Here is a 72,089-nt window from a genome sequence, read left to right on the forward strand (position 1 = left end):
GCCATCATACTATGAGTTAATCTCACAACTCCAAAGTCATGATCAATGTTGCAATTGGTTCTCCAATCATTCCAATACGCACAATTCTTCCACTCCTCAAGTGGCTTTCTATGGCGAACAACAACAATCTCGTTAGTATTCCTCTCAACATCAAAGGAATTCTCAAACCTTCACGTCAACTGGGAGAGGATTTCCGTCTCAACAACCCAGGAACCAAAATAAAAGCCAAATCCTTATGAGCACACAACAAAGACGTCCTCCACCACTGGGATAACGTCGTATGACTCTTGTAGAATGAGAACAGTATCGGAATGAAAAATGTCAATACTGTGATAAAATGGGCCATATAGCAAAGATATGTTGGTCGGTGTCCAAGAAACCAACTCAATTTGATGATATACCTCAAGCACTTGCAACCCTTACCTTAGACAATACAATTATTGAAATAGAATGGACCTCTGACACTAGAGCCTCTAATCACATGACAGGTAAAGTAAGTATGTTGAGTAATATCCAACAATATTCAAGTATAGACTCTGTGTTTATTGGTGATGGTTCTTTTCTCCCAATTCATGGTATTGGAGACACATTCATTAAGCAAAAAAATATTACTCTACCTCTTCATGATGTCTTACTTGTCCTTGATTTAACAAAAAATTTGTTTTCTATAAGCCAACTAACAAAACAATTTCTTGTTAATTAGGAGTTTTATAATGCTGATTTTTGTGTTAAGGAACGAGAAACAGGGAAACCGATTATCATCGGGAGGCATGAGGGTGACTTATATGTTCTTTCCTCTATGTCAGAATTATACTTTTCTAATCGTTTCAAATCAGGATCAACAGACATTTGGCATCAACGTCTAAGACATCCTCAAATAAAGGCTTTACAGTTACTAAAGAACAAAGGATTAATTGATGTAGTTGGAACCTTGAAATCAGAACATCTTTGTGATAGTTGTCAATTGGGAAAACTTACTAAATTGCCTTTCTCTTCCTTTGAACACTCTAGTTCTTCTATCTTTGAAAAAATACATTGTGATTTATGGGAACCTTCTCCTGTCTTATTTATTAGCAAATTCAAATATTATGCATGCTTGGTTGATGATTTTTCTAAATACACATGGATCATTCCCTTACAACATAAATCTGACTTTGTTAATGCTTATCTATCTTTTGAACAATATGTTAAAAAGCAATTTAACAAAGAAATCAAAGTTTTTCATTATGATGGAGGGGGTGAATTCATCAACTCCAAACTTTCAACTCATTTTCGTTTAACAGGTGTTATACATCAAGTTTCTTGCCCATATACACCGAAACAAATAGGTATGGTTGAAAGGAGACATAGAGTAATACGCGAATTAGGTATGACTATGTTATTTCATAGTGGTGCACCTTTATGCCTATGGGTTGAAGCTTTCACTACAGCTGTCTATCTTATTAATAGACTTTCGTCGTCTTCTCTTAATTTTGAAACTCCTTACTTTGTCTTACATGGCACACACCCTAACTATTCATCGCTATGTATCTTTGGTTCTAAATGTTTTCCTTACACTTGGGATGCACGACATAACAAATTCGACCCTAAAACCCTTCCTTGTGTGTTTGTTGGATATAGTGATATACATAAAGGATATAAATACTTTCATCCTTCTAGTAAGAAATTTTTTATCTCATGACATGTTGTTTTTGACGAGTCATTCTTTCAATATAAAACTAATTGTCATCATACAATTTCCTCTCCTACACAGCATGTAGTTAGCATATTTGATTCTTGGCTACCTCATACTAACTCCAGTTCTTGTGCAGACCTAACAACAATAACAACAGCTTTTGCTTCCGTTCCACCATGCTCAAATCCTTTAATGAAATCTCTTGCCTTAAAACTTCCTATTGCATCTTTTGGTCAACCAGAACAACCCTCATTGCCTGAACATGAGAACCTTGAGTCACAACACTCACCAATTGATCCAGACCTTGAGCTTAGGCCTCATACCTCAATACAACCACTTGAATCTGCCTCTTCTACCCAGACTCAACTTCCACATGTTGTACCTACTCATCCCATGGTTACTTGCTCACAACACATAATTACAAAGCCTAATCCTAAGTATGCCTTAATCACTATGTTATCTCTAGACATTCCATGCAACCCATATAATATTTGCTCTGCATTAGCTCATCCTGGATGGAAGGCTGCCAGGTGCGAAGAACTTGAGGCTTTACATAAAAATAAAACTTGGGAACTTGTTCTTCGCACCCGTGACTTGCATGTTAATGGCTCTAAATGGGTTTTCAAATAAAAACTCAAACCTAATGGGTCCTTAGATCAGCTCAAAGCTCGTCTTGTTGCAAAGGGATATCATCAAGTTAATGGAGTAGATTATACTGAAACATTCTCTCATGTAATCAAGCCAGGCACCATCCGATTAATCATCACTATAGCCCTTGTTAAGAATTGGCCCATTTGACAACTTGACGTAAAAAAAATGCATTTTTGCATGGTTTACTTTCTAAAAATATATACATGGAGCAACCTCCTAGCATGGCTAACCCTCAATTTCCCAACCATGTTTGCAAACTTCAAAAGGCTCTTTATGGCCTTAAACAAGCACCTCACGCTTGGTTTGATCGTTTCAGTTCTTTTCCTCTTAAATATGGTTTCTTTTGTAGTAAGGCTGATCCATCCTTATTTATTTGGCACTCAAATATTGGATCACTAATTCTTCTTCTTTATGTATATGATATACTCCTCACAGGATCCACTACCACTCTAGTTTCAGACTTCATTAAACTTCTACAATCCGAATTTTCCATGAAAGACTTAGGCCCTCTCCATCACTTCCTTGGCATTGAAATACTCCAGACAACTGATGGCCTTCATCTATCCTAGTCACACTATGCCCTTACCATCCTTGAACGAGTTGTTGATTGTAAACCAAAGGGCACACCACTTGAAGCTAAGATGAAGATGACGTCCAATGACACTCCCTATGATGATCCAAGTTACTTTCGTGGGCTTGTTGGATCTTTACAATACCTCACCCTTACTCGCCCTGATATTTCATACAGTGTTAATTTTGTGTCCTAATTTATGCATTATGCTACCATTATGCATTTACAAATGGCCCATCATATATTACGATATGTCAAGGGAACTATTGATGTGGGTCTCCACTTTACTTCAAATACCACACTTGATCTGTTTGCTTTTTTTGATGCAGATTGGGCAGGTTGTCCTACCAATCGACACTCCACCATCGGTTATTGTATCTATCTTGGAAGAAATCTTATCTCATGGTGTGCTAAGAAACAACCAACAATTTCTCAGTCCAGCACGGAAGCTGGATATAGGGCCATGGCAAAAACTACCATTGAACTCACATGGCTTACCTTTCTCTTGCAAGACCTTCGCATTTCACTTGCATCCCTTCCACTGTTATACTGTGATAATCTCAATGCTCTTCACATGACCATCAATCCAGTATTTCATGCCCACTACAAGCACATTGAATTGGATTATCACTATGCCCGTGAACGAGTTGCTCTTGGCCATCTTGTCACTCACCACATTCCTACCAACGATCAAGTTGCTGATTTGTTCACTAAGCCCATGTCTAAAGCTACTCTCATGCATTTTCGGACCAAACTCTGCCTTCAACCTCATCCTTGTTTAAGGGAGGATATTAACAATAATCAATTGTTGAATGGCAATCATGCAAAAAAGGAAACAAAGAGCCGTTGGAAGCAAATCCCTATGATTGTGCTATTGATAATGGAAAGTTGTTGGAAGACTAATCTACTTTAAGTGGCACAAATCAATCTAGCAAAAAAAGGAAACAAAGAGTTGTCGGAAACAGATCCCTATGATTGTGCTACTGATAATGGAAAGTTTTTGGAAGACTAATCTGCTTTAAGTGGCACAAATAAATCTAGCAAATAAACCATATTGCAGCTAACCATATTTAGGAAACTTATTCTATATTTAGAATTTTCTAATTTGCAATCAATTCACATTTAATTACTTTATGCAAAATCATTGTACACTATGCTATATAATTATCCCTTGTCTCTCTAGTATCAATACTGAGTGTTCACGTTTCAAAAAAGTTATACAATTAATCAGTTTTCTTCTAAATGATAATGAGCAAGAAATATTTATATTAAAAGAGTTTAATTTCTCAAAACAAATAATATCAAATTATAAACCTAAATTTTGCCCAATTACATGGTTGAAACAATTTTTCATGTATTTTAACACTCAATTAAAAAATATAAACTTGTTTCCATTTATGTAATTGACTACTAGTGCACAACAGCAAGTCGAAAACCTATTTCTGTTCTAGAGTAGGGGGCACGAAAAAGTATTACACATTAAAAATACATTTTTGTTGTCTATTAACACTGAATTACATAATAAAAACATGTTTTAGTTAGGAGGAGGCATTTTTGCCAAGTAAAAATAGACTAAATAGGTAATTTAGTCCTTGACTTTGTACCCCTTTTACATATTAGTCCCTAACCTAATTTTAAATTCAAAATAGTCTTTGCATAAGTTTTACAAAATAGTTCTTCCGTTAAATTTTAAAGTAATGCTGTTAGTGAGGTCAAGTTTAGTGTCACGTGGACTATCCAATGTGGCACTAAAGGATGTCGTGGCATGGCACGCGGACGTGCCTCTTAAAAGATGTAACGTCATTTGATGATAACAAAACGAGTAAATAGGCAATTTAGTCCCTGACATTGTACTCATTTTGCATATTAGTCCCTAACTTTGCATAAGTGTTGCAAAATAGTCCCTATCTTTGCATAAGTGTTGCAAAATAGTCTTTAAGTTAAATTTTAAAGTAACGTTGTTAGTGAGGTCAATTTTAGTGCCACATCATTTGATGATGATAGAATGGGTGGCTTCTTCAAATCTGATGGTTCTGAACCAATTGAGGCACATATAAGAAAAAGAACCCACACACACTTGTACAAATAAAAAGAACCAAAAATCCACAGCAACAACCTTATCTCTGAAGCCGTCAACACCAACGGGTGAGGTCTGCATAACCATTCTCTTTTCCTCTTTTTTTTTCTTCAATTACCATCAATGTATCATTTCGGGTTCTGATTTTTTTTTTTTTTTTGTGTTCTGAATAGGAAGAGAAAAAACCAGAGGAAAACAAAGTGGAGGAGAAAAAATCAGAGGAAGAAGAAAAGAAAGAAGAGAAAAAACCGGAGGAATCAAAAGATGACAAGGAATCCAAGGAGGAATCTGCACCGCCAGAAATTGTGCAAGGCATAACCTTCACCCATTGGCGTTGACGACTTCAAAGATAAGGTTGTTGTTGTGGATTTTTGGTTCTTTTTATTTGTGCAAGTGTATGTGAGTTCTTTTTCTTATATGTGCCTCAATTGGTTCAAAACCATCAGATTTGAAGAAGCCACTCATTCTATCATCATCAAATGACGTGGCACTAAAATTGACCTCACTAACAGTGTTACTTTAAAATTTAACTTAAGGACTATTTTGCAACACTTATGCAAAGATAGAGACTATTTTGCAACACTTATGCAAAGATAGGGACTAATATGCAAAATGAGTACAATGCCAGGGACTAAATTGCCTATTTACTCGTTTTGTTATCATCAAATGACGTTGCATCTTTTAAGAGGCACGTCCGCGTGTCATGCCACGTCATCCTTTAGTGCCACATTGGATAGTCCACGTGACACTAAACTTGACCTCACTAACAGCGTTACTTTAAAATTTAACAGAAGGACTATTTTGCAAAACTTATGCAAAGATTGTGACTATTTTGAATTTAACATTAAGTTAGGGACTAATATACAAAAGGGGTACAAAGTCAGGAACTAAATTGCGTATTTAGTCAGTAAAAAAAATACTAATTCTTGTCTAGCTTCCAGATACGTGTCAAATTGTCATCCAATTATCCGTCACTTTTCTTTTTTCCTTCACTCTCTCTGCTGCCAAGTTTTGTCGCCCGTGCCTATGGATGACTAAGCGTGCAATGCACGCAAGGCGCTCCCCAGCGAGTTTGCTTTTTTAGGTGTAGTGGAAAAATTGAGAGATAAGTCATCCTTATTCTCCCTTTATAAGAATTGTACATAAAATTTTCATTTCATGTGACTCCTCGTTTAATTTTTTTGAAGTCATTGTTTCTTGGTTTGAGAATCTCTCCTCTTCTTTTATTCCGTTCCAAATAATAGCTATGTCTAATTCTATCATATTGAACACTTTTCTTTTTTTTATTATTCTCAAAGAAGAATATTTTTCTTTCTTTTAACCAAAGATATATGGATTCAATCAGATCTTCTAATAAGAATAAGAAATTTTTTTCGCAATCAATCATTTTGTCCCATTTTTTAATAATAATAAAAAAATTCAATCAAGTTTGAATTTTTTGGTTTGGACCCAAGATGTAATAAAATAATGGAACCTCAATGAACCATGCAAATTATGCTCGAAGAGTTAGTTGGTCCTACAGATTGTATACATTATTAATTTATAGTTTACTTGCTCTTTTATTTTATTTTTTTAATTTTTAATAAATTTTATCTTTAATAAATTAATTTGATTCATTTATTTTTAATTTTTAAGAAATTTTTGAATTTTATTCTCTATCAATTTATTATAAAATAGTTACATTTTTATCTTCAAGTTTTTATTTTTTTTTAAATTTTATCTCAATTTCTATACTTGTTAATAAATAAATAAATAACATGATAAAATTCATAAATTTCTTAAAAGTTAAAAATAAAATACATTAAATTAATTTGTTAAGATAAAATTCTTTAAAAATTAAAAAAAATAAAAGTAAAAAAATGCAATTTGAGGTCGTTTCATAACATTGTCAAGACTTGAGTACAAAAATTGATTTGTGTCGTTTCATAACATTGTCAAGACTCGAGTGAAGAGGGTGTATCTTGGTGCATCCAGCATTTTTGCTGGGGCACCAGCAACGATGGTGAAAAGTCCAAAATGCCCTTAACCCCAATACTATAAATACTCCTAATTATTCGTCTGTGCAACTTTCCTTCTCCTCTGCCTAAGACCGGTTCTTTGTCTTCCTCTTCCTCTGATATGCTTGCTCCTCTTCTGGTGTTCCTGTCACCATTGTCCTTCTTCTTTTTCATGGTTGTGACTTCTTCCTCCACTTCCCGTGCGGACACGGTTTTTCTTCTTTCCTTCTTCTTCCTCCACTTCACGCGTCATTGCTGTTGTTCTTCCTCTCCAACAAAAAAAATGACATTTTTCTAGAAAAAAACTCCATACGAATCATCAATCTGTATGGTTCATACGAATTGACAATTCGGATGAACCATACGGATTGATGATAGGTATGATTTTTTTTTGTTTCTGGAAAAACCCCACACGGATCATTAATCCGTATGATTTTCTTTTGTTTCTGGAAAAACCTCATATGGATCATCAATCTGTATGGTTCATACGGATTGACAATCCGGATGAACCATACGGATTGATAATCTGTATGGTTTTTTTTGTTTCTGGAAAACCCCATACAGATTGATGATCCGTATGGTTCATACGGATTGACAATCTGTATGAACCATATGGATTGATGATCCATATGGCTTTTTTTGTTGAATAATTTTTTTTTCAATTTTTCTTCTTCTAAATTTGTTTTTTTTTTTAATTTTGATTTGTCAATTATTATTTAAATTATTTCGTAGTGTAATGTTGTTTTGTAATGTTAGTGAAATTTTATAATTTTTTCTATTTTATATGTTAAGTATTGAATTTATTTATGAAAAATATATTAGTCATTAGTAAGATTAGATTAGATTGCTAAAATTAAGATTACATTGGTGAAACAATTAAGTCTCAATATTGTTATATTATATTTGTCTAACTTTTAAAAAAAATCGAAACAAATATTTAAAAGATATTACTTATGAAAAATATTTGATTTAGTAGTTATAAAAATATTAAAACCAAAATTTTAAATTTAAAATATGTTAAGATTCTTAGTTGAAGATAATGATTGAAATCAAATTTAAAAATATATTAGTTATTACTAAGATTATATTAGATTGCTAAAATTAAGATTAGATTGGTGAAAAAATTAATTTTCAATATTGTTATAAAAATATGGAAACCAAAATTTAAGATAATAATTAGATTGTAAGGTTAAGATAATGATTTAGTAGTTATTAAAATATTGAAACCAAAATTGTTATATATTTGATTTAGTAGTTATAAAAAATATTGAAACCAAAATTTTAAATTTAAGATATGATAAGATTGTTAGTTTAAGATAATGATTGAAATCAAATTTAAAAATATATTAGTTACTACTAAGATTATATTAGATTGCTAAAATTAAGATTAGATTGGTGAAAAAATTAATTTTAAATCTTGTTATAAAAATATGGAAACTAAAATTCAAGATACAAAGTTTAAGATAATGATATAGTAGTTATAAAAAATATATTAAAAATTATTGAAACCATAATTTAAGATTTAAAATATATTTATGAATCCATATGTTTTAATTTTTTTAAAATTATTTTTTAGAATTTTTTTATTCATTTAATTTATTTACAAAATTTGATAATTTAACAAATTTGATATTGAATTGAATGATGTATTTAAATATTTATTATAATGATTAAAAATTAAATAAATATGATATTTAATTGAATGATGTATTGAAATGTTTTTAATAGCAATTTATAATTAAATAAATTTGATATTTTTTACATATGTAAATACTTATTAAACCTATCATTTTTATTTATAATTTATATATGTAAAAAAATTAATTATTATATCAAAAAATAATCATCACAAAATTTATTATGTAAATTTACATATACATTAAATATAAATTAGAAATTTTAGTGTTATATATAACGACACTATTTGTTTATAATATAATGTGTTCTATTAATAATGAATGTAGGTGACCCAAGTTTGATTCCTTCTTGGATTATTAATTTTAAATTAAATCGTAAATTATATTTTTAAAAAAAAATTAAAATTTTTTTTATGGGTCATGTATGGATTAGCAATCCATAAAAAAAACTCATATTGATAAGCAAGTAAAAAAAAAAAACTCATACATATGAGTAAAAAAAAATCCTCATCAATCTGTATGGTATAGTCATACGGATTGTCAATCCATATGATCATATGAATTGTCAATTCATATGTATGTTGATTTTTTTTTTTTTGCACTCCTCTCCTTTTCCAATAATGGAAATTAATCAAAATTCACCGTATACTCTTCACAAACACATATATATTATGGGAGACCAAATACATTTTCAAATTACACTTAACAGAAACAACAACTTACACTAAGTTATGAAAAATTTATGAAAAAAAATAATAATTTAAAAATAAAAAAAATGAAACTGCTATTTATAACCGAAAATATCATAAGGATATTTTTCCATATTTTGAAAAGTTGCTGGGTGCCCAGCATAAACGCTGCCCCAAGCAACTCCCGAGTGAAGAGGAAGTGGTTGCAGGCTGCAGCGTTGAAACGCATACCCTGCTATCTTCACGTGCTTTGCTGTGAAACACCAAACACTACTTGTTCCTAGCACAAAAATCTTAAGGTGCCTTCGAGTGGAGCATTCAAATCTAAAGTGAGTAAATGGTGCGTAATTTTCTCCTCATTGCAAGATTAACTGCGTCATCATCATTCACACGCTACAAGAGCACCCATATCCCATTGGGTTCTCTGTTGCAACTCAAACACACTGCTTCAATTTTTTTCTTCAATTCATTCACTTCAGCCAGCTCTTCTGATTCTGAATCAGATGGAAACCGCCACAAAGGTGACACCTTTACTGTGTCATACCTCATCAACTCATGTGGGGTGCCCCCATGAAAAGCCAAGGAACTCTCCAACAGGGTCAATTTTAAAAACCCAGATGGCCCAGATGCTGTTATTGATATGCTCAGCAACTATGGGTTTGACAAAATCCAGGTTGCAAAACTTGCGAAGAAACAACCTTTGGTGCTTCTTGAGGATGCAGAGAATACCCTTTTGCCTAAACTCGAGTTCTTCCGTTCTATTGGGGTTTCCAACACTGACATGCCTAAGATCCTAATTGCTAACCGTGATATCTTGTTTAGAAGCTTGGAGAAATGTCTCATCCCTCGTTATCAGATCCTAAAGAGTGTAGTTTGTGATGATGGGGAAGCTGTTACTGCTTTGATAAATGCCCCATTTGATTTTACAAATGGTGACATGATGAATCATTTGGTTCCAAACATTAAGGTTCAGAGGCAATCTAATGTGCCTCCAGCTTCCATCTCTCTCTTGATGGTCCATTTTACAGGTGTAGCATATATGAAGCATTCCAAATTTGTGGAAGCTGTCAACAAAGCCAGGGAAATAGGTTGTGATCCTTCGAAAATGGTTTTTATGCATGCTGTCCGTTTGCTTTTAACTACTAGTAAAACCTTGTGGGATTCAAAATTTGAGGTTTATGAGAGGTGGGGCTGGAACCACGAAATGGCTCTTCGAGCATTTGTCAAGTCTCCCAATTTTATGATGTTGTCAGAGGAGACATATACAAAAAAGATGACTTTCCTAGTGAAGGATATGGGTTTGCCATCAGAAGATATTGCTCATTATCCTCAGGTTCTAACCTACAGCTTTGAGAAGAGGATTATACCTAGATTCTCAGTAATTAAAATCTTGTGTTCAAAAGGTCTGCTTAAGAAAGATTTGCACTTCAGTTCCTTTATGTGCTTAACTGAGGGAAACTTTTTGAAGAAATTTGTCATCAAATTTCAGGATGATTTGCCTCTTTTATCAGATGTTTACAAAGGTTTGTTCAATCATCAGAATGTAGTATAGTCTCTAAAGGTTTTTGCAGGCTATAGTTCTAATTTGCAACTTCTTTATTTGACTGCTAAATTGGACTTTGAGTTTCATTTACTTTTACTTTTTATATCAACATTTTACAATTTATTTTTCTTTGGTAGAGGGACTTTCTGTCAGATTTATAAAATATTGATTTTATAATCAAGTGTATAAATTTACTTACTAATGATTTTCACTTTCAGTATCTTAGTCTATTTATTTCTGTTGATACCAGACAAGACAGTAAAAGATGTGTGCCATGTTTTGTTGGTCAGTGTTAATTCCAATGAACTGTATCTTTATCCCTACCTGTTTTGTTTTAAATGTGTTTATCTCTTATGGGAAACATGTTTCATCACTGAGGTTTGTTCTGTTATCACATAACTTTTACTATTTTTCATTTTAAACAAATGTGACATGTGATAGGCATGTCTACACTTCAAACTACCATAAACTATATACTATACTATATACTAAATAGCATGTATTTGAAGAAGCCCCTTGTTTATAGGAGTGTGGAGAGGGGATCATTAACCCAAGTTTATTTCTATGGAATCAAAATTGTATTTAGCTGTTCTACAATTAACCGTTTTCATTATTTAATAAATGAGTTCTGTTAAGATATGTTACTATCATGTATCCACTTCAACATAAAACTGTCCCTATAACCTGTTAGGGACCTCAAGCAAGAACAGAAAATTAACAGAAACAATAGAAGATAATAGTGATGGAATGTGATGTATTATGCAATATGGAAAGGAAAATGCAGAGGAATAACAGTTCCTTCTGCCCAGAGCACAGCTCTAACAGAGACACAAATGCTCTCTGCCCATAGTAACCAGTCACAATGTTCCATAATAATTTCCCCCCTAACAGAATTCCCCTATAGCCAATATTATTGTCGCTCACACTGCCAGCTCAACAACTAATTTCCATTCCCCTTCTTATTCCTTCTAGAATATACTCTCCAGATAGTGGGCCTAGCTATTGGGATGGATTCCATTCTTGGGGTCCTAACATTGTCCCCTTCTTCAAGAACAGACTTGTCCTCAAGTCTGGAAAGTGGAAACTGTATACGAAAATTGAATTTGTTCTCCCGCGTAGCTTTGTCTATGGACTTTCCTTTCCAATGCACCAAAAGCTGTTTGACTACATCACCAGCCTGAGTGATGTGTCTAGTAGCCAAGACATCAACTGGCTCAAAGATCAGGGTGGTGTCACTAACCAAGTCAATGGGAAGCTCCTCTTCAATTGGGTACTTTCCCACAACTTTCTTCAATCACGATACATGAAAAACCGGATGAATTTGAGTCGATTCAGGTAATTGAACCTTATATGCCACCATCCTTATGCGTTCAACAATTTGGAAAGGTCCATAGTAATGAGGGGCAAGTTTGGGACAAATGCGAGTCATGACAATACATGAAAAATCGGATGAATTTGAGTCGATTCAGGTAATTGAACCTTATATGCCACCATCCCTATGCGTTCAACAATTTGGAAAGGTCCATAGTAATGAGGGGCAAGTTTGGGACAAATGCGAGTCATGACAGTTTGTTGCGCATGAGATCGCAATTTCAGAAAAACCCAGTCTCTTACCTCAAAAGAGTGGTTTGTTCTTTTGCGGTCAGCCTGAGATTTCATTCTACTATGGGCTCGGAGGAGATGATGCTGCAGTTGTTGTAAGGCTTCATCGCGATCAATCAACTCCAATTGCACTACCTCCACTTTGGTCTTGCCAATGAGGAAACAAGTGAGCATTGGAGGTTGGCGATCATACACTGCCTCAAAGGGGGTGGTCCCCGTAGAGACATGGAACGTGGTGTCGTACTAGTACTCGGCCTATGGCACCCACAACACCCACAATTTGGGTTGATAAGCGATAAAACAACAAAGGAAAGTCTCAAGATAATGATTAATTATCTCCGTTTGCCCATCCTTTTGAGAATGATAAGCAGTGCTCATCTTCAATTGACTATCTTGCAGCTTGAATAGTTCTTTCCAGAAACCGCTAACAAAGCTAGAACTCCATGTAAACATATCACCTCACCTCCTTAGTGTAAATCTCAGCCAGCATCTTCATTGTGTAAGGATGCTTTAATGGGATGAAGTGGCTGTATTTTGACAGAAGATCCACAACCACAAGAATTGTAGTGTATCTTTTGGATTTGGGGAGCCCGATAATGAAATCCATAGAAATTTCTTGATAGAAATTCAAGAGCCACCACTAAATACTTTTGATGTTGACAAATATCACATTCCTTGATAGAAATTCAGAAGCTGTTTGTTCTGAGTCTCCCCATTTAAACTCATCTTTCTTAGTCAAGTCAGTTAGAGGGTGAGCTATTTTCCCATAGTCCTTGATGAATTTGCGGTAGTAGCCGGTTAGTCCTAAGAAGTTGCGCACCCCCTTCACATTTTTTGGAACCGGCCTCTCAATCCCACTTTTAACTTTGTTGGGATCCATGGCCACACCATCTTTGGAATTGATATGACCCAAGTATTCTACGGTTGTTTGACCGAAGTAACATTTTTTCCAGTTTTCCACCAGCTGCTCTCTCTTCAAAACATCCAAAACAGCAGTTAAGTGCAGAATGTGAGACCTCCAATCGGGGCTATATATCAATATGTCGTCAAAGAAAACTAATATCGACTTTCTCAACATGTCTCTAAAAACTTCATTCATCAGTGATTGAAAGGTAGAGGGTGTGTTCATCAACCCGAAAGACATTACTAAATATTCGTAATGTCTTTCATGGGTCCTAAATGCAGTTTTATGTATATCCTCTTTCCTAACTCAGACTTGATGGTACCCAGATTTCAAGTCCAGTTTAGAGAAATAATGTGCCCCATGCAATTCATCTAATAACTCAACAATTATAGGAATGGAAAACTTATCCGGTACGGTCAACTTGTTCAAAGCATGATAATCCACGCATGACCGCCATGTCTCGTCTTTCTTTTTCACCAAAATTGCTGGGCTTGAAAATGCACTTTGATTGGGACGAATCATGCCATTGTCCATAAATTGCTTGACTTGCTTCTCAATTTCATTCTTGTGATAGCGTGGGTACCGGTATGGCCTCCCATTCACTGCCCCCTGGCCCTCCATCAAGGTAATGACATGCTTTTTACCACGTTGAGGCGGTAATCCCTTTGGTTCCCTAAAAATTTTAAAATACCCATCCAAAAGGCTGGTGATTTCTGAAAAGGGTTGATCAGACAGCACGTCACGATCAAACCCTAAGGGCCTAGAATGACTAATCTGTAACTCTGTGCAAAGCAGCAACCCCTCGACCATGTGGTAAGGTTTACCAAACAGACTTTGAAAAGCAACCTGTGCTGCCATTCCTTTGGCCCCACCTTGTAATTCCACCCACTTGTTCTCTAATTGAAATTGCATGCTCTGTTTGCCCTAATCAACCCACATGCGACCAAGAAACGCTAGCCACGATATCCCTAATACAATGTTGATCCCTTCTAAATCGAACAAGAGTGTATCAATGGGAATGGTGATTTCTCCCAACTTTAGCTCAACTCCTTTGCAAGTTCCTTATGTTGTGGCTCTGTACCCATCGCCCATTTTAATTCTCATTGTGTGAGTCTCCTCTACCTACAAGCCCAAAGATGTCACTAATTTCCTAGAAATGAAATTGTGGGTGGCTCTACTATCTACCAGAATCAGAATTGGAACCCCTTTTATGGTGCCTCGAATCTTCAGCATTTGAGGTTGCCCACCTTTTTTGCACACGCAAGCTTCCCAAATGCATCACACTACACTCATTGTTTGACTCTGTGTCGACTTCCCCTTCTGCGGAAAACACTTGTAATTCCCCCTCTTCCTCATCATCATCGTCAATGAGCATCACCCTTAATTGATGATCAAGACACTGGTACCGTGAATGAAAATTCCCCCCATACTAGTAACATGGTCCTTTTTGTTGGTGTTCAAGGAACTCATGGTAAGGTAGAAAGCATATACCTTTATCTCTGGGTTGGTTACAATCTTTGTCACAAAACGGTCCTTTTGGAGGACCAAGCCCAGACCCAATAGCATCACCATTACGAGTGTCCTTGTTGACATAGGACGTTCCCCAATAATACCCATGTTGACGGCCCAAATTTGTGCAAGGGGAGAAAGGATTCTGGTTTGCTTGATTGGACCAACCCGACCCGGTTCTGCTTCGAAATCCAACGCTCCTTCGTCCTGGTCATATACTCTCCCCCTCTGACAACTCACACTCTACTACTCATGACAAATTGAGTAACCGAGAATGCAATAGAGTTCCCAACGTTCACATACTACAAACCCGACCCCTGATTCCTTCCTTTAATCCATGCATGAAATACCCAAAGTATTGATCATCAGGGCGACAAGGTACCTGAGCAATCAAATGTTTGAATTCCTAGATATACTCATCTACTTTCCCTGTTTGTTGGAGTGCGGCGAGTTGTACATACACATCCCCTTCGTCGATACTCCCGTACCGCTCTAGCAATTCTACTTTGAGTTTCTTCCACGTGAATTTTGTCTTGTCGTCCAGTAACGACTTGAAAAAATGAATCGTCGAGCCTTCGATACATAGTTGGGCCAAATTCACGAATCTCTAGATGTGTCTCCTGGATCTGGAAGTAGATCTCGACTCGTGCAATCCATCTTGTTGGGTCTTCACCAATGAACAGGGGTAATTCTACTTTCTTCACTGCTTGGTGAAATTCATCAACAATCACATTCAAAGATGTCTTCATGACTGATTTTTCCCCTTCGTTCAATGACAATCGCTCCTCAAGCAAGGTGAGGAGTTTCGCCTGATTCTCTTTAGCCTTCGATTGCATTGTGACCAGGACACTACAAAGGCTCGCAACTTCACTCTCGAGCGCTGCTACCTTTGCTTCCATCTTCTTCGGTGGCATCCGCAACATTGTCGGCAATGATGGTGTACTAAGAAATAGGTCTCACGGTTTCAAATAGATGTGGCAGGTTGGACCAATTTGTTAGGGACCTCAAGCAAGAATGGAAAATTAACAGAAACAATAGAAGATAATACTGATGGAATGTGATGTATTATGAAATATGGACAAGAAAATGCAGAGGAATAATAGTTCCTAGAGCACAACTCTAACAGAGGCCCATAGTCACTAACCACAATGTTCCATAATAATTTCCCCCCTAACAGAATTCCCCTATAGCCAATACTACTGTCGCTCACACTGCCGACTCAGCAACTAATTTTCATTCCCCTTCTTATTCCATCTAGAATATACTCTCTAGATAGTTGGCCTAGCTATTGGGTTGGATTCCATCCCTGGGGTCCTAACATAACCTGTTAGTGCATACATGTATGTGGAGTCATGGATACATTTAGATTTGAACTTTAGTTAACTGCTAGTAATCTTTATGGTAGAATAGTTCAGCAGTTTAAGTGTTAGAAGGATGGAATTAGCTTAAACAGGGGGAGAGTTTAGAAGAGTGGTGGGCATTTTATTAAAATCCTTTTTAGAACTAAGTTGTATGAAAGGGGAATCGCTTAGAAGGGAATTCTCTCCTTCTATTTTTCATTCCAAACAGACATTTCAATTATTTGTGGGAGTAACTAAGAAGTAGGGGAAGGTTATGTTCACATATAAAGTTGGTAAATGGTAATCAAAGCCTGGATAAATAAGACATCTAAGAACAATGTACCAAGGGATTAGTATTTAGTAGCATCAACTTTTATGATAAAAAATTTGGAGTTTTGCTATCTTTTGTCTAGTTGGATCAAGCCCTTTCCATTAAGCCAAAAGCTATGGCCGATGGCATGGGTGTAGTTTCATTTTCTTAAAATTTGAGTGTTGCTAGGTGTATCTAGCATTTTTTATGGTGCACCCAGCACTTGTAGTGAAAAGGCCGTAATACCCCTAACTTATTTTTAAGAAAATAATGCGAGATTGTCTCTCTTTCGCCCTGCTTGCGTTTTCTTCTCTTCTTCCTCACAACGTTTTGTTCTTCTTCTTTCTCACCTCAGCCATTTTTGTATTGTTGTTGCTCACGTCACCGACGTTTCCATTTGTTGTTGTCGTTAAAAGGAGGTTGTGGGAACAGGTTCTTCTTCTTCTTCTTCGTTGAGGAGCTTGCCACCATTGTTGCCATGAATAGGAGGTTTCCGTGAAGAGGTTGCGAGGTGCATTGATGAGGCTTCCGCGAAGAGCAACGACGTCGTCCACCGTCGAGGGAGCTTTATCACCATCCACCGTCTAGGTAAGCTCCCAAACCATGGCTTTTCGTTCGTCATTGTCATAGTTAGGATGATCCGCAAGCGTAAATAGATTATCCGTAAATGTAGACATTAGGTTATGGATCAAGTTGATCCGTAAGTTTCTTAAAAAAAAAACTTACGGATCAAGTTGATTCGTAAGTGTCTTCAGTAGCTTACGGATCAAGTTGATCCGTAGTATTCAATTTTAATTTTTAAAATTGTTTTATATTTGATAAACAACGAGTTTTTTTGAAATTAGGATTTAGGGTTAATTGATTAAGTTTGTATTAGTTTGAAATTGGAAACTGTGTTCTTGTATATTACATTCTCACCCAAGACACTATGTCATGGCTGATGTGTCATTATTTTCTCTTATTTTTTAACCCTTTTTGCACCATTTTAATTACTGATTGACCTTAATTGTCAAATTAATTATGCAGCTTCATGATGATGAATCAAGATTGATTCAAGTAGTTTTGATGATAACAAAGATGATGACAAAAAGCCCAAGAGAATACAAGAGAATGATTTCAAGAACAAGATTCAAGAATCAAGAGAAGTTTGATTTCAAGATTCAAGAGAAGATGAATTCAAGGTTCAAGAAAAGAAATCAAGAAGACTTCACAAGGGAAGTATTGAAAAGATTTTTCAAAAAAACAAACATAGCACATTTTTGTTTTTCAAAAGAGTTTTTCTCAAAATTTTCTTAGTTACCAGAGTTTTTACTCTCTGGTAATCAATTACCAATTTCCTGTAATCGATTACCAATAGCAAAGTTTGATTTCAAAAGCTTTTAACTGAATTTGCAACATTCTAATTGATTTTTAAATAGTATAATCGATTACAATATATTGGTAGTCGATTACCAGTGTATCCAAACGTTGAAATTCAAAATCAATTGTGAAGAGTCACATCCTTTCATAAAAAGCTTTGTATAATCGATTACAAAGTTTTGGTAATCGATTACCAGTGACAAGTTTTGAACAAAAATCAAAAGATGTAACTCTTCCAATGTTTTTCATATTTTTCTCAAGGTCATAACTCTTTCAATGATTTTCTTGACTAGACATGAAGACTCTATAAAAGCAAGACCTTGACTTGCATTTAAAGAACCATGATTACAACTTTTACACACAACTTTTTGATAACCTTTTGATATCTTTCTTCTTCTTCCTTTGCCAAATGCTTTCTAAAGTTTTCTGGTTTCCAAACCTTGAAAACAAGAGTGTGTTATATCTTTTCATTATCTTCTTCCTTTGCCAAACAGAATTCGCCAAGTTTTAACCGCCTGAATTCTTTTTGTGTCTCTCTTCTCCCTTTTCTAAAAGAACAAAGGACTAACCGCATGAATTCTTTTGTGTCTCCCTTTTGCCTTTTCAAAGAATTCAATAAGACACAGTCTGAGAATTCTTTTGATTCTTCCCTTTCCCTTAAACAAAAGATTTCAAAGGACTAACCGCCTGAGAATTCTTTTGTTTCCCCTTCACAAAGTTTTAAAGGACTAACCGCCTGAGAACTTTGTCTTAACACATTGGAGGGTACATCCTTTGTGCTACAAGTAGATGGTACATCTACTTGGGTTGTTGTAACTGAGAACAAGAGAGTGTACATCTCTTGTGGATTAGTTCAAGTGGAGGGTACATCCACTTGGTTGTTACAAAGAGAACAAGGGAGGGTACATCCCTTGTGGATCTTTGCTCGTAAAAGATTTTACAAGGTTGAAAAGAAATCTCAAGGACTGCAGGTCGCTTGGGGACTGGATGTAGGAACGGGTTGTTGCCGAACCAGTATAAAACTCTTGTGTTTGTCTTCTTTCCTACACTTTTAATTTCCGCTGTGCACTTTTAGTTATCACTTTTACTTTTGGTTAAGTTTCTATTTCTGTTCTTTACTTTCTTAACATTATAGTAAAAGCCTAAGAAGGATAGATTTTTAATTAGTAAATGTTCATTAATAATTAATTCAACCCCCATTTCTTAATTATTCCGAGGCCACTTGATCCAACAAATTTTAGGAGAATTATAAGCAATTGGGCTTGAATCTAGAATTGGACTTGGACTTGAAGAGAGCATACAATTTTATTTTATCAAATCTTATCTTATCCAGATTTTATTTCATCTAGATTTTATTTCGTTCAGATTTTATTTCATCCAATCTTATCTTATTTTGTCCAGATTTTATTTTATTTCATTTATAGGCTTGTACTTAAAATAGATTTGTAAGCTTTGGGGCTGAGGACCTATATAACAGCACCAGGGTTTTTGTTTAGAGAGAGTTTTTGAGAGGAGAATAATTTTAGGGTTTTGCAATTTCAATTTTTACTGTTCATGCGCACTGTTCACGTAGCAATAAAATTCGTTTTCTGCAATTTTGTTTTCTGCTTCAGTCTGCAATTCCGTTTTCTGCTTCCAATTGCAATTTCATTTTCTGCTGATTAATGGAAGGCTAAGTCTCTAACATTGTTTTCTCTTGAGGATCAAGCACAGCTCTCTTTGAGGTTTTGTTATTACTATTGAATTCTGATCAATTTTTCCTCTTCACCAATTGCTCTGTATTTGTTGTTATTAATTCATGCATGTTTAGTGCTTGATTAATTGTCTCTACGCTTAATTTACGTTCATGCTTAATGATCAGTTTTGTTCATGATTAATTGGTGTATGTGTTGCTTAATCACATAATGATGGCCTTATGTTAATTTTCGCTTAGTAAATTAATTTAAGGTTGGATTAAGTGGTTGAACTGATTAGGGATAAATCCTCGTAACCTAGGATAAGAGACTTGCTTGTGAATCAAGGGGAAACAACATGTTTTAATTCTGTTATTTTCCAATTAAAATTTGTTTGTTGTTTAAATTACAAAAACAAACAACCCCCCCCCCCCAATTCGTTACTGTTTTATCATTGTCTGTTATGAACGTTTGGTTGACCATTGCTCGTTGGGAGACGATCTAGGATCATTTTCTAGATACTGCATTTTTAATATTTATTTGATTTGTGTACGGCCTCGATCAATGGCTACACATTAAAGATGTTTTCCCATTAGCCTTAACTTGGTCTATTTGGAAGCTTAGAAACAGTGTAGTGTTCTGTTATGCTCAATGCTAATTCGGTGTTTGAAGATGCAACATTAGCCTTAACTTTGGTCTTGCCTTAGGAGTTTTGAGAAAGATGTCATAGTCCATTTTAATCAATGGGCAAGTAGCCTTAACTTTCTCCATTGACTTTTTCTTTGACTTTGTAAATATAAGAGTATTCAAAACTGAAAATTTCTACTAAAAGGTACCATGATTGATAGCTAGTCTTATTCATTCTAAAACCTTATCAATTTTTTAAGAAACCTGGAAACAAATAGTAAATAATTAAGTACATGTAGTTTGAGTTCCAAAAACATATATGGGTCATATCGATCTCCAAAATAAAAAGATATAGATGAAGATAATGTTGAAAGTTTTTCATGTGAATATTTGCTTATGTAGTCATCTTTACAAGTAAGTGCTTGATGGATGAGAATAGCTAGCCGCTAGATCATGGAGTAGAGTGGGTAGAAAATATTATGCATATTGTTTTTTTGGTTAATATTAAGCATACTGAAACACACACCTAATGTAAATGAAATACGGGAAGACAAATATAGAACAATGCTTTCATGCAAATAATCATTTATGTATATCCCTTGAAAACTTGGATAAATTCTCATAGAAGAATCATTTATCTATCCACTGAGACAGACCTCTTCATTTAGAGTTCAATTTCATCATCAAATTCTTGTGCAGTAACATCATTAGAAGTAGAACCAATTAGAATTGAAGAATGGCCACTCACCTTGCCACATTCATTCAAAACTTGAATTCCATCATCCCTCCACCCTTCACTACAATCTTCTTTTTCTCCAAGCCTCACTCCACCACTATAATTACTTTCTTCTATGCATTCATGTGTAATTCTTAGAGCCCTCCATTTAACATTTCTACCTAGGCATGCATCTTCATGGATAATTCTTAGAGCCCTTCTTCTTCATACACTCCTTGGTTATCCCTTAAGTCCATGTGTATCACCGTTCTGTGAAGTTGTACTTACTACCTTTGATCATCGCACCCATTTCACTTGCTGACTTTATCTTGTTAGACCTTTGTTTTTTCGTAAATGAAGTCGTACTTACTTATTACCTTTGATCATTGCACCCATTTCACTTGTAGATAAATGAAATCCTGATAGATTTGTAATTTTCTAAAATTTCTAAAAAATACACATTTAAACTAAACTTTTGAAATACATAAATGTAATCCTGACAACTTTGCAAATAAATAATTAACTGAATGACAGGCCTACAGTCAATGAAATCCTGACAACTTGCATGACTTTGAGTCGATGAAATTTGTGTTAGACCAATGAAATTAGAGTGAATGAAATTAGTGATGGAATTTGCAGTTATTGATTTGCAGATCATGGTTAGGACCAAAAGATTAGGTCGTGCCTTAGGTCACGTTACTGGCGGAGGAGATCGTGATGATTCTAATGATGCTCCGCAATGTCAACGGCCTACCGCATCCGCACACAGGCAGAGAGTAGCTGTCACTGCTGAGCACGATGAGCCAGTGGTCCCTGCGACACAGGTTGAAGGAGTTGCTGTTCAGGATGACTTATATGCGGATGAGCCGATGGCAGGAGGTGATGTACAGGACACTCGGCCAGGCATTACTACAGACACAGGCACACAGACTGCTGAGGATGAGCCTGAGGGATTTTTGGGTGGTCCGAGCGACCCATCCGTGCTGACCGAGTATGCGGATCACGTTACAGGCAGCGTATGCACAGGAGAGGTATTTATAATATTGAATTTGAGTTAGTTGTTAATTATACTTTATCATTGATTTTGTTTCCTTTAAATGATGATGTCAACAAATTGTGTGCTCCTTTATACTTCAATTCAGGAGCGTCCTGAGTTGAAGTTATCCTCTCACGGGAGGAAGGTCCATAGTTTAGGCAGGCATGTCCCTTCCATTGAGGGCCTAGTTGCTGGGACAGGACTAAGTCCTCTGATTGCATGTTCGATAGACACTGGCGATCGGGGACTTTTGTCGTCGTTTGTCAAGCGGTGGCACCAGGAGACGTCTAGTTTCCATCTCCCTTTGGGAGAGGTGATGATCACACTGGATGACGTCTCGTCTCTTCTGCATCTGCCCGTGGTTGGTGACTTGCATGCCTTTCAGCCTTTGCACGTGGATGATACAGTACAGATGTTGGTGGACTTATTGATGGTCTCTGCAGAGGCTGCCAGGGCTGAGACAGGGCAGTGTCGTGGACCGTACGTACACCTGCAATGGGTACGTGATATCTATGAGCGTCGATGCCAGGCAGGTCATTGGACAGCTGTGGCTCGCGCATATCTTCATCTTTTGGGTTGCACTCTTTTTGCTAACAAGAGTGCAACCAATGTTCATGTTGTGTTTTTGGAGGCCCTTTGTGGCGTCAGTCAGATTGGGAGGTATGCCTGGGGAGTAGCTGCGCTGGTCAATATGTATGACCGCCTCAACGATGCTTCTATCAGCACCAGCCGACAGCTTGGCGGTTACATCACGCTGCTGCAGGTAACAAACATGTTTTTGATTCGTTGAGGTTCAACAATGTTTAACTTTAAATTTTTTTAGACTTTCATTATTAATGTTTATGATTTTCATGTTACCTCTATAGTGTTGGATATACGAGTACTTTCCCTCAGTCGCGAAGTCCATTGCTGATCCGGACTACGACGAGGATTCACCGCGTGCTTGTAGGTAGATTACTACAAAGAAGACCGTGAAAAGTATACGTACACCGGCGTATAGGGAGTGCCTGGACCGACTCTAGATTCCAGATGTCTATTGGATCCCAAATGGGGAGCACCGACCGATCCGAGACTTCCATATGATTTCATGCTATTTCGGTCTCCTACGCTGGGGGTCGTTGCTGTGTATTACCGACTAGAGAGGGTCATGCGAAAATTTGGATACACCCAAACCATTCCTGCTCCGCCTGTCGATTCATGGGTGTCGTATGATGATTTACATGATAGGTGGATGCACTATTCGGACCATATGGTTGCAGCAGGTGAGGTGTGCGCCGTGCCAGGTCAGTGTGCCAGCGACTACATCGACTAGTTCTTCTGCATTTCGCATCCATTCATGACACCGGGCCAGCCATCAGATCCTCGGGCAGATGGTCATGCTACGTAGCCCAGAGTTGCCACTCCGGATCCAGACATAGATATCCGTCCGATCACGGAGCCAACAGCACCGTCGACATCTGCAAGGTCCGATGTGGCCGAGCCGAGACATGCAATGGTAAGTGTTACTAATAATTTACGTCATTTACGTCAATTTTTTCATAATAATTTGTCTAATTTGTATTTAACAAGAAGCTTGCCATGCGATTGCGGAGAGGTTGGAGAGCCATCTCAACCTAGGGGTGGTCACGCCAGACACATCGACACATGAGCTGATTGCCAAGAGTGTCACACAAGACCAGCTAGTTTATGTTAGGTCTCGATGCAAGCGGCACACAGATCAGTCGTAGTTTATTTACACATTTTATATTGAAATTTGATGTATATGTTAGGATTGTCTAATCTAGCTTAATGGATGATATTAGGATTGCCTATTAAATATTTTTTTGAAAAGTGTTTTTTAAATATGTTTTAAAATTTAATTATCGGTGTACTAGGTATAATTATAAGCACCTGGTTGATGTCGTTTAGATGATTGATCCAATCATGAATCATAAACTAAATCCAAGGGCTCGACAAAATAAATTAATAACAAATCAAACTAATGGTAGGCTCATCAACTGTAACCGTCAAAATTAAGCTCAACTAGCAGTAATAATTTTCATGTTTATAATTAGTTTTTCATCTTAATTAATATTTGTGTCAATTTTTTCATTAAAGATTAATCTTTACTGGAGAGCTTTACTAATCATCTTACGTCGAATTTCTTCATTCAATCATATTTTTTTCATTCAAAATATTTAGATCCAAGGTTTTGCTTAAGGAAATCAAACATAATTAGTAATAATTAACGATCTTAACTCATTGGGAGCAACAAAAGTAGTTAGTAGCTATTATTATCTGTTTTAACATAAAAATCAATCAAATCAAAATAATTTTTTTTGTTAATTTATTATGCAAATAAAAGATATTTCTATTTTTTTAAAAAAATTAAATTCTTTTCTATTGATATCAACTTTTTTTTACTCAATTTACATATCAACTTATTTAATTATTAATATATATAGTTACCCCAAATTAAATTATCTTCGAAGATACATTCTTTTGTCATTTTTTTGTTTCCTTGATCGCCTTTTATTATCCAACTCTCTTTGAATTATAAACTAGAAAGGGTAAAATACAAACACTTCTTTACAATTAATTGTTATTTTTCGTTTGTTGTAGTTTTTTTTTATATTTAAAATAAATTTGTAACACCGACAAAAAAAGTAAAAGTAGTATAAATAAAATTTAACAGAGAACAACAAGTTGTCTTCCATTTCCAGAAAAACAAAAAAAGAACGATTATGCGATACATTAATTCAAACCGTACATTAACTTCAACATAATCGAACGAAATTAAATTTGCATCAAATACTATGACTAACTCATGCTAATTTTGCGACAAGGACAACTCATCTTCCATTTTTATTACAGGTTTACTGAAAACAACTAAAATTTCTATAGGCCTAGTCTTTTTCCAGTAGTTTGACTCAAGTAACACCTTAATCACGTCATCGTTGGTTTTGAGTTCAATTATTTTGAATTTTATAACTTTTTTTGAATACTTATGGTGACTTGGTTTCCAAAAAAACAATCACCTTATCATTTGTGTTTCATGAATAACATAAAGGGGAATCCCAACAGGCGCAACTTGCTTGATCAAATTCTTCAGTTCATCCATGGTACATCCGGAAGGAATGTCAAAATTTTTAGGATTTTTTCCTGTGAACGAGTAACCAACAAACTCATTTTGGCGTGACATGTTCCACCTCTTATTGTAATATAGCAAGGCATCATGAGTAGGGGTCATAGTGGCTTGAAGTAAGTTTAAAATATCATATGGTGTTCTAGGAATGCTACATAATAACTCAATTGGACCAACAAACAAAAATTGATGATTACACATTAACATTGTATTAACATCAGCATCATTTTTCAGTTGCATACATTGAAATCGAAATTGATTGCCTGCATATGTGAAAGGCTGCCGGTAGTAAATTTCATCCAAAAATTGCTTATCGGTTAGCTTAAGGGTATTGTGTATTCTGGTTTTTAACGTTTGAAAATCACAACCGTTAGGTACTTGAATGGGAACTGGAGTGGAAGCTTGAAAGGAAACATCATTATCGTTGTGAATAATGGATCCATTTGAAAAAATAAAACCTAATGTGGAGTTCACAATTGTCTGACTGCTTGTTTCTCCCAAGAATGCCATACTTTTTTGTAAGAGTTGGGTTACGACTGAAACTTGTGGTTTTTTATAGTCTTAGGCAGTGTCATATATATATATATATATATATATATATATATATATATATATATATGAGTTTTAATATCAGTGTTGCATTTTTTAAAGATTAAAAATGCGCATGCACATGCTTTCTGTATGTGTTGTCAACTACACCAATGACGTGATACGCTTTATCTTGCATCAGATCTGCATGTGTAGTCTTGCTATGCAAGGTCATGTCACGCACTTTCTGTTAATGCATACAACAATTTATCATACACGTTTTTCACAATGTATTGTCAACTCAGACAACGATATATCATACATGTTTTTTTAGAATTAAGTAATAATTTTGTTGTGGACGTAACAAATATACAAAGACACATAAATGTGAAAATCCAATTCAAAACGATCAGTCATTATAAATTACATGTTCAATCATCATTTATGTCAACATAGTCTCTCTTGAACATCACAAAGCTCTTGTAATGCTGCATTCTACTAATATATGGATTTGGCCACGGCTTCGCTTGCGAATGACAATTGCTAGACCATAACAATGCTACAGGCAGTAAGGGACAACGTTCTTTTAAATAAACTTGTTGTACGTGTGAGAAAAAAGTGTTAACTCAATCCTACAAAACTCATTGCATAAATATAAAAAAAAAACACTTCATATCTACAATGTACCTCAATGAAATGACTGTCGTACACATGACCGATACAAATTATACGATACAATGAAGAATTTGCTAGCAGTTGACTTCTAAGAGGAAAGAATGTCATGCTTTGTTGTTTAGACAAGGATACAACGATTACATTATACCTTGATGCAATGACATATTCCATGTCGGTTATATCTATCCACTTATCCGTAGTCACCTGAATGAAACAAATATACACGTCAAACTTAATATCAAAATTAAGTCCTAAAAATCAAATACATAAATTACATACCTTGGTTAACCCATCAACAAGTAGTGACATCCTTGATTCCTCAAATCTCTCCGTGCCACCAAAGAGCTTGATATAGTCTTATGAGAATTTGCTAAGTTCTTTAAGCAGATGGTTGCGGACCACCAACCAAGAGTCTTCACCCATACCTAATAAACCAGCAATCGACCGATATCAACAGTTACCATCAACTTTGACATCAACAATCTTATCAATGAAGTCGTGCATAAATGGCTAAAACTGGTCCAACATGGGCATCATCGTTCTTCGATTCGGTTGCTCAGAGGATAATGCACTATGCTTCACCGACGAATTGCTATTTTGCATAGATTCAAAGGAATCTACATACTCCCAGTAAGATGGATCGCGCTTTGTTGACCTTGGGTTCCTGCTCATAGGTTTCTTCGGTGCCCCCTTTGTGTTAACCTTTGCTGGAGGAGGACACATCGAATTCTGATCAGGGTATGCAATTCCCAAAGTTTAGTCTTCAAAGTAAACTTGCCACAAACATCAAGTTCTTTGAATCTTTTGGATATTGTTTCTATTTCTGCCTTGATGCTCACTTTGGGCTCAGATAACCCTTGGTCTGAAAAACTTAGTCTCCTCCAAGACATATGGATTGAATCCATTGGGATGCAATCACCAACATATTTGGATAGCTCACAAGCACAAGGAAGACCAAGCGTGGTTCTCACCACGCAACCACAACTTAAGGGATTCTTGCCAGCATAGTCAACACGCTCTAATTCAGCAGCAATCTGATTTAAAACATACCTTGAAACCATTCCAAGAAGCCTCCTGTATAAGGTTTTTTTGAACACATGTCTAACGACATGTGTACTTATTTTAAATGATGCTTTAATCTCCATGTGCTGCAACGTAATCATGTTGCTCATGGCATCCCACACACTGCATAAGTCTCCAAGGCTATTTTGTAACAATCTTTTTAAAGACGAGTGATCAGATTCAACCCTACATTTCAAATACACAAATAAAAATAAACATATACAATAATACAATTCCATCAATTCATCAACGTTAATAGAAATAGTTGAACAATTTCATACATGTTTGTTGTTGTGTTTCCTAAGTGCATCACCTTATTAGTCCAAGCGGAAACAAATTTTTCCTTGTGTGGTATTATCCATGTTTCCTTGACATAGTCAACAAACATTGGCTAAGGTGTGAAAGCCATTTCGAACTTCTTCAGGCATTCATCAAACTGTTGTTCTGAAGGACAATCAGTTAGACATCCCCAGCAATCCATGACATAATCCCAAACATTTTTTTTTGCCCAATTAGTGATTTACATTTGGCCTTCACATTCTTGTTTATGTGAAAGCTGCACAACAAATTTGTACAATCAGGGAATACAGCCTTCACTGCATTCATCAATGTTTGGTCTCTGTTAGTGACAATAACTCCAGGGAGGGCATCACGCTTTAAAAAAGGGCCTTCAAAGCGTTGTAAAGCCCAAACCAAATTATTAACGTGTTCACACTCCACATATGCAAAACTGGAAGAGAATGTCATCCCAGTCGGTGTCACCCCGACAAAATCGAGTAGTGGAAGTCTGTATCGGTTTGTTTTGTAGGTGTTGTTTATCAAAAACACCAAATTACATGCATTGACTAACTTCACTGCGTCAGGATGACACCAAAAGATATCACGAACCATGTCTTCATCCTTTATTCTGTGCCAATGAATATACTGATCACATTCAAAAAGCTTCATCAGATGTTGCATTTCAAGATTGCTTCCTCTTATGGAAGAACGAAATGCACTCCTTGTATTGTATATATGTTTAATGGTCGAACAACTATTGGCATTGTGTTGCTTCAGAGTTAGCATAATGTTTCTTGGCTTCACCATGGACTTCGTCATATCAGCAATAAGTGTTTTTTTGGCTTTAGTCAATCGCCCCACATATGGATGTCCAACTAATGGCTTAGCCAATTCATAATTATGCACTCCACAAATCAACTTCACCATCCAGCCTTCTCCTCCAACCACTGGCTTGCAATGAAGCTTGAAGGGACACCCACATTTCCTAGTCCCAGTGTCTCTTTTGATAAATTCATTTTTCCTACACCTATACTCGCCACTCCTTTCACAGTCAATTAACATAAACGTAGTCCTTCCTCTACTACCTGTGTTTGTGTCCGACCTTAAAATCACCGCCACAAATCCGTTTTCATGAGCAACGGATTGAGCCCACCGCAAAACATCCTCTCGACACTCAAACACCTACAAAGCAATCCACATAATTTAAGTTTTCTACCAGTATTCATTTTATTAAATCTGTGACAAACATTAACATTATAACCTGAGAAATATTGAATACATCGGAACAATCAACATGCGGTTCATTCGCACCACATGCTTCTTCATTTTCATAATCCATATCCTCTTGTTCAAACATTATTTCATACATCCACTCATCTTCATCCATCTAACCAACTCAAACAAAAAATGGTCATACAAACAAATTAATAATTTTAAAAAAAGGGAAACTTAATTCAAAAAATATCAAATATTAAAAATAATTACTCTTACGGATGAAGTTGATCCGTAATAGTAACACACCAACTTACGGATCAAGTTGATCCGTACGTGATCTGTACATTTTCGACAGAGCCACCACCTTCTGCGTATCTCGTTTGCTGCCGCTGACCACCGCAGGGCTCAACACCGGTACCTTCACCTTCACCGCACCTAACCGTTCACAACAAACCCACAAACCGGAGACAATGCCGCACAAAAACAGAGAAAAAAAGCGAACAAAAATGGAGCTGTGTGCATTTTCAGGAAAAAAAAAGCTTTTATAATGAAAAAAGAAGCCAAGGACATTTTTGCCATTTATAAATTTTGCTGGGTGCACCTAGCAACACTCTTAAAATTTTCAGGACTTTATTTAGCTTAAGGGGGCTGTGTCTATCACAGGTGTCATGGGCTAGGAATCAGTTAACCCATGGAATTCCAAGGGTTGAAGCTGACCAAATAAGGTCAACAGCTTTCTGTGTGAATACAAGGCAAAACCTTGGTCCTATGACTTTACTCAGATGGAGATGCATTTTGGAGGCTTTAATTCATTCATAGAAACTTTTCTTTTTCTTTTCGTGTAGTCAAATGAAAATGGCAAGTTTATTTTGACACTCGCTCAAGTTGAAATCATGTAGCTTTGGATGGTACTGGTTCCTTTTTCTCACTACTGAATTGTATAGATATGATACGTTGTCCACATTGATATAATTTTGTCATCTAACACGTGGGGAAAGATTGGTTGCTTCTACGTTCTCTGTTTTCTTTACATTGAGTGATTTGTGTACACTATGGAGTATGGATCTTGTAGTGCTAGTTTTGGGTGATGTTACTGGTAGTTTGCTTGATCTGAGCTGATTTGAGAGGATGATTGTCTATCATAAGTTTGAAAGGTTTACAAGGAGTTTCTGTTATTTGTTATGATTTACTCAGGTTGAGTATCTGCTCTTAGATGTTTGTTCATTATTAATCTATAGTCTTTCTTTATGAATTTTGTACTTTCAGACTGAATGAACTACAAACTTGAACCAAACAACATCGTATTTTAGTTTTTGGATCATAAATTCGATCAATTTGACTTGAAACTAGTTTAATGACCGGATCATATATTCCAAAAAACCTATCTCTTTTTTGTAGGGATAAAAAACCTATCTCTTCTTAGAAACAATACGAAAATCAGTCTCTAACCGGTATAAAATCAATAAGAACCAGTGAAAATCGGTTCAAAACTGATTTGAGTAGGTGTTTTAATTAAATAAAAATATTTCAAGATAAATATAAATACATATTTAAGTACTACTTGTAGAAATTAATTATTTTGTCAATAATTATTACTATTATTATTATTATTAATTTTTAATCTTATAAGATATATTTTAGACATTAATAGTAATTTAGAATTTTATATCTTGATTTTTATAATTTTATGTTATTTTATTATTTGAAATATTATATAATATTAAATTGATCTGCATAGGTCTCTACCTTTTAAAAGAATGTTTAATTGATCTGGAAAGGTTGAAATTCTAATAATTAACTCAACGAAGATAGATGAGATAAATCAATTGAAAAAATAATAAAGTTTCAGGGATTCAAATAAATTTTTTAAAAAAACTTAGTTAAAAATTTGGTAAAAACACATAGACTTGCCAATCAATTTAACGTAATAATATATGAAAAAACTATTTTATCCTCTATGATATATCATAAATACGAATAATTTTTTATACAACAAAAAAAAATGTTAATATTAAAAATATAAAAAAAGCTCTTAAAAAATAAATTACTAGAATTAAGTATTTATTCTATTTACTTTTCTTATCTAAGAATGACTATTGGGATCTGGATTTTCTGTAGTTGGTGAAAACACACGTTCCCACAGTTAAATGATTAAAACTATATGATGAAGATTCAATGATTAATAAATTATTTTAATAAATTTAACTTAAAAAACACTTTTAAAATACTAACCATTTGATTATCAGATGGTCCGCGACTGCGTGAATGCAGGCATAGTTAAAAAATTCGGTCTAACCTGGCAGGTTGGATCGGTCCGACTGGGACCCAATGTCATAATCGAGCCGGTTTGGTTATTGGACCGATCATGCATCTAGCCCGATATGACTCGGTTAGACCCGATCGAGTTTGTGCAAACCCGGTGCCCCGGCTGGTTTTTAAAACCCATATTGGATTTTCGTGTAAAAAAAATACAAAATCATCAAAATGACGTCCCAACCAGAAGCTCATCTAACGCGTCTATTACTTTTTTGTCAAACAAGGTTAGCTACACAACTAGTTTTGCTTTTGCTTTTCCACAGTTCCATGGTTTCGACATTTCTTGATATATATAATTTTCTCTTCGACAATTCCACGATTTTCCTATTTTGGGTCTTCGACTATTTTCTCTTTGCATTTAAAGAGGTTTTTGGACTTACCCCATCACACTTTTTGTGGTTTAGGTATTAAATTTCAATGTAAAGCTGCTTTCATGAAGTGTAGCACTAGGCGAATCTTATTATGTTCTTAAGTTGAATATTACTTTTCCTTAGTGGATATAACACCTTCTTAATTTTGTATCCAATAGGCATAAGTAGTGAAGTTGGTTTGATATACATTGCCTTACTATTCACTAAAGTAAAACAATTTGAATAGTAAATATCTACATTTTGTTTCAATGCTTCAAGTTCTGCTTTATACATTTAAATTGATACTTGGACACATAATATACAAAATAAATTTTTCCTTACAAGCTTCCTGTTTCATATGTATCTTAGTGTTGTTTGAAACGATGTGAAGATCTTAACAGCTGGAGGTTTTTTTTAGCATTCAGTTTTGGGTTAAGGCTAGATGCTTGCAAATATTAGATATTTAGAATTATCTAATATTAGTAGCATGAGTTTTCTTTTTTAGCATTCAGTTTTGGTTTTTTTTTTAGCATTCATTTTTGGGTTAAGCCTCAGTTTTGCCAAGAAAAGGTACATAATTTGCATTTGACTTATGTATTAATTAGCTACTTAGATTTTTAAGTATACTTTGGTATCATCACTATCATGTTAATAATTAGTACCAAAATATACTGAAAGGAATGTCTTCCTATCACAATTTAAACTTTAAACAATACAAAGATTAATATGGGAAGAAAATAATGTATCCTATCATCTTCTTTTTGTATTATGGATATTCGGTACTTTTCTATATAGAAGCTTGAGTTTAGGTTAATTTTATGCAGCTTGTTAATTTTATGATAATAAGCTTCCACAAAACAGGTTGGCCCAACAATTTTTTGTATATGTGAATATAATGCATCTGTCAAGATAATATTAAAAAATATGCATTCTAAGATTTTTAAAACATGATATATTGGTGCTTTTACCTAGAGTTGAATATTTGTATTCTCTATTAAAAATCTAGTTTTTTTTTTCTTTGAATATCATATATGATGATATGATCACTAACTAATGAAGTTAATGTTTGCAATTAGACTTGAACATGTCATCTACTAAAGTTCCATGATCTCAAGAAGCATCCACTCCAAATATTTCTCAGAATGTTAGAGGAAAAAATGATCCAGCTTGGGGACATTGTAAACAAATTGATCAGGGTGCTACAAAAGTGACAATGATGTGTATTTATTGTGATAAATGAATTAAGAGAGGTGGTATTAACAAGTTTAAGGCTCACTTGGCAGGACAAAAAGGCCAAGTAGAGGCTTGCAAGAAGGTTTCTGTTGATGTCCAACATGAAATGAAGCAATTACTTGAATAGATTGAAAAGAACAAGAAAAGAAAAGTGCAGCAAGAACAATCTAAAAAAAGTGATACATTTGAAATGGATGAAGACCTTGTGAGAGTAGTTGAGGAATTAAGAGAAACTCCAAAACCAATTTCTTTCAAGTCTCAAAAGGGGAAGAACACTCCTTATGTAGATGAGTATTTCATGCCTAGAACAACTCCTGGAGCTCAACCTTGCTTGAAGAGTGTCTTGCAAAATAAGCAAATTGTAGAAAAGTGTGACAAAGCCATTGCAAAATGGATGATAGATGCTTCAATTCCATTTAATGCAGTTAACTCAACATATTATCAACCCATGATTAATGCTATTAGTAGCATGAGTCCAGGGTATAAAGCCCCAAATTTTTATAGAATTTGTGGTCCTTTGTTAAATATGTGGGTTGATGAAGTGAGAAAGCTTGTTGAAAGTTACAAAGAAGTTTGGAAGGAAACTGGATGTACTCTGATGGCTGATGGGTGGACTGACCACTCTAGAAGAACTCTCATTAATGTTCTTGTTTATTATCCTAAAGGGACTATTTTCTTAAGGTCTGTTGATGCTTCTTCCTATGCTTCTAAAGCTGCTGAAATGTTGTTTAAGCTTTTCAAGGAGATGGTGTTATATGTTGGAGCAGAAAATGTTGTTCACATTGTAACCAATAATGCTGCAAATTATGTTGTTACTGGTAGGTTATTGGAAAAAGAGTTTCTTAAAGTATATTGGTCTCCTTGTGCTGCTCACTGCATTAATTTAATGTTGCAAGACTTTGGGAAATTTGAGGAAGTAAGTGAGATTGTTTCACATGCCTTAAAAATAACTAAGTACATATATAATCATTGTTATGCATTATTCTTGATGAAACAACATACAAGTGGAAGAACTTTGTCCAGCTCCAACTCTATTTGCAACTAATTTCATTGCCTTGCAAAGCATATTGGCCCATGGTGACATCTAGGGACTGGATAAGCCCAACTTTGCCAAAGACTCCAAGGCTAAAAAATTTGTGGAGCAAATCTTGGACTCTGGTTTTTGGAAATGGTGTGTTGATATTGTGAAGCTTACAGAGCCGTTAGTTTGTCTGTTACGTATTGTTGATAGTGAAGATAAACCCGCCATGGGTTTTCTTTACTAGGCTATGTATAAGGCCAGGGAGGAGATGGTTATGAGGTTTTAGAGAAATAAGAGGAAAGTGGAGCCTTATTTAGAAGTCCTTGATAGGCTTTGGGATTCACAGCTTCGCAAAGATCTACATGAAACTGGTTATTAGTTAAATCTGGCTTGAAGATTCAATGCTGAAGAATTTGAAAAGCATAAGAACACAGAATCTGGGATTTTGGAACTCATTGATAGGTACACACATGGAGATCTTGAGTTGCAAGATAAATTAAATGAAGGCATGAGGATATATAAAATTTTTGAAGGAGATTTTGCTATACAAGCTGCAATATGTAAACAGAACAAAGTCGTGCTAGGTAAATTTAGTGTTTGATACTCTGATAACATTATTAATTTGTGATTTATTTTAGCGAGTTATAATATATTCATTGCATTTGATTTATTTCTTTATATGTTTTACTTTAGATCAATGGTGGGATTGTTATGGATGTAATGCTCCACAATTGCAAAAATTGGCTATTCGTGTTTTAAGCCAAACTTGTAGTGCTTCGGGTTGTGATAGAAATTGGAGTATATTTGAACAGATCCATTCAAAAAGGAGGAATAGGTTAGAACATCAAAAGCTTAATGACCTTGTTTATGTTTGTTATAACTTGAGGTTACAACAAAGGTATTATTATATTGATTATACTTTGATTGTTTACCTATTTTGCCAGGATTTTTTTTAATTGTTGATATATGAACATTTTGATCAATTTAGGAATCAACTAAGACAATGAAATTATGACCCAATCAATTTGGAAACCCTTGATGACCATTGTAATTAGGTGTTGGAGGAGTCACCATCATTCTTAACTCGTGAAGAGGTGGAGACTTTACGTAATGATCTTACAAACATGTTCATTCAATCAACTTCATATGATATTGGTATGTTTCTTAATAACATTAGTATTTATTAGGTATCACTTATGTACTTATGTTAATTGCTAATTTGAATCTATAATGATGTTTCCATAGATAAATTAAATCTGGATGAATATGAGGATGATGATGTGTCACAACCACCAAACAACACCATGAAAGATGTTAATCCAAATGAAAGTAATATCGGTGAAAAATTTCAATCTTTTGATGAAGAAGGATTACTTGAAATTGACCCAACATTGGCTCCTTGGATGTAACTCATGGATGTTATCATGTTGATGTTATTTGTGTTTTCATTTCAAAATTTATTATGAACTTGCGTAATTGTCTTATTGAATTAGAATTTGTGTTATCAACTTTAATACTTCAATAGTTATTTTGAATTTAGGAGTATGAATGAATTTTTCTTAATCAAATAATATTAATTATATACTTATATATAATAAATATATATAATTTTAAATTTTTTAATATATATCATATCAAATCAGGTCAAATATCGATTGGACCAGTATTCCATGATCCCGGCCTGGGTTTCACAACTTTTAAAGCAGGTAACATTGGCGTTTTCCAGTTCTCACATTCCCAAAATCCCTTCGGCAAACGCTGTCATTTGCAAGTATAACATTGTCAAGATTCTTTGCGAGGAAGAGGAAGTGGTTGCAGCGTTGAACCGCATACCCTGCTTTCACGTGCTATGCCAATAGTCTGAAACTCAGAGTGGAGCCTACATATCTGTGAGTAAATGATGCCTAATTTTTTTCAAATGGCAAGATTAACTGCATCATCATCATTCGCACGCCAAAGCACTACCCATATTCAATTGGGTTCTCTTCTGCAACACAAACACAATGCTTTCCCTTTTTCCTTCACTTCACTCACTTCAGGCACCTCTTCTGATTCTGAATCAGATGGAAACCACCACAAAGGTGACACCTTTACTGTGTCTTACCTCATTAACTCATGTGGGGTGTCCCCAAAACTGGCCAAGGAGCTCTCCAACAGGGTCAATTTGAAAAACGCACATGGCCCAAATGCTGTTCTTGATCTTCTCAACAACTATGGTTTGTCCAAAATCCAGGTTGCAAAACTCGTTGAGAAATATCCCAAAGTTCTTATTATAAAGGCAGAGAAAACCCTTTTGCCTAAACTGAAGTTCTTCCGTTCTATTGGGGTTTCCAACACTGACATGCCAAAGATCCTACTTCGTAACTATGTTATCTTGAAGAGTAGCTTGGAAAATTACCTCATCCCCCGCTATGAGATCCTGCGTGATATAGTCGGCGATGATCAGAAAGTTGTTAGATCTTTGAAAATTACCGCTTTTTGTCTTACATATGGTGACATGATGAATAACTTTGTTCCAAACATTAAGGTTTTGAGGCAATCTAGTGTGCCTCAAACTTCCATCTCTCTCTTGATGGGCCATTTTCCTGGTGCAGCATATAGGAAGCATTCCAAATTTGTGGAAGCTGTCAAGACTGCTAAGGAAATTGGGTGTGATCCTTTGAAAGTATCTTTTGTGCAGGCTGTCCATTTGCTTTTATCTACTAGTAAAGCAATGCTGGATTCAAAATTTGAGGTTTATGAGAGGTGGGGCTGGAGCTACAAAATAGCTCTTCGAGCATTTGGCAAGTTTCCCTTTTTTATGGTGTTGTCAAAGGAGACATATACAAAAAAAATGAGTTTCCTAGTGAAGGATATGGGTTTGCCATCAGAAGATATTGCTGATTATCCTCTTGTTCTATCTTACAGCTTAGAGAAGAGGATTATCCCTAGATTCTCAGTAATTAAAATCTTGCAATCAAATAATCTGCCTAGGAATGATTTTCACTTCGGTTCCTTTATTTGCATAAATGAGAAAAACTTTCTGAAGAAATTTGTCATCAAATTTCAGGATGATTTGCCTCATTTATCTGATGTCTACAAAGGGTTGATCAATAATCAGAATGAAATATAGTCTTTGAAGGTTTTTAGTCCTAACTTTCAACTTCTTTTTGTTTTTTAGTGCTAAATTAAACTTTGAGTTTCATTTACTTTATCTTATTAATTTTATAACGAAGTGCATGAATCTACTTACTGATGATTTTCATCTGAGGTTCGTTCTATTATGGGGTAATTCTGATTAAATTTATCTTTATCTCTACCTTTTTTGTTTTAAACGTGTTTATCTATTATGGGAAACATTTGTTTCATCTGAGGTTCGTTCTGTTATCACATAACCATACTATACTTTTCATTTTAAACAAAACTGACATTTGATAGGCATGCTACATAGTTCAAACTACCATAAACTATATAAAATGTCTTGTTAGGAGCCCCTTTTTTATTAAAGCATGCAGAGGGAATCAATTATCAAAGTTTATTTCTTTTTGAACCAAATTGCATTTAGTCGTGCTACCATTTTCATTATTTAATAAATGAATTTATTAAGATTTCTTACTATCATGTAGCTCCTTTAACATAAAACTGTCCCTATAACCTGTTAGTGCATACTGTTACATGGACTCATTGATACGTTTAGATTTGAAATTTTGTCAACCGCTGGTAATCTTTATGATTTTGATAGTTCCTGAGAGTAGTTAGTTAGAATAGTTTAGCAGTTAAAGTTGTAAAAAATTGGAATTAGCGCTTAAATTGGGGGAGAGTTTAGACGAGTGGGTATTGTATTTTGTGGTCATTTGAGAACTGACAACTAAGGGGAAAGGCTTAGAAGGAGAATTCTGTCCTTTGGATCTGAGTTCTGAGCAGATTTTTAGATTATTTGTGGGATCAACTAGAAAATAGGGGAAGGTCACTTTGGCAAATAATATTGGTAATCAAAGTCCGTAACTCTGTATAAATAATGAAGAATTGTAGATATTTAAGAACAATGCACTAAGGGATTTAATAGCATCAACTTTTATGATCAAAGTTTGGATCCAGCCCTTTCCATTAAGCCAAAAGCTATAGCTAATGGCATGGTGCACTTTCATTTTCAAATTTGCAGAACTTTATTTAGCTTTAGGGGCTGCTTTAATTATAGATGTCACGGGCCAAGATGTTAACCCTTTGAATCCCAAAGGGTGATGCGGACCAAATAAGACCTACAGCTCTCTGTGTGTATGAAATACAAGGGGAAACTTGATGCTAATATTGGTCCTATGCTAATGACTTTGGTCCTTTCTGATGTTAATGTTTTCCTACTGTCCTTTACTAGGAACAGCTACTTTTTTCATGGTGAAGGCAAAACCACAAATAGTTGCTTATACTTTTCCATGGTATCACCATTATTTTATAGGGTAGAATTGATTCTTGCGTGTAATCTAAACATGCTAATAATTTTATCTAGTAACACATTGGGAAAGATTGATAGCGGTTATATTCTATAATTTTTTTGTATACACTATGTGATTGTGGTGAGTGGTAGTTTTGGTGATGGTATTGGCAGCTTGCATGATTTGAACTGATTTCAGAGGATGATAATTTATTTTAAGCTTTGAAATGTTTACAATGAGTTTCTGATACACTGATTTTGAAGCTCTATTTTCTGTTAGATGTTATGATTTACATAGTTTGAGTACGTGCTCTTAGATGTCGACCATTATTTAACCTATTGTCTTTCTTTGTGAACTTTGTACTTAGTTTCAAATTGATTGAACATTTGAACTTTTCAATAATTTGGTAAAATAATCTTGCATTCTTCTTTATGCCAGTTTCCATTATACTATTCACTGATTACGGACATTAAGATAATAAATTGATGACATTTCTAATAATGAATTAAATTGATTTTGGAAAGCTAAAGCTTACAAATGTTAGCTACAGCTTCCTTACTTTAGTTGTTCCTCGTTATTTTTTAATTTTTGTTTCCTTATGTCTTGCTAGTGACAACATTCCAATAATTTATTTTTATCTATTCTTTGAACCTCTTATACTCACACTATCATTTCTTAGGCCTAATGGTTATGCCTATTAATATTTCCTGTGTTTTCTGCTAAAGTGTTTTGCTGATTACAGATATAGAACTCATTTCTGATTCCTTCTGGTATGTAGTCGATGGACTTGATATGTATGATCAAAATATATTCTAGCCTTCTCAAGTATTTCCTAACAAAAAATAAAAAATAAAAAATTGTGGAGGGTCACTTACCTTATAAGTCAGTCCTTATAAAATTGTGATGGTCATCCTGTTATGTTGAGTATGGTGTTGTAATAATTGTTGACTCCACAATGAATGCAAAATCTTGTGCTTTAGCACTGGTTGTAATCTGGTATATACAATGTAAATAAATTTGAGATTTAATAGGACTGATTATTTTCTTATTCAGAATCAATTGCTGTTTTCTTCTCTTTGATTACTCAATTTTGTAGATATTTTTTTTTTGTTATATAACGAATTTTGTTTCTATTATTTCTAGTTTTCAAGAACTTGCTAGTTTGAACTATGCATTGAGAATTCTATTTGATGCCTCTCTTTCCAAACTGTATATATACACAACAGTTCTAGCCTCTAGAAATTTTGAGAATTATGTAACTCAAATTTGAACCTTTAAAATGTGCTTAAAGTAATGTTGGAACCCCTACTTGGAATAACAGTCTAAACCATGAGTGACTTTTATAGGCTGTCTCTGAAAAAGATGCAGGCTTGAACCAAACTTTGAAAAACTCTCAATTAGGGCCATGCAAAAAACTTTTTTCTCAAAGAAAAAAATCAAACTAACCATTTTATATTAACAGTTCGGCTTGAACCGCACTATTAGTGATCCTGAAATAATTGGAAAACTATACATGAATGTGAAAAACCTTCCCAACAACATAAACCTTCCCTCCTCCTCCTCTCTACTCATCAACACAAACTCTTCGTGAGTTTGTATTTATTTTAATTCATACAATTTCAATGAACATTCAATCATTTGAAACTTAAATGTAAAAACAAACACCCTCTAAATTTGTGTCTGAATTTACATTTGAAGACACTAAATGTCTATTCCATTGAATCCTTCCAAAAACACGCTTTTGGGTTCATTGGAATGTATGACAATTTATATACAAATGTTCTTTGTGTATGTTTGGAACCACCTCCTACAATCCCTCAACTTGTGTCTATCAGCACACGCAATAGTAGTTTTCATGTTAATATGGGTTTTGAATGAAGTTTAGACATGTGCTATTATTTCATGGTTGTAGCCATCAAATGCGAATCTTAACTTGGTCAGACGTGATTATCATTGGATCTAATTTGTAACTACTCTTGTAGCTTTTGCATCAAAACGAATTTAATTTTAACAAGAATGTTAGTAACACACTCTTATTAACATACACTATTGGTTAAAAATTATTAAAAAAAATAGAAAACTACGAGAGTTATTAAATAAGGAGTGTGACTCATTAAAATTTTTTATTTCTTTTAAATTTCAATCAAAATGTTTTCAAAGGAATGTGATGTTAAAAATGATTGAAAAATATAAAATTATGAGAGTTATACAAATACTTTAATCATTATTTTCACTATTAAAAAAATTATTACAAATCTAGTTATTTATTTTTAAATTATTAATGTACATATCCAAAAAGAACTGCTAAGAAAAAATTAATATTAAGGAGGGGGTTCCAATGACTCCTCTATAACCCGATTTCTTGACAGGTGATCGAACAACTCACCGTTGTGTTGTGCAACCCACAAATGGGACTCTCCTCGTAATGTGTCATGCAATTGCAATCACAGCATCTGAAAGCTGAAACCTACTCAACCAAAAAATGATGCTTACCTTGCTTAAGCAAAGATCTCTGATTTCAACACTAGCCCCTTCTTTTCCATTCATCACCACCCAAACCCATTTCTCTTCTTTACTGCAACAACAACAACAACACAAACCATCCATTTTCCTCAACCCCTTTTCTTCCAAATCCAAATCCAAATCCCAAACCAAAAATCCTAACTTCACCCTCTCCTACCTCATCAACACCTGCAACCTGTCCCCCGCGTGGGCCCTCAAGCTCTCTAAAAGGGTCCACCTCAAATCCCCCGATCAGCCTAACGCCGTCCTTAACCTCCTCAAAACCTTCGGATTCTCCGAACTCCAGTTGTCCCTCCTTGTCAAACGCTTCCCCATAGTCCTCAAGATCAAACCCGAAAAGACCATTCTGCCCAAGCTCCAGTTCTTCCTCTCCATCGGCCTCTCCACCTCCGACCTCCCCAAACTCCTCATCGGAAACTCCGTCCTCTTGGAAGGCAGCCTCAAGTACTGCCTTGTTCCGCGCTACAACATCCTCAGCACTGTCCTCAGAGACAGAGACAAGGTTGTTTTGGCCTTAAAACGTGTTCCCTGGTGCCTCACCGGCCGTGGCTTGATCAACCATTTGATCCCCAACGTGGAGCACCTAAGAGGTGTAGGGGTGCCGCAGGGCCCCATTGCCCACCTGGTGTGCAACCACCTCGGTGTGGTGTGTGTGGAGCACACGAAATTCGTGGAGGCTGTGGAGAAGGTGGTGAAATTCGGGTTTGATCCGATGAAAACCATGTTTGTGGAGGCGGTGAAGGTGGTGGTTGGGACTAGCAAGGAGGCTTGGGAGAAGAGGGTGGAGGTTTATGAGAGGTGGGGTTGGTCTAATGAGATGTGTCTTTGTGCCTTCAGGAGGTACCCTCAGTGTATGTTGATGTCGGAGGATAAGGTCATGAGGACCATGAGGTTTTTGGTTAAGGATATGGGGTGGCCTGCAGAGGATATTTTTCGGACTCCGGGGGTTCTCAGCCCCAACTTGGAGAAGACAATTATGCCGCGGTCTCGCGTTATGAAGGTGTTGAAGGAGAGGGGGCTGGTGAAGAGTGACTCACGGCTTAGCTCGGCTATTTTGATCACCGAGAAGTTGTTTTTGGAGAAGTTTGTGGGGCGGTTCCAGGATCGTGTACCGGGGCTTATGGAGGTGTATAAAGGGCACGTTGATCACCTGGATTCGGTGCTGTAGATTGTAAAGGTTTCTGCTGACTCTTAACTGTTCAATTGTTCAGTTGTTGTTCATCACGTTGCTATGATTGAATTTGACCTCAATTTTCCATTTTGTGCTTGAAGATTTGAGCTGTAGGTTTTGGGGTAGAGGAAGTTTGTAGTTTGAGTCTGATTGATAGCATACTGATTCAGTAGTCGTTTAGCTGAGTCCACTTACTAGTGATTTTGAATTGTGGTATCATGGTTGATTTATTTCTTTTCCTTGATTTTGAGTCGTACGTTTTGGGGTAGAGCCATAGAGGGAGTTTGTAGTTTGAGTCATATTTATAGCATACTGATTCAATGCTCCTTTAGTTAAATCTGCTTACTGATAATTTTTTATTTGTGGGATCGTGGTTGATTTATTATTCTTCTTGACACCAAAAAGAGTGCCTAGTGTTTTATCGTTTATGAAGGTTTTCTTCAGGAACTGTTTATTTCATTCTTAAGATTGACTTCCAGGTTTCTATGTTTTCAATGGTAAGCTTGTCATTTGGTGACCTTTTTTAGTGACAACAGGTTATGGTCTAAACGATTTCTACACATGTGGATAAGGTTGTAACTTGTAAGTGTACATTTGACTATCACTACCCGATAATAGTGAAAGTCTTGTGGATCATCAGGGGCTTTGGAATGATTATTCTTGTACTGCATCTTAGCCTATGAATCTTGGTTTACCCACTAACTTAACCTGTTCAAATTTCATAAACATTTATGGGGTTTGGAGGCTGATAGAAACTGGATTGGAATGCACTCAGGTAGAGTTAGTTTTTATTTTTCTGCTGGATACTGATGCAAGCAACTCTGGTGGATTAACCATGGAAGATGAGAATATTAACCGGGGGGGGGTATTAATTAGACCTGCAGTTCACTTTCCTCCGTCGTCACTTTGTTTGCTTACCTGTCAAATTTCTTTTAGTGCATACTTTTATGTGAAATCATGGATACATCCAAATGATTTTTAATTTTTTATCCTTATGGGTAATGAGTGTTATGATATTGATATTGTTTGTAGTGAAATATTGGATTAGCTACTGGAAAGCAAGTGTAACATTTTCTCTTCCCCATTGTTCTTTTCATAAACAAAGGTTGTTCTTTTATAATAATTCATTTTTTATGTTGCGAGGACATCTAAGATCATTATGCTTCAAGTTCAAAATAGGTGAGATCTGTGATTATCAGAACTGAATTTTTAGAAGTACTTTTGTATGGAAATATGTTATTAGGGATCTTAGCTCTGTACTGATGACTTGATATGTTAATATTTTTGCTCTGATCTCCCTTACCTGGATTTGACACCTGCTTTATCTTAATTGCATATTTGGTACCTGAGTGTGAGACAGCAATTTGATTTTGAAGTCAAATGATATATCTTCCTTATGTCAGAAGAATCGAAATAGCATGTCTGTATTTGTCTGCTATCCACAATTTGGTTATATATATCTTCCCAAAAGCAATATCTCTTTCAATCATTCTGAACTAAAGTGTTCTAGACTACAGCAATGTTAGTTTAAGTTGATTCTAAACACGAAATGTTATTTAGAATCTATCTTGGAGTGCCTCAAGCATACATCTCACTTCTGGAAACCAACTTTCAAGCATTCCAAATTTTCTGAAGCAATCAAAAGATAGATGAATAAGGTGAAATGTGATTAGGTCCTTTGAAGACAATTCTGTTCCTTGCAACACAAATGCTTGCAAAGTTGAGTCAAGCAATGTCAAATGGAGATTTGAGGTTTACTAGAGCTGGGTTTGGTCTAGAGAAATATTCTTAAAAACCTCTAGTTGATATACATATATGGATATCAGAGTGATCAGCTCCACGTATTAGTTTTCTTTGCTACTATTCAATTTGATTCCAATCTAGATGATTCTTGACCTTGATTTTTGACCATGCCTGTTCTTGAGCAAATTTTTGTACTTTTTTGTATGCTGATATCATCAATTGCCTTCAAGTGGAGGCTCCTTAGGTTGTTGGGGCTTGGAAGGGGAACCAAGTACAAAATGTATCTTTATCTAGCTTACATGCCTTAAGTTTCCATGGGAAATAAGATACGAAGACTTCATTGTTTTGTCCTTTTTGGAATTCTGATTTATCTCTTCAAAGAACTATATATGCTCTTAAGCTCTGATATCTACCGTTATCAAGAGTCAAATTAAGTGCCTTTAGCAAAATTTGAGATGATCCTTTTGCCAAAATCCCAGTTTTATGTTGACAAACTGGTCTGCCAGTCTCATTCAAAACACTACACTTCGACAAACTGGCTGTGAAGATGAAGTGATTAAAAATTCAAAATGAGCTAAATTAGTTGCCGAGACACAATAAATTCAACCAGTTGTGATGAATGTGGTGGATTTTGAAATGATTTGTAATGTGAGAAATGTAATACTCAATAAAGTAAAGGAATAAAATGTTAATGTATTTTTTTTGGATCACTTTATGGTGAATATTTAGATGGAACCAAATTTCTTACTAATTACAGATTTATTTTACAAAAAAATCTCTTTCCTGCCTCCCCTTTGCAACGCCGCTTCCCCTTCTATTCGTTGTTTCAGGTCTGATTGAGTTCAGAGCCTAAAAAGTGCAGTATTTTGTGAAGCTCAATGAGCTCAATCTTATAGTCAAGAATATATCCGATGATAGAAAGGTGTGAGCTTTTCAGCAGGGCACTGAATGAAATTATCATGTACAAAATGAAAATAAAACACTAGATGATATGTAACAATTTAGGCCATAAGAGGCCTCCAGCCAAGGATACAAATACAACATATGTGTTTTGTGAATGAATCGTTACCCATCTCAATTTCTCTTTTTTATTGGTTTACGAGATTTTCTCAAGACTACTTGGTTTGACATATAAGGAGATTAAGAATTGTATTTGACATTCTTTATCCCGTATAGTAAGATCTTATTATATTCTTATTAGGTGGGAAAAACATCATTTATTAGTTGTGTATAATTTTAGTTTATTTAATCATGTATACTTGTATTACCAAAACTATAATTAAATAGCGATGGATGTTGGATGTCATAAAGAATAGAAACCACAATAAATTTTACAAAACTAAAAAAAAAACGTTTGAAACATAATATAATTTTAAACCAACTTTTTAATAATGGATTTTCTAATTTTTATTTAGAAAGTAAAGATTGCAATTTTAATTTGTAACAAAATTTTCAAATTGTTAATTTAGATTTTATTATTTATCTTATCAACAATTAACAATCTTTCAAGTTATCATCATTAAATCCTATTCGATTTGTAAAAAATTTGATTGCGGGAGGAATTTGGATCTTGATATTATTTTTACTTCGAGTTAAATTGAAGGTATTACAGTTATCATTTTGTAATTCAGTAATTTTTTTGAATAAAAAATGTTATCTCTTTTTTTAATTCAGTTATTGTTTAAAAAACGTTACTTTCTGTTAAAAAAAAACAAGCAGTTTTTTTTTCTTTTTTTTTTCAGCAAAGCAGATTATGTAATTATTTGATTTAAATTAAACTTAAAAAACAAAGAAAACTAGACCGTTCAAAGAAAAAGCCGCAAAGAGTGCAGCGCAAATAGTGTAGTGGAGACCAAGAATTTTAGAAGGTTAACAACATACAAAACGACTATTGAGTTGAAATTTTAAAGTTAAAAGGTTGTCATTTTTTAACTAATATTATTTTGGAATTTTAAAAATAAGATAAAACAATAACAATAATTTATTTTTAAAAAAAATTGACAATGTGTAAATAATAGAATTTTAGAATCTTAAAAATAAAATCAAACAACCAATGTCAAATTTATTACAAAAAATCAAAAAACAAGAATAGAGCAATGAGCTAATTTAGAATTTAATATAAAAGACATGACAGATTGTAAACAACAGTTGGTTACATTCTTCATATCTTGAAAAAAAAAAAAACAAAACTACTCTATGTATCCCATCGAAAAACAACATTGTTGTGAATAAATTTTCAAGAAAGAAATCAATCAATTCATTTATTAGGTTTAATTTTGTTCTTTTATTGTTATGAGTTTTAATTAGGTCCTTGTTTTTAAAATATATTTAAGTTAATCTTTTTATTTTTAAAAACAATCATTCAATTTATTTATATTTTAAATCAAATTTAACTGTATTTTTTAAAATGTTTGGAGCTAACATAGCGAATTAAGACCAAATTAAATTCATGTTACAGAGGAAACCAAGTTGAAACTTGTAAAAATAAAGAAACTAAATTTAATTTATCTTAGAATAAAGAGGACTAACTAAACCTATTAAAGATAAGGGAGCAAATTGAACATAGTAAATAAATTAAGGATCAAGAAGACTAATTTACTTAATATTTATTACTTTTTTATATCTATGTATATAATAATCAGATTTTTATAGCATACCATAACTCAATAATAAGAAAAATATTTCAATTTTAGTGAAAATTGCGAAATAGAAATATGGACATACCACAACGCATGTGTGTTTCTGTTATATTTATGACTCTTTTTTATATCTATGTATACAATAATCACATTTCTTTATACTATAACCCAATAATAAGGTAAATTGTATAAACTTTAGCACAATAAAAATATGGATACACAAATATGGTAGTACCTCTATTTCCGCTAGGAATAATAATACATCCTTCGTATGAGTGTCATCTTAATTTATTTTATACCAATTTGAAAAGGTTAATAAATAGATTAAAAAACAATAATTTTACAAAACTAACCTTATTAATTAGATGAAATATAATAATGTTAATACTATTAGACTTAAAAACTAAAGTAACATTTATTAGGATATTAGTGAAAAAGAATAATTAATGTTACATTTAAAAATCAAATGACACTTATTGTGGGGTAGAGGTAGTAATTATTATTATTGTTATTTTCTATAAAAATATATTGTATATTTTAGAATTTATATCTTTTTATTTAATTATTATTAGAATTATCTTTTTATAAGAAATATCAGTGAATCCAAAAAGACAACATCATTAACAATAATTATACTATTTTTGAATATTTTATAACTATTTATATTTATATTATTTAATTTTTGAATTAAGATTAAAAAATCATAAAATCTTGTGATTGACTATAGTTACAGATTATTATTATTATTTGTTCCTTGTTTTTAATTTCAGTACTTACTACTTATTGAAGTTATCTCAGCACTTGATTTTAGTAATTGTTACCTTTTTTTTAATTAATTACCGAGATAATCACTTTACCTCTCTTTGAATAATAACAATATAATAATAAATAAATATTTTTGAAATTTAAAGTAGCTATATTGATAAATTTTCAATGTTAAAAGTTTCATAATTAAAATTAATAATTGAAAATAAAAAGTATAAAAAAGGAAACTAAGACAAAGTAAAATATATGTATTGAAATTCACTATGCATAACACAAATTAAAACATGCATTAACATTTCTTAGTTTATATGCTTAATTATCAATTAAAATTCAATTATGCATTATTGTTAAATTATATTGGATCAAATCAATAGTTGTTGTTCAACTAGCTAAAATCTTGATCTACCGGCTGAACATTATAAAAAATTAACATAAAAATATATATATATATTATTATAGTGCAACTAAAGATTAGAATAAGATTTGAAACCTCCTCATCAATTAACAGCATATCGGTGCTAATAAAATCTTTCTTCTCATAGATGCTAAGATCGAGTCTCACAAATTCTTCAAGCTCGAACCTTGATGATTTTTTCATCCAATATTGGAGAAAGGTTATTGAGCAAAATGTATATGTTAAAATGATTAAAGAAATGTTAATGTTATAAAATATTTTCTTGTGAACAATGGAGAATTTTTACTTACTCTTCCATAAGATTTTTGGAAGTAGCTATTCCTTTGCTTGAAGTAGTCATTGTTTCTTGATTTTGATCATTGTTGAGAGTATTCATTGTTTTCTTATCATTATTGGAAGCAGACATTGCTAAGATGTGTGAAAAAAGTTAACAGAAACAGTATACAAAAATGCATGAAAGAAACTAATTCTTGTGAATAACTGGCTCGTTCTTTGATAATTAAATCAACTAATGATTATTCAACCTTTACATATAATATATAAATATGAATATTTTGTACCTGCACGACGCTAAAATCACAATGAAATTAAACAACAAAAGAATATATATATATATATATATATATATATATATATATATATATATATATATATATATATATATATATATTAGTAGTAGTTCTGATGATAATCATGATGACCGTAATAATGACGATTATGCTAATGATTTTAAGATGTAATAATTTAGATTTTTTAGAGATTTAATTTTTTTTTGGGTAAATCTATTAGAGATTTTATTGTTACATGATATTTTAATTTGAATTTAAAGTATTTTAATAAGACTCTTTCATTTTAATCTAATAGTTGATATTAGTCATTATTATTCTTATATAAGATAACAATTCTCATATATATTTATAATTACTCTCTAGTCTCATCATTCATTTTTTTTATAAAGCTAATGGTTATAATGAGCATTTAATCTTGATATTCACAAAAATAGAGTAGCTAATCTTAATACTTAGATGTCAAAAGAATAAATAGTAAAAATGAGGATTAATTCTTTTAAAGTTATTACTATATCACTTTCTTCTCTCTCTTTATATATAGTCTCTATCTATGAGAATAATTATCTTATATGAAAATGAAAATAGTCAACTACTTTTTGTAACTTCTTTTTGGTTTCTCTTTGTACAAGACGTTTATGCCATGTACAATTATCTTTGTAAATAAATTCATGTTTTTAGTTAAGGGTAAAAATGAAACATGACCGTTTCTTTTAACTTTTCTCTCATTTTTAATTTAATTATTTTCTCTTTTTTTCATAAAAAAAATTATATATAGTTTTTCATCAATAACAACTCCCACACTTCATATTGCACAACTCCCATTTTTTTTATCCATCTTTCCTCTCAAAATTGGAATTACAGATCATAGTATTATTATATTTATTATTTTTTTCATCCATTTCTATTTTTATCTAATGAACCTTGTGGTTTCTAACATTATTTATTGTGTTTATTTTATGGGGCAGTCACAATGATGATGGTGGTAAGAACAACATTATACTACACTTATTACTCTATTATCTTTGTGATGGTGGTGAGAACAACATTACACTACACCTATTACTCTATATCTTTGTCAGGATCCTCAATCTAGATTCTTAAGTTTTACCAAACCTATTATACATGCTCGGGAGATCATTAGCTTAGGTTGAATTTATCTTTAAGAACTATTCTCATTTAAAAAAAAATATTTTTTAATGTCTTTCTCTCAAACTGATTGATAAAATATTTAAGTGAGGTTTGATAAGATTAATTCATTATGAAATTCACAAAATTAAAATAACTTAAGAACACAAAGTGGAATCTAACCTTATTAAAAAAAATTCTTAGAATCCTATATGATACTATAAAATGCACAAAAAGTAATTAAATAACCACCCAAAATTGATTCTAATAAAGAAGCTCTAGAAGCTCTGATGTCATGTTCCTTCCATCCTACGCTATAAAATTTCTGACCAAAAAACCATAGGCCTGCCCATCAATAAAATGACACAAATGGCCGCCTATTACCATGTACATTGATTTTGGAACTTCTACTTTGTAATGCTAATAGATAGAGAACAGAGTTGCTGATATTATCAATCAGTAATACACGTACATCACTGCGTCATTTTTCCAAGAGCTTCTTTCGTACCACCTTATCACACCATCACTATTTTCTTCCCAAGGGTCCCTTCGAACAACGACTCGAAACACCATCTATTAAGAATACTAGTTCACTGTAACCTTTCACCATTTACAGTACAAGGTTACAGATAGCACATATTCGAGGGGGGAATGGACCAATGTCTAATGCTAAGAACTAATTGCCATGCAATGCTGGTAGTATACCTAGAAGGGTCAAAGTGATAATTGAAGGGTAAAAACGAAATGAGCTTTTAAATTAAGTATACTGCCTTTGTCCCATTTTTTTTCACTCCTTTTAAATAATATATATTGAGAGCAAGTATCTCATTCCTTTGTTTTGCTCGGACAAAGGCTGTGAGTAGTCAAGTTTGAATAAGGTACTTTTCTGCTGTGTATGTTCTAGATCATTCAAAATGCAATTATTTCCTTATCTCCACACATGTTTGCGAACATAATCATCTCACTGGTGGTGATTTATATAACTTGCAGGTTCGAGTATCTGCAGGTGTTGAGGGAAGTTATATGCTTTATGATGGATCCCAGCCTTGAAAACATGTTTGCTATGTCCAGTTTCCACATAGGTATGATGGTATTGATAGTAATGATCATATGCTAATTGGAAGCTAAGGGTTCTATGACATCTGGGAAGTTGAATGGTATGCTAATTCACATTCCTGCCCAACCTCATACTGAAGTGGATTTGGTATATAAAATAGGATATTTTTCAGTTTGCTTGTTGAAATTTCTAACTGTTTTGAATTATATTTACAAATCTACTTCGGAATCTTTCAATTAATATACACTGCTCTACAGATGTCAAGGACAACTTTTGCAGAGAAGCTGGAGAGGGTGTCATGGCTTACCACATATTTGGGCAAGTTGTTAGACATTTTCATTTTCCTTCTTGTTAGCCTAGTAATAATTTCTCCAATTCGGATTCATATACTCATGGTAGTTACAATTATAAAGAACACAATTGAAAGTTAATATTTGCATGGTTATAAAGAACACAATTGAAAATTAATAATTTCTCCAATTAGGATTCATTTACAGATATAAAGAACATTCAGCGACCCATTTTTTTGGATTTGTTGCATTTATGAACTTCATTTTATATTTTAATATATTACTCTAGTTGACATGTTCTTGATTTGTGGTGGAGGATAAGTGAAATGTGAAAATCATGCTCTGATATGATAAGCCAGAGCTCTCATGATATTTGAAGTATTAATTATTAGTATAATTGAGTTTATACAACATCATTATGGAAGTACTCTGTTATGAGCAAAAATTCTGCTCTATGGTTTCTAGAATTCGAAGACTAGGAGACCTCCAGAAAAGGGAGATTAAGGAGAGGAAAATTCTGATTATATTGCTTGCATTCCATTACATCTTACATTCATATATATAGGCACATGAATGCTGAATTTTTATTATAATTCCTCTACAGGTCCTAAGGAGCAAAGGCCAACAAATGCAAATAACCGAATAACAAAATAAGATTATGGTAGTTGTTATGCTGCTAGTTCGGCAAGTGCACCGATTCGCACAAGTAGTATATTAAAATGGTAAGACTGAGTATCATATCCACAGTGAATTTGTTTCACTCAAAACTGTATATTCAGTGAGCAAACATTTGTATAAACTGAAAGCAAGTAAATATCAAGTTGGGATTTTGTTCTAAAATCTATTTCAGTACAAACTAAATATCTAAAGTTTGAGAAGTAAAAACAGTCAAGTAAAAAGCGTCAGGTCGTTCTACTAAATTTTCCTTGATGTTGTTATGGAATTTTCTCTATCTAATGCTATTCTAGTGTTCTTATGCTGAGAAATTACTCAAACCAATATCTCTCCAGTGAATGAGTCTAACTCTCTTTAAACCTTGTCCTTGATCCCTCAACAAACTCAGCCTAAAAGAGTTACATTTAGTCTACAACATAATATGGACTAGATCACTGCACTCCATTCTTAGACATACAGTTTTCTAGCTTGCTCTACCAAGTTTTGAGGTTTTAAAGTACTTTCCAATGCTAAAAATCCTAACTATACATACAAATGGGTGATCAAGCCACAAGCATATAAAATAAGCATGGATAGAAGCAATGAACATAGAAAAGCAACATTAAATAGATAGTGAAAGAATATTACATTAAGGGTTTAGCAGAACTTCCCAATCAAGAGGTTTAGCCTTCCATTACAAGAAATAAGCTTACAATACAAGGAAGAACATAGTGTGAGTGAAAGAAAGTGGCAAAGAAGGGTCGAGGATGTCTCCTTCAACCTCTAAAACCCTAATCTCACTCCTCTAACCTAAGCTCTCTTGGTGACTTGAATTCTATAGCTTCGGCTTCTCCCTTGGCTCTGTTTTTCGACTCTTCTCTTAGTTTCCACCAACTTCAGTGTTTTAAAGGCTACTTGGACGTTTCAGCTTCTGAAGGCTCGCTTAGTGAGACTGACTCGCTAAGCGAGAGTAAGTGAATTTTGGCTTAGCAAGCTGGGCGCGGGAAGAGACAACCTACTTGTTGGGCGAGCTTGCGGTGCGCTGTGCGAGCACATCTCTAACTGATCCTCTTCTAGGATTTCCCAACACGCTAAGTGAGTTGTATGCCTGGCTTAGCGGATGTCACTCGCTAAGCGCATATGCCTCGCTTAGCGAGACATCAACTACTTGAACCTTCTCTTCTTTTAGCCTGAAATTGAAGTGGTTTCAACATTAATTTACAAAATGGGAGTATCCACTATATAAAATCAAAATAAACACGAAAATATTTGAGGTATAGTGCTATTTTTGTGCAAATATTCAATATAAAACTTAGTCGTGAATAGCAACTAACAGTAGCAAACAAGTATCCTCACTTTCCACTAGCAGGCTGCCAACTCAGCGTTTAGGAGCAAAGGTGGTTATGAAATCCTCCAAATGGTGCAGTTTGCTCAATTTCCTTTTGGCCCTAAGGTTAGTGCTTGTCTCCCCACTGTCTGCTTGTAATTCTTCCTTGCTCTATCACTTCATAACATTCCCTGGCCCATCAAAAACACCTTGTCCTCAAGGTGTTGGCTGTAGGAAGATTGAACCTGGATCCCAAATTAGAATGGGTGTAGGAATGAGTGAATGTCTATTAGTGGCACGGAGGCAGAACCAGTTAGCGGCATCGGTGTGCAAGATGACGCTGCCGTAAGGAACTGTGTTGCAATGGTCGTGGCGGTAGTGTTGGTGGACAATGCGAAACACCTCCGACAAAACCACTTGTGCCGCCACGTGTTTTGTCACCAGAAGGGGCAGCATGGATGAGAACTCTGGCTCCGATACGGGTCGTGACGACAACCACACCGCTTGCGCCGCACTGTGTATTATCGGCAGAGGGGCACCTATGATGACAACTTCGGCGTACCCACAAGGACAAGTTCCTCCAGGCGTTGCTGGGAACTTCCTCGCCGGCGTGGTGGCTGTTGATTGATGAAGAAGATGGGATCGGAATATGCAGTTTCAGAAGAATGGTATCAAGTTTGGAGACTATTGAATCGAAAGTCACGATGGAATGGAGTTGAGCAGTAGCGAGGTTGGCAATGGCAGCTTCGAGACGGTCCAAGCACTCGGAGGAGAGTTCATCGTCTGCCATTGGAGCTTAATGAAAGCACCAAGTTGTTATGAGCAAAAATTCTGCTTTATGGTTCCTAGAATTCGAGGACTAGGAGACCTCCAGAAAAGGGAGATTAAGGAGAGGAAAATTTTGATTATATCGCTTGCATTCCATTACATCTTACATTTATATATATAGGCACATGGATGCTGAATTGTTATTCTAATTCCTCTACAGGTCCTAAGGAGCAAAGGTCAGCAAATGCAAATAACCGAATAAAAAAATAAGATTCTAGTAGCAGACATGTATCCTCACTCTCCACTAGCAGGCTGCCAGCTCAACGTTTAGGAGCAAAGGTGGTTACGAAATCCTCCAAATGGTGCGGTTTGCTCAATTTCCTTTTGGCCCTAAGGTTAGTGCTTGTCTCCCCACTGTCTGCTTGTAATTCTTCCTTGCTCTGCTGCTTCATAACATACTTTCATAAATGATTAATATTCAATTTTATTTTCTTTTCCTTTTAATTTTTAGAAATCTTATTCTTCTCACTTCTAACTCTTACCTTAGAAATTAAAAAGCCTGTAGTGTTTTATACACTCTACCAAGAACTTTGCATGTATACTATACCATACATTTTGCATGTATATGCTCTCAATATGTACTTTACCTTGACCAGAAAAAGGGTTTTAGATCTTGTCTTAGATTATAATATATACTTTTTTTCTCCCATTTTGGCTACAAACTCATTTATGACCGGTTCATGTTTTCTAGAGATCTTAGCTGGAATCAGATCATAGGATCCATACCATCAAATAAAGTGGTAGACAATATGACAACTTTGACGATAAACAATCAAAATTTTATTTATTTATTTTGTATTTACAATATTCTTGGTTTCCTTATCTATTTCAAATTATTTATTTATCTTAATGCAAGACATGACAAAATTGAGTTTTCCAGCAACCTATATTTCACATATTTATATAATTATTACATAACAATATCTTAAGTCTTAAATAAAACTCTATTTATGAGAAAAAGTTATTGTCTAGAATCTAGACATGTAGACTTTAATTTATACAAGTTCAATTTTATGCACATTGGGTTGATTTTTTATTTTCATTATTAGAAAATAGGCTTTTTACTTTAGTTATTAAGGACTTTTAACATCGGTTATTAACCGATGTTGAAACTACTTACGGTAAAGTATTAATGTTAACATCAGTTGTTTAAAAACTAATGTTGTTTTACCAAAAAATAACATTGATTTTTATAAAATTAAAATCGATATTGTTTGCTTCTCACCAACATTTGTTTTTCTAGAAAAACCGATGTTGTTAGTAAACAACATCAGTTCCAAAAACTGATGTTGTTGTTTACTGACAACATCAGTTTTTCTAAAAGCCAATTTTGTTTTTTTGAATTTTTTTTAATATCCTATATTTTTTTAAATTACCAACCTGTAATTATTCATATCACAACTTATCATTCAAAGTTGTAAAAAAAACTCATAAAATAAGCAATGCACAAAAAATTATAAACAAAGTATATCATGCACAAGAGTAGTTATAAACATTTATAAACAAATATACCATAAATGTGTTCAAGATGTTCCAATATTTATCACAAAATATATCATCAAGACTTATAAACAAAAATTTATAGATTGATAATAGTAGAGTAGTAAAGTACTTCAATTACAAACAAATCTAAAATAAAACAAAGTTAGAAGTTGTATCTGGGAAGTCAAATATCATTTGGGTTTCAGCTTGTAAATTTTGTGGTTGTGCAAAATTCTTCCATCAATTTTCAATTTTTGTAGTCTTCCTCCAATGATTATAAAATATCCTACATTATGTAATCCCTTCCAAGTTCCGATGGGTAAATCCTGCAACTTTCATAAATGAATACATGGTACTTGAAACATCCTAAAATGAACATGAAATTCATATTAGATATGTATATGATTTTAAAATTTGACATACAGAGGAGTGTTTAATTACTCACCAAATTGCTGCAAGACACTTTATACTCAGTCTGCAAGACTTTAAAAGTGACCGAGTTTGGAACTTGGTGGGACAAGGAGTGCCATTTAGGGTAAGCTTTTGGTTCAGAGTTGCTTTTGAAGATGGTGAGGAGGAAAACACTTTGTACAAAGTGGGTCGAGGTCACCTAATGATTTCCAGTGAGCTCAAAGAACTCTTTGAGTTGTGTCCATCTAGCTAGTAGAGCTGGGTTCATCAGATCTTGGTTGTATGTAACATAATGCATATTGCCACTAGAGTGTAGCAGATGCAAAGTATGCCCTAGTTCATCCTTCCATCTTACAACAAATGACCTACTGACTTCACCATAAGGCTATATTTAACAAGCAACATAATATAAGCAAATGTGTTATATCATGTCATGTTTATTTAAGAATATTCTTGAAACTTCTAATCTGACTCATTACACGAATAATGTTGAACATATCCTCTGCTTTTTTGTTATTCTTCATCATTGTGTTAGCCATTTCCTTCCAATTCTGTTGATCTTCATCCATTATTTCTAAACTCTATTTACAATATAAGTATGACACTAAATAGATTTTGTCAAACCATCTAAATCCACTAACTGATCCATGCACAAACTAACTATGCACCATGCTGATCTAGGAGCTTATCCCATGCAACTAATATAATATGATAAATCTGACATAACAATATGATATCAATAAATCTGCAAAACAACAATATGATAGTGGAGGAACCAAAACCATGCAAACAAACAATAATGAGGTGTACATTGTCAAAAACAACCAAAACACCAATAAATCTGCAAAACAAACAGAATAAACAATGATTTCACTGAAAATTCCTAAGTAAAATTTCACTAATTTCATTGTTGAAAAAAGGCCTACATTGTTTGTTTTCAACATGACTTAGATACTTTGGAAGGCCTACATTGTCGAAAACAACCAAAACACCAATAAAAGGCCTACACTATTGAAAACAACCAAAACACCAATAAATTTGCAAAACCAGAACCAAAACCATGATTTTACGGTCGAAAAAAGCTTCGAGAGAAAAACATACCATGAGAGCGAGAGTGACAGTGACACCTAGACTGTGAGCGAGAATGAGACCGAGACTGACACTGAGAGTGGTTTCACCATGGGTGAGATTGACCGAGAGCTAGATGACAATGAAGATACCATGAGAGAGACCATAATGGTTTCAGCACCGCGAGAGTGAGAGTGAGAGTGACAAAGGGTTCATGAGGGAGACGAAGCGTGAGGGAGACAAGTGAACTTCCAGAAGTGCGAAAAATATTATAAATAGGACAATACAACGTCGGTTTTTTTTTTCAAAAACCCATGTTAACGTGAGTTGGTTAACATTGGTCTTTGCAAAAACCGATATTTATGAAGTCACGTTAACATCGGTTTCTGAAAAGCCGATGTTAACCAACTCGCATTAACATCGATTTCTAGAAAATTGATGTTAACAAACTCACGTTAACATCAATTTTTCAAAGAACCGATGTTAATGAAGTCACGTTATTTACGATTATATCGCTGCATTTTCGTTTACGTTGGTTTTCTATAAAACCGATATTATTTTAACGATGATAAAAATAAATTTTCTAGTAGTGTTTCATTGCCAAACACATATCACTTGCAAACAATTTAGTGTCTTGGTCTATCCCCTTTGAATATCTATTTAGAAAAACTGATGTATACTTTTTTCATGTTTTTATTGGTCCTATTTTTTTTAAAAAATTATCTACTTTTTAAGACGGTTCTTCATAAAACCGTTTTAGAAATTATTTTTTTTTAAAAAAAGTATCTACTTTCTTAGACAGTTCTTCTTAAAATCGTCTTAGAAAGTCTGTCTTCTGATGAACTGTCTTAAAATCGTTAATTTTTTAACATTTTTTTAAAAAAATATTTGAAGACGGTTTCTTAGAAAACCGATGTAGAATGCAAGATTCTAAGACGGTTTAAAAGCTATAATGAAAAGTTAACCCTTTTCATGACGATGAATTCAAAGACGATTCATAACTGTCGTGAAAAGCATAAAATAACCGTCTTTGAATACCCTTTATGTAGTAGTAAATATCTTTTATTCTACTAAATTATTTTAAAGGAAACTATAGTAATTGGAGATTATTTGAGATAATTTGTTTTTTTAAGAGATCATTTGAGATAATTTTTTTTAAAATAAAAATGTTCTTCTCTCTCCTGTTAGAATTTTCCTATTAATTATAGCCCACAATAATTATTAGGAAGATTCTAACATTCTCCCACTTAGGCATAATTAATTGTATATGTTTAATTTAAAAACATTTTCAAAAATGACTCTCGGGATAATAACATATTGTGGTCACAAAACTAATGATCGCAAGATATAACACGTAATAAGACTCCATCCAACCAAAGTCATGTAACACTAGATCATGGGGGTAATTACATCCCTTATTGATGCAACACCTTCCATAGTCATAAATATCACCAACTTTGTTGACTAGTCATCAATGTGAAGTGTAGTAATAAAATGATGTGCTAATGTGATTAAGAAGCCATGTTGTTATTTTTTTTTCAGCAAGAAATTATATGGTTTATTTTAAAACCAACATGCCTTAGCTCCAATCCTGGTGTCAATCATTGGCATAGTGATCCCAAAGACATCGAGCTTTTAATTAATTTCACATTTGATATACACATACAAAAGTATCACAATGAAATTCATCTCATCATTTATTCATCAAATCTAATGCAGAATGTCGTCAGTACATTATTCCCCGGAATTTAAAATAAGAATTCAACAACATAAAAGGAAATAACATAAATCCAAAGCTTCCACTAACCAAATATATCAAAAGAACTCATAATGCCCATGTTTTAAACATGTTGAACGAAAACAATAGGCCTAAGTCCCTTGGTCAAGGGATCAACTAGCATGGAATTTGTGTCCACATGCTCTACTACTATGGAACCATCTTTCTCAAGATCTTTGACAATCAGGTACTTCAACCTCAAGTGCTTAGATCCACTAGAGGTCTTATTATTATTCGTATAAAACACTGCAATTTTGTTATCACAAAAAATCCTCAATGGCCTAGCAAATGAATCCACTATGCAAAGTCCTATTACAAGATTCCTTAACCAAACAACATGAGTAACAACAACATAACAAGCAATGAACTCTGCTTGCAGGGTAGAAGAGGCAACTAGAGTCTATTTCTTACTTTTCCAGGATATCGCACCTCTAGCCATCATGAAGATGAATCCATAAGTGGATTTCCTACTATCGAGGCACCCACCAAGATTTGAATCTGTCTACCCCACCTTTAGGTTGTCAGCTCTCCTATACACAAGCATATACTCCTTGGTTTTCTGTAAGTATCATCAACTTTGTAGCAGCTACCCAGTGATCATTCCCAGGGTTTGATTGGTATCTACCAAGAATGCCAACCATAAAGGCAATGTCAGGCCTAGTGCACACTTGGGCATACATAAGGCTACCTAAAGCACTCCCAAAAGGTTCTATCTTTCATCTTTGCTCGCTCAATCTCATTCTTTGGACATTGACCATGCTTAATCCATCATCTTTGACAACTAGAACATCTCTAGGTTTATAATTTTGCATATTTAATCTCTCTAAGACTCTTTTATTGAAAGCCTTTTGAGACAATCCTAGTATGTGGCGTGATCTATCTCTATGATCTCAGTCCCCAACACAAAAGAAACTTCACCAAGATCTTTCATGTCAAAGGATCTCGTTAACATTTGATTTGTCTAATGCAACATGCCAAGGTCATTAGAAGCCAACAAAATATCATCCACATACAACATAAGGAAGAAAAATTTGCTACCACTGATCTTGAGGTATAAGCACTAATCAACCTTATTCTTCTCAAATCCCATGGAAGTAAAAACTTCATCAAATTTTAGATACCACTATCAAGAAGCTTGTTTCAAGCCATAAATCGATCTCTTTAGTTTACATACCAAGTTCTCACTACCACCAGTATGGAAACCCTCAGGTTGTTGTATGTATACTGTCTCACTCAAATCACCATTCAAAAAAGTTTTCTTTACATCCATTTAATGTAACTCTAAATCAAAGTGAGCACGAGGGCCATAATGATTTTGAAAGAATCCTTTGTAGACACAGGTGAAAAAGTTTATTTAAAGTCAACACCTTCTTTTTGTGTAAAACCCTTTGGCACCAGTCTAGCCTTGAATCTCTCAATGTTACCATCTAAGTCTTTCTTTGTCTTGAAGAACCATTTACAACCAATTGCCTTATATTTTTCAGGCAACTCAACATGCTCCAAAACACTGTTAACTAACATAGATTGCATCTATTCATCCATTTCACACTTCCATATTTTTTGACTGAGGGCAAGAATAGCTTCCTGATAGCTCTTTGGATCAACCATATCTCCAATATCATATGCATCTTAACTGAGATAGACTTGAAAATCATCACTAATAGATGGTATCCTCTCTCTAGTCGAGCTCCTCAAATGAACTTGTGGAACCTGCTCAATAGGTTGTTCATTTTCATTCACAGTAAGAGGATCAATCAGATCATTGGCTCGAGGGCCAACTATATCTTCAGTCGCAACTACATTCTCAACTGGAATAACATTGGAAACACCAACACTTGGAATAGGTAGTGGAAAAGAGACAGTCTCGGATGACTCAGTATCAACTCCGTTAGATAGAACAATGGGGTCCGTCACTTCAAGCTCCAAAAAACTTGGTATTCATGGATTCTTCAATTTTGCTCCCGCTACCAGGACAGAAGAACCTATATCCTTTAACGCGTCTGGATATCCAATAAAAAAACAATGAATTGTCTTGGGGTTTGTCTTTTTCTACAAGGGATTATAGATTTTCATCTCAGCTAGGCAACCCCAGACTCGAAGATGGTTCAGGCTGGGTTTTCTTCCTATCCGAAGTTCAAAAGGAGTTTTGGGAATGGATTTACTAGGAACTTTATTTAGAATGTAAAAGATGGTTTTCAAGGCTTCTCCTCCACAAAAATTCTAGCAAGTTACATCTACTTATCATGTTTCTCATCATATCTTTAAGTATCCTATTACACCTTTCTGCTACAACATTTTTGTTTAAGGGTCCCAAACATGGTGTATTGCAAAACTATTCCACAATCTTTCATGGTAGTGAAAAGTTTCCACTTGAGAGATTTTCTTATAAACTGAATGGTCCCATATGTTGCCTAGTGGCACCATATTTACCATAATTCTCCACCACGGTTAGACCTCACAACTTTGATAATTTTTCCCAATTGTTTTTCTTCTTGAGTTTTAAAAAAATTTAAACTTTTCAAGTGCTTCAAATTTTTATTTAATCAAATAAATATAGCCATATTGGGAAAAATCATCAATGAATGTGATGAAAAACTTGTTCCCACAAATTGTAGGAGTTAGGGGCCCACTAATGTCTGTATGAATAATCTCTAAGAGATCTGAACTTCTAGTTGCACATTTCTTTTTGGTTTTAGTGATACCTTTAATTTCCCCTTGTACAATCCACACAGGCCCAAGTCATCAAAATTCAAGGAAGGTAGAATATTTGTCTTTGTCAATCTCTCAACCATTTCCCTAGAAATGTGACCTAAGTGTTTATGCCACAACACAAAAGATTTTTTCCTCAATTTTAGACCTTTTAGCAACAAAACTCTCAACCAAGGATGAAGAAACATTATCAGGATCTAAAGACAATTTATATAAACCATCCACTGAAGATCCAAAACCAACAATTTGGGAGTTCAACATCAGATTTATTTTCCTGACACTAAAAGTAAAAGTGAAACCAAGTTTGTCTAAACAAGAAACTAAAATTAAATTTCTCCTAAAAGAAGGTAAATTAAAGGTATCATTCAAAACTAATTCAAATCTAGAAGCTAAAACTAGGCTGATGTCTCCTGCTTTATCCACGAACACTTCAAGATCATTTCCTACCATAGTTTGCTTTCCCTGAGACTAGACTTCCTCAAATTTCTGAACCCCTGTAAAGACACAACAATATGGGTTATGGAACTACTATCAAGCCACCAACAATCTATAGGAACATTAACTAGATTAGACTCAAGGCACACAAAAGGTAAGATACTACCTTCAAATTCTTGCTTTTTCTTTAACTAGACCTTGAACATCCTATAGTCAGTTTTCTTGGGGCCGTTCTTCTTACACACCAAGTATCCTTCTTAAAGGTAGTTGACTTAGGACCTCCTACATTTTGTTGTTGACCTTTGCCCGGTTTCCCAGAACCTTGATATTTATGAGAAGCATTAGATGTACTCTTGGTATTTTCCAATGTCCCTTTCCAGAAGTGGGTTTGCTTTGGACATATTATATGGCTATGCCACTCTTTTCTTTCTTTGAGTTTCTCTTCCTTAGTGACACATTTGGTAATAAGGTCATTCATTGTCCATTTCAGACAATGGTGTTATAGGCAAGTTTAATTTGTGTGAAATCAGTGGGTAGGCAATTTAAGGCATGTTCAACAATGAATTTCTCATTAATGTCAATTTTGTGAGATTTAAGCTTGGTTTGGATGTGAATCATCTTCACAATTAATTCCCTTACACCATTAACATTATCATATCTCATGTCCATTAACTGCTTCATTAAACATCTAAACTCAACATTATCTGATACTCGATACCTCTCTCCTAGAGCGTAAAGAAACTCCTTGGCTGTCACTTTCTCTGGCAAATCACTCAAAAGATGTTCAAAGACTATCATCTTGATGACAATTATACTTATCCTATTAGACCTCTCCAACTTAGCCAAAAGTTTCTTTTTCTCAGGTGTGCTCTTCACATTGATCATAGGCTTACTCTCACATAAAGCTAAATCATGATAAGAAATTCCTAAGAAAAATTCCAAATTGTCCTTCCATTTGGGGTAATTTGATCCATTCAAGATCTCAATGGAAGAAGAACAATTATTTACATAAAAGTTCACTACTAAGTCAACACAAGAATGCATCAAGATAAATTCAGGACAAGATATAGTTCTAAATGAAACAAGCTATCAAAATGAGGCTAGTACCATAACACATTCCCCTTTGGGAAGAATGTACAAACCAATGTTATAGCCAAGGTCACTACCTCAGATGGGTTAATCCATGAACATACACAAAATTAAGAAAATAGTCCCCTTTGGGAAGACATATCCTTAACTTAGTGCATTCCCCAATAACTCCATCTACTTGTAACTCTCAACCTAAACACACAACCACCCCCTTTGGGCAGACAATAACATGCAAAGATTAAAAGAATTTCTCAAATTATAAAAATATTTCATGAATCAAAATAAGTGATCCCACTTTGGTGGTAACAACTTATAGTAACCCATGAAAATTCTCGAATAGGAATCATTTTTTTTCTCTTGTCCAAAAACATGATCTAGTCAACAAACAAATGCATAAAAAAAGCATCCTTATTGGTCAAATAAATTAAAAGAGCATTCCCCGTATACTTTGATCTTAAACAGTAACAATAAAATAAATCTTGAATTTTGGTGATTGCGATTTGGAAATTTAGAACACCAATTTTAATTTACTTACTTGTTGAAGACATGATCAAAAGAATCATCTGTGTATATGTAGCGGTGGTGGGGTAAGCAAAACCTAACCTCGACCCGTCCCATTGTCATGCCTAAGAATTAGAAACAAAATTTATGACATTAATTTGTTAGAAAATAAAATTTATTAAAAAATAAAAAATATCAGGGATAAAAAATATATCAAGTCTTTAGTGTTTGATGGGATGTAACTTTATTTTATTTTTTCCCATGAATATTTATACACGTGAAGATATGATTTTAAATTCATGTGAAATAGACATGACCGTTAAATTAGTATTAGTCCATATAAAATTGAACGGGTCACACTATTACACGTTTAGAGTCCCTGTGTCACAGAATTGAGTAATAGAAAACAACGAGGGCTACACCCGGAGAGTGTTATGCAGATGGTGTTTGATAAAATATTTTAATTAAAATTTTTAAATATTTTTTGAGATATTATTTAAAAAATATTTTTAAAACATTAAATTTTAATTTTAATTTTTTTGTTTTTAATATTATTCATTTATTTTCAGTACGGAATGTATATATTTGTTAGTGACGGAAAATATACATTTGTGACAGAAGGTGATTGCTACATTACAAAATCCCTAGTTAAACTTTTGTGATACTCCTTTTGGTGACAAAATCACCATTAATATCCGTCACTAATTCATCCTTTTGAAAAATTATTTTGATAAATAGAATGCATTATTTATTTCAAAAACAAATAATTTGAATCTTTGCTAATTATCCCTTAAATTATTATTTTATTTACTCTTTCACTATATGCTATTATAATTACATGCAATAATAATTAAAAAAAAGAAATTGTGTATTCTTTGAGTTGCTTCCTTAATTATTTATAATCACTATATAAATTTTGAAAATATAATTAATATTTTTTACATTATTAATTATTCAAATAAATCCCTCCCATAAACAACTATATAATTCATGAATTTAAAATTTAATATATTTTATTACATTAATGTTGATTCTGTTAATTAATTTCAAGAAAACCATTTCTTTATCATTATATTTTTTAAAAGTAATAATGGTTGTGAAAATTAATTTAAAAAAGGTATTCAATGTGTTGTAATAATTTCAATTTTAAAAAATACTAATATATGTGTGGAAATTGTTTGATGAGGATTCTCTGTGCATTGTTGATTGAAGACTCATCACCAACATGTATTATAGAGAATTTGTCGGTTGTTCAGAATCAAACAACGTGGAGGACAATAATTTAATACTACTATTACTAAATATAAAATTGAATGGCTCACCCTAATTATTACACATTTAAAATGCGTTTGGATAGATAATTTTAATTATGAAAAGTAATTTATTAAGAGAATTTAAATTTTTATAATCTAAAATTTATTGTTTGGATGCTTTTTTTATAAAGAATTTAAATTTTTGAAATTTTAAAACAAAATTTTAAACAATTAAAAATGTGAAATTTTAATTTCCTTCTAAATTATGAAAAATTGAAATTCTCCATAAGAACTTAAATTTCAAAATGTTTTCGTATTTCCTTTATAACTTTTATCTTCTCTTCCACCTGAAAGTTTTCAAAATCTCGTTCTCGAACTCGCGATTCATTTTCTTTCACTCTCACAATTTTTTTTATTTAAATACAAAATTTTGAAAATAAAAAAATTTCAATTAAAATATTTAAAATTATTAAAATTTAAAATTTCTCAGAATTTTTAAATTTCCTCATTCAAATACATTGTTAGCATCTTTTTATTACAGAATTTGCTGGTACAAGGGTAACATCTTACTTAATGTACTTAGAGACAAAAGATATTTCAAGATATTTCTAGTATTTTTCTTGGTTGAACAAGTCGACACGTAATGCAGAGGAAACTACAGCAAATCCTACCACACAAGTCGACAAGTAATGCAGAGGAAATTAAAGCAAAACCTACCAAAAGATACCAGCTATAATTCCCCACTGAACCCCACAAGATGAATGTTAATGTATACCTGTACCCTATAAAGAACGTAGAAACAAATGGACCCCCTAAGAGTATCAAAACAGATGCCAACATTAAAACAAGACAGAAACCAAATTATTTAAGCCAACTATTTCAACTCCTTCTACAACACAACTTTGTTACGAAAATATGATTTTTATAAAAAAGAATATGATATACTCTTTTTTTTTACGTACAAATCTAGACTTACTTTTGTTAATTCAAATTTTATTTTTTGTCTATAATTTTTTTAATACAAAAAATATAACTTACATGGATTAGCGACAATAATATGGCATTTTATACGTACGTATTAAAAATATGATGCACTAATTAAATATACAAACTTTTTATATCAACAAAATTAACTTTTTATACAAACTATCATTCTATTGAAAGATCATGGTACAAGTTTTTGGAAGATCATTTATGATTGAAAATTAAATATTAATAATATATTTTTTTAATGCACTCTTTTAAATATTTTTTTATTATTTAAAATTTATTGAAAATTATAAAATTTGGTGGGTCTCATATATCTTATTTAATGTTATGATTTTATTATTTGTAATAAACTTTAAACTAAGAGTATATGTTAAAAAGAGAACAATGTAATGTGTGTTGTTGCTAGCTATTCTTTTTTTTACTATAGTATTAGCACAAAGTAATCTTGTTTGAAGTTGTGACTAATTTTCATCCAAAAACATAAACACACATAAGATAGATATTTCCTTCATGACATGTTTTATTTTATATCCAAAGATAAAATTAAAATTTTAAAACACTTAGTTAAGAGACAAAAATCGTTATGACTTATATTAACCATTATAGATGGTGGGATGTTCTTTATGCTTGTGTAAAAAAAAATATACCCTTTATGAATTATTTATTGCAGTAGATAGGTATATTAACGTGCAAGAGAGTTTAATTTGGGACAGTTTTGGTATTAGTTTCCCAATTTATTGCAGTAGATAGGTATATTAACGTGCAAGAGAGTTTAATTTGGGACAGTTTTGGTATTAGTTTCCCAATTTATTGCAGTAGATAGGTATATTAACGTGCAAGAGAGTTTAATTTGGGACAGTTTTGGTATTAGTTTCCCAACTAAAAATATTTGCTATTTTTTTGGTTCTTCGTATTTGTGAAATGTTGTTTTAAATTAATTCCTCAACATAATTCTGGAGCACTAAAATTTGCTCTGTTTAATCCCTCAAATTCACTTTAGGAGACTAAAAACAACATTCTACAAATCGAGGGACTAAACACATTTAAGTCTTATTTTCTATATATAGATGTTCGCATGATGCAAAGCTCCAGGAAGCACATAAGATCCAAGCCATTTACAAAAATGGTAACCATTAAAGCATCTTACACAGTCCTTCCAAATGAACCAACTCCGGAGGGCCTTTTATGGCTATCTGATATTGATCAAGTGGCACGTCTACGCCACACACCCACCATCTACATTTTCCATGCAAAACACAACCATGATACATTAATTGAGAGGATGAGAAACTCTCTTAGCAAGATTTTGGTTCACTACTATCCAATAGCCGGTCGATTGAGAAGGATAGAAGGTAGTGGTCGATTGGAATTGGATTGCAATGCAAAAGGGGTGGTGTTGCTTGAAGCTGAATCCACAAAAACATTGGATGATTATGGAGACTTTTTACGTGAGTCCATCAAGGACTTGGTTCCAACGGTTGATTACACAAGCCCTATAGAGGAACTTCCCTCGCTACTAGTTCAAGTAACAACATTCCATGGTGGTAAATCCTTTGCCATTGGAGTTGCCTTATGCCATATCTTGTGTGATGGGGTTGGTGCCATTCAGTTTATCAACTCTTGGGCAAAGTTAGCTCGAGGAGACACATTGGAGCCACATGAGATGCCATTTCTGGATCGAACAGTGCTCAAGTTCCCACACCCTCTGTCGCCGCCGCGCTTTGATCACCTGGAGTTCAAGCCTTTGCCACTTATATTGGGAAGATCTGACAACACAGTAGAGAAAAACAAGAAGGTTGATGCCACCTTGCTGAAGCTAACACCAGAACAAGTGGGGAAGCTGAAGAAGAAGGCCAATGATGACTCAACAAAAGAAGGGTCAAGACCTTATAGCAGATTTGAAGCTATTGCTGCACATATATGGAGATGTGCCTCTAAGGCTCGTAAACTAGATAAGAATCAACCAACTCTAGTTCGGTTCAATGCCGATATTCGCAATAGACTAATTCCACCTCTCCCTAAGAATTATTTTGGGAATGCTTTGTCCTTAACAACAGCATCATGTCACGTTGGAGATGTCATATCAAATTCTTTGAGTTATGCTGCTCAGAAGATAAGGGAAGCAATTGAAGTGGTTACATATGAGTATATATGGTCACAGGTAGGACCAAGTTTTTTGGTACCCTTATGGTATCTATTCCTTTAACACTACTACTTTTATAATTTGAAACTTTTCTTCTTCTTCTTATATTTAGATAAGGAAAATTTAAAATAATTAAGCTATAAAATCATACATATCAGGTGTGATGATTTATTTATGTAAAACTCTCAATAGACTAATAGAGAACACTGATTTTTTTTCCCCTTTTTTCCACAGATAGATGTGATTAGAGGTCAGGAGCAACTGGATAATGCAAGGGCTTTGTTCTTTGGACAAAATGAAGGAAAGGATGCCTTGTTTTATGGGAACCCTAACCTTCTTATTACAAGTTGGATGAGCATGCCAATGCACGAAGCAGATTTTGGCTGGGGAAAGCCTGTGTATTTAGGTCTAGGAAGTGTATCTACACAAGATAGGGCACTGATTATTCAAAGCCCTGATGGTGACGGCTCTATTATTCTGTCCATACACTTTCAGATGGAACATATGCAGCTTTTCAAGAAATATTTTTATGAAGATATGTGAACTATATTCACATCGCTACTATCTTGAACTTCTTGTATGGGAGCTTAATTTACGTGTGATCTGCAATTTCTCATGTTTAATAAATTTAGTTAACCATGTGGGTTAACTATAAGCTTGAATATGACTGATTAGCTATAATTTTGTTCATAATTCCATTGTCTTTTAATCTATTGGGAAATATGTGGAGAATGTTTTAATTAACTTTGAATATAAATTAAATAATTTAAAGACACTTTCATTCGAGATTTGGTTATATAACTTTACTTTTGATATTTGAGATAATATTATGTAATTATTGTATTTGTTTTAAAATATAAAAGAAATAGGCCAACGCTAAATAATTATATATTAAAAATTTGCAAGATTTATTGTATATTCCTTCGGAAAAAAAATCAGCAAATTTTGAAAATTATAATAGTAAAATCAAGTTTCACAACAAAATTGGACATTTTACTGTAGTTGTAAAGGTAATTATGAAAGAAGACAAAATAATGAATCAAAATGAATGATATTCAAAAGAGGTAACATAGAGGTATGATATTCACAACTAAACGTGTAAATGTGGATGATACGATATTCACAACTAAAAGTGGAATAATACAAGTGAAATGAATAAACAAAAAATAATCATAGTCCATAACGATGATAACATAGAGGTAAATCCCAATGATTGGTCATCCATATTCTCATCATAATTTAGATTGTTATGAATCAAGATGAATTGGTTGTGGAAAAGAAAATATTTTGGGAACAAAAAAGGAGCTGTGTTGTTTTATTATCAGGAAAAACAAAACTTATCTACATGTGATAGTTGTGATAGTATGCCATTTGTTATTAATAGAATAACAAAAAAATAACTACCTAAGGTTATCAACCTACTCCCGAACTAACCAATTAATATATATTGGATCACATACAACAATCTTCACCATGTTCTAACGCTTAGTTAGAACCAATAATATTCAACCACTATAAACAATAGTTGAACTTCTCAAAGGAGAAAGCCTTTGTGAGCATGCATGCCATTCTCATTTGTAGATATCTTCTCAACAGCAACAACTTCACTCTTGATCGTATCTCAAATGAAGTGATACTTGACATCCACATGTTTTTTTTTTCCTATCATGATACTCTTGCACTTTGATTGTCACAGTGAATTACAATTGTTTTCAGCTCTTTCACTGGGAGTATTTCTGGAACCAAGCCTCTTAACCACAGTGTTTTCTTTACAGCATCATTAGCTGTTATGTATTCAACTTCAATAGTGGATAAGGCCACTATTGACTGCAAATTAGCACTAGCATATGACACTTTTTGCATATAAGCTATATCTTCATCAGACTTTGGTTTTTGTTCCTTAGACAACTTAAAGTGTTGTGCTAGGGGAGTGATAATTGACTTTGCTCCTTTTAAATTGAATCTTTCCAAGACTCTTTTGAGGTAATCTATCTGAGATAGGTACAACACTTTTCCTCCCTATTCGTGGTTATTTCTATACCAAGGATCTTCTTAGCATGTCCAAGATCTTTCATCTCAAACTCTAGATTCAACAATTTCTTAACTCTAGCAATTTCAGTCATGCTTTAGCTGGTCAGTAGCATATATATCACCAACATACAACAACAAGTAAATTAGTTTCTCATTCTTGTGACATTTCTAGTACACACAATAGTCATAAACACTCCTAGAAAATCCAATTTTAATCATATAATCATCAAAACGCCTATACCACATTCTAGGAGATTGTTTAAGATCATATAAGGATCGATTGAGCAAACATACCTTATGTTCATCACCCTTTTTGACAAAACTAGTAGGTTGCTTCATATAAATGGTCTCATCCAGCTTCCCATGCAAAAAGGTTGTTTTGACATCCATCTGCTCAAGCTTCATATCAAAATGAGCTACCATAACTATTATTGAATTATGCTTTACCACAGGTGAGAAGATTTCTACAAAATCTACTCCTTCCTTTTGGGTAAACCCACAAACTACAAGCCTAGCTTTGAACCTTGCACTTTGAACTCCTTCAATAACTTCTTTCCTCTTGAATAGCCATCTACATCCAACAATTGATTGCCCTTTAGGATAATCTACAAGTGTTCATGTTTTATTTTTTTTTTCTAGAGAATTCATTTCTTCTTCCATAGCTTCAATCTATTTTGAACTGTCCTTGCTACTTATGGCTTCGTCATAGGACTGAGGCTCCTCATCATCTTCAATCTCCTTTCCAACTATTAAAGCATAGGAGGTCAGATATGCATGACCATATCTTCTAGGAGGTTTGATTGTCCTCATTTCCCTATCTTAGCCAAACAATAATCCTGAGCTGCTTCTTCATTTTCTTGTCTAGATGCAGGAACAAACTTGTATCTTGCCACTACTGATTCCTCATGAGGAGTAGTCACACTCTCTTCAGACTTCACTTGAACCTGTGAACTCTGACTTCTAGCAAACTTGAATGGCATAATTAAATTTTCCATTTGTAGTTCATTAAACACTACATCTTTGCTGATGATGCACTTCTTGTGTACAGGTTCTAAACACCATAGCTTGTATCCCTTCACTCCTTGTGGATAGTCTATGAAGATACACTTCTAGGCCCTTGGTTCCAACATATCCTACTTTAGATAAGCATAAGCAATACAACTAAATGTCTTCAATTCATTATAATTAGCTTTCATGCCACTCCAAACTTCTTGTGAGGTTTTAAAGCCTATGGCAGTTGATGGGCTTCTATTTATGCAGTAGAAAACAATGCTTACAACCTTTTCCCAAAAGGAATTTGGTAGACCAACATGATTCAACATGCACCTAAATCTTGCAAGTATTGTTTTGTGGAACCTCTCCACTAAGCCATTTTGTTGTGGTGTCCCTCTCACAGTTATGTGCCTAGCAATACCATTCTGTTTGGACAAGGTTTTGAACCTTTCATCACAGAATTCAAGTCCATTATCTGTCCTTAATTTCTTCACCTTTCTTCATGTTTGAGTTTCAACTAAAATTTTGCATTCTTCAAACACCTTGACAACTTCATTCTTGTGTTTTAGAAAGTAAACCCAAACCTTTCTAGAGAAGTCATCTACTAAGGATAGAAAATACCTTGTCCCTCTATGTGACTTAGTTCTTGATGGTCCCTATAGATTTGCATACACATAATCAAGAGTTGCATTACTGGAATGAGTGCTTGATCGAGGCCGTACCCGAATCAAATAAACATTAAAAATGCAGTATCTAGGAAGTGATCCTAGTTCGTCTCCCAACGAGCAATGGTCAGCCAACGTTCAGAATAGATAGTGATAAAACAGTAACGAATTGGAGTGGGGGGGGGGGGGGGTGTTTGTTTTTGCAATTTAAACAGCAAGCAAATTTTAATTAGAAAATAACAAAATTAAAACATGTTGTTTCCCCTTGATTCACAAGCAAGTCTCTTATCCTAGATTACGAGGATTTATCCCTAACCAGTTCAACCACTTAATCCAACCCTAAATTAAATTACTAAGCGAAAATTAACATAAGGCTGTCATTATGTGATTAAGCAACACATACACCAATTAATCATGAACGAAACTGATCATTAAGCATGAACGTAAATTAAGCACAAAGACAATTAATCAAGCACTAAGCATGCATGGATTAATAGCAACAAATACAGAGTAATTGGTAAAGAGAGAAAACTGATCAGAATTTAATAGTAATAACAAAACCTCAAAGAGAGCTGTGCTTGATCCTCAAGAGAAAACAACGCTGGAGACTTAGCCATCCATTAATCAGCAGAAAAACAAAATTGTAGATTGAAGCAGAAACAAAATTGCAGAAAACGAATTTTATTCTACGTGAACAGTAAAAATTGGAATTATAAAATCCTAGAATTATTCTCCTCCCCGAAAAAACTCTCTAAACTAAAACCCTAGTGTTGTTATATAGGTCCTCAGCCCCAAAGCTTACAAATCTATTTTAAGTCCAAGCTCATAAACGAAATAAAATAAAATCTGGACAAGATAAGATAAGATTGGATGAAATAAAATCTAGATGAAATAAAATCTGGATAAGATAAGATTTGTTAAAATAAAATTATCTGCACTCTTCAAGTCCAAGCCCAATTCCGGATTCAAGCCCAATTGCTTATAACTCTCCTGAAATTAAATTAAAAACACAAAATTAGTCAAGTAGGCCCAAATGATAAAACTGCATAATTAATTTGACAATTTAGACTAATCAGTAATTAAAATGGTGACAAAAAGGGTTAAGAAATAAGAGAAAATAATGACACATCAAATCCCCCCACACTTAGCCTTTTGCACTCCTGGGCAAAATCAAAAAGTAAAGCAAGGAATAAATCCAGAGACATTAAAGAGAAACAAACAAACACAAAAATAATTACATATTTCTCAATGAATCTCAAGGAATGAAAGGAATGGGCAACATCCAACATGTAGAGAGTTAAAGAATCAA

At 33.9% G+C, this 72,089-nt stretch overlaps 6 protein-coding genes, 1 long non-coding RNA gene and 1 pseudogene across 10 annotated transcripts; 6 read left to right on the forward strand and 2 right to left on the reverse strand.

Moving 5' to 3' along the window:
• Positions 1-9,447: 9,447 nt before the first annotated feature.
• LOC100777552 (uncharacterized) lies at positions 9,448-10,930 on the forward strand (annotated as a pseudogene).
• Positions 10,931-13,082: 2,152 nt separating this feature from the next.
• LOC106796889 (uncharacterized mitochondrial protein AtMg00860-like) lies at positions 13,083-13,520 on the reverse strand. The gene has a single exon (XM_014770533.1). It carries the CDS (start codon positions 13,518-13,520, stop codon positions 13,083-13,085), a length of 438 nt encoding a protein of 145 aa, XP_014626019.1.
• A 7,985-nt stretch (positions 13,521-21,505) lies between these two features.
• Positions 21,506-23,227, forward strand: LOC102668083 (protein MAIN-LIKE 1-like). The gene is made up of 4 exons (XM_006603179.1): positions 21,506-21,910; positions 22,022-22,678; positions 22,782-22,860; positions 22,938-23,227. Exons 1-4 carry the CDS (start codon positions 21,506-21,508, stop codon positions 23,225-23,227), a joined length of 1,431 nt encoding a protein of 476 aa, XP_006603242.1.
• Positions 23,228-35,377: 12,150 nt separating this feature from the next.
• LOC100788793 (transcription termination factor MTERF2, chloroplastic) lies at positions 35,378-39,106 on the forward strand. Its single transcript, XM_003553104.5, has one exon. It carries the CDS (start codon positions 35,616-35,618, stop codon positions 36,828-36,830), a length of 1,215 nt encoding a protein of 404 aa, XP_003553152.1. The 5' UTR covers positions 35,378-35,615; the 3' UTR covers positions 36,831-39,106.
• A 1,363-nt stretch (positions 39,107-40,469) lies between these two features.
• On the forward strand, positions 40,470-44,274 carry LOC100778090 (uncharacterized). Of its 3 annotated transcripts, none has more exons than XM_006602206.4 (2): positions 40,470-41,827; positions 42,358-44,274. In XM_006602206.4, the coding sequence occupies exon 1, from the start codon at positions 40,610-40,612 to the stop codon at positions 41,816-41,818; it is 1,209 nt and encodes a 402-aa protein (XP_006602269.1). In that variant the 5' UTR covers positions 40,470-40,609; the 3' UTR covers positions 41,819-41,827; positions 42,358-44,274.
• Positions 44,275-49,578: 5,304 nt separating this feature from the next.
• LOC106797121 (uncharacterized) lies at positions 49,579-50,453 on the forward strand. Of its 2 annotated transcripts, none has more exons than XR_001386147.2 (3): positions 49,579-49,955; positions 50,068-50,281; positions 50,392-50,453. It is a non-coding gene; the product is annotated as an uncharacterized lncRNA (long non-coding RNA). The 2 variants fall into 2 exon arrangements; XR_001386148.2 differs by having other exon boundaries at positions 50,068-50,234.
• Positions 50,454-61,601: 11,148 nt separating this feature from the next.
• On the reverse strand, positions 61,602-62,000 carry LOC106796890 (uncharacterized). The gene has a single exon (XM_014770534.1). The coding sequence runs from the start codon at positions 61,998-62,000 to the stop codon at positions 61,602-61,604; it is 399 nt and encodes a 132-aa protein (XP_014626020.1).
• Positions 62,001-65,811: 3,811 nt separating this feature from the next.
• LOC100778626 (spermidine hydroxycinnamoyl transferase) lies at positions 65,812-67,753 on the forward strand. Its single transcript, XM_003551889.5, has 2 exons — positions 65,812-67,109; positions 67,326-67,753. Exons 1-2 carry the CDS (start codon positions 66,024-66,026, stop codon positions 67,632-67,634), a joined length of 1,395 nt encoding a protein of 464 aa, XP_003551937.2. The 5' UTR covers positions 65,812-66,023; the 3' UTR covers positions 67,635-67,753.
• The last annotated feature ends 4,336 nt before the right edge of the window (positions 67,754-72,089 follow it).

The sequence above is a fragment of the Glycine max genome, chromosome 18 (assembly GCF_000004515.6).
Source record: "Glycine max cultivar Williams 82 chromosome 18, Glycine_max_v4.0, whole genome shotgun sequence".
Taxonomy (NCBI): Eukaryota; Viridiplantae; Streptophyta; class Magnoliopsida; order Fabales; family Fabaceae; genus Glycine; species Glycine max.

Bases quoted from the DNA above. Each gene is read 5' to 3' on its own strand.
- LOC106796889 (XM_014770533.1), bottom strand. From the start codon at position 13,520: ATGTTGAGAAAGTCGATATTAGTTTTCTTTGACGACATATTGATATAT.
- LOC102668083 (XM_006603179.1), top strand. From the start codon at position 21,506: ATGGAATTTGCAGTTATTGATTTGCAGATCATGGTTAGGACCAAAAGA. The intron at 21,911-22,021 runs GTATTTATAATA...ACTTCAATTCAG, and splicing joins GCAGCGTATGCACAGGAGAG to GAGCGTCCTGAGTTGAAGTT. The intron at 22,861-22,937 runs GTAGGTAGATTA...GACCGACTCTAG, and splicing joins CGAGGATTCACCGCGTGCTT to ATTCCAGATGTCTATTGGAT.
- LOC100788793 (XM_003553104.5), top strand. From the start codon at position 35,616: ATGATGCCTAATTTTTTTCAAATGGCAAGATTAACTGCATCATCATCA.
- LOC100778090 (XM_006602206.4), top strand. From the start codon at position 40,610: ATGATGCTTACCTTGCTTAAGCAAAGATCTCTGATTTCAACACTAGCC.
- LOC106796890 (XM_014770534.1), bottom strand. From the start codon at position 62,000: ATGATCAATGTGAAGAGCACACCTGAGAAAAAGAAACTTTTGGCTAAG.
- LOC100778626 (XM_003551889.5), top strand. From the start codon at position 66,024: ATGATGCAAAGCTCCAGGAAGCACATAAGATCCAAGCCATTTACAAAA. The intron at 67,110-67,325 runs GTAGGACCAAGT...TTTTTTCCACAG, and splicing joins ATGAGTATATATGGTCACAG to ATAGATGTGATTAGAGGTCA.